At 35.6% G+C, this 65,650-nt stretch overlaps 6 protein-coding genes, 1 non-coding gene and 4 pseudogenes across 11 annotated transcripts in view; 2 read left to right on the top strand and 9 right to left on the bottom strand.

Moving 5' to 3' along the window:
• Positions 1-5,113: 5,113 nt before the first annotated feature.
• LOC104707414 (dirigent protein 13) lies at positions 5,114-5,899 on the bottom strand. The gene has a single exon (XM_010423762.3). The coding sequence runs from the start codon at positions 5,882-5,884 to the stop codon at positions 5,267-5,269; it is 618 nt and encodes a 205-aa protein (XP_010422064.2). The 5' UTR covers positions 5,885-5,899; the 3' UTR covers positions 5,114-5,266.
• A 2,291-nt stretch (positions 5,900-8,190) lies between these two features.
• On the bottom strand, positions 8,191-9,009 carry LOC104707413 (dirigent protein 13 pseudogene; annotated as a pseudogene). Its single transcript, XR_015564450.1, has one exon. The product of XR_015564450.1 is annotated as a dirigent protein 13 pseudogene (transcript).
• A 1,149-nt stretch (positions 9,010-10,158) lies between these two features.
• LOC104709651 (uncharacterized) lies at positions 10,159-21,856 on the bottom strand (annotated as a pseudogene).
• Positions 21,857-23,752: 1,896 nt separating this feature from the next.
• TRNAY-GUA (transfer RNA tyrosine (anticodon GUA)) lies at positions 23,753-23,836 on the bottom strand. Its single transcript is given in 2 exon segments — positions 23,753-23,788; positions 23,800-23,836. It is a non-coding gene; the product is annotated as a tRNA-Tyr (tRNA).
• Positions 23,837-24,245: 409 nt separating this feature from the next.
• Positions 24,246-25,322, bottom strand: LOC104707412 (translation initiation factor IF-1, chloroplastic). The gene is made up of 2 exons (XM_010423761.3): positions 25,143-25,322; positions 24,246-24,819 (listed from the first exon to the last, which is right to left on the bottom strand). Exons 1-2 carry the CDS (start codon positions 25,223-25,225, stop codon positions 24,477-24,479), a joined length of 426 nt encoding a protein of 141 aa, XP_010422063.1. The 5' UTR covers positions 25,226-25,322; the 3' UTR covers positions 24,246-24,476.
• Positions 25,323-30,433: 5,111 nt separating this feature from the next.
• LOC104707411 (Disease resistance protein (TIR-NBS-LRR class) family) lies at positions 30,434-34,491 on the bottom strand. The gene is made up of 4 exons (XM_087461221.1): positions 33,993-34,491; positions 32,740-33,855; positions 32,137-32,446; positions 30,434-31,807 (listed from the first exon to the last, which is right to left on the bottom strand). The coding sequence occupies exons 1-4, from the start codon at positions 34,454-34,456 to the stop codon at positions 30,434-30,436; spliced, it is 3,264 nt and encodes a 1,087-aa protein (XP_087317347.1). The 5' UTR covers positions 34,457-34,491.
• A 2,111-nt stretch (positions 34,492-36,602) lies between these two features.
• Positions 36,603-41,028, bottom strand: LOC104707410 (uncharacterized). Of its 3 annotated transcripts, none has more exons than XM_087460694.1 (10): positions 40,819-40,983; positions 40,504-40,670; positions 40,358-40,403; positions 39,571-39,703; positions 39,389-39,458; positions 38,924-39,281; positions 38,280-38,762; positions 37,552-38,121; positions 37,315-37,461; positions 36,603-37,228 (listed from the first exon to the last, which is right to left on the bottom strand). In XM_087460694.1, exons 3-10 carry the CDS (start codon positions 40,382-40,384, stop codon positions 36,794-36,796), a joined length of 2,223 nt encoding a protein of 740 aa, XP_087316820.1. In that variant the 5' UTR covers positions 40,385-40,403; positions 40,504-40,670; positions 40,819-40,983; the 3' UTR covers positions 36,603-36,793. The 3 variants fall into 3 exon arrangements, with proteins under 3 accessions (XP_087316820.1, XP_087316819.1, XP_087316818.1); XM_087460693.1 differs by having other exon boundaries at positions 40,522-40,670; XM_087460692.1 differs by lacking the exon at positions 40,504-40,670 and having other exon boundaries at positions 40,819-41,028.
• A 467-nt stretch (positions 41,029-41,495) lies between these two features.
• LOC104707409 (V-type proton ATPase subunit E1) lies at positions 41,496-43,551 on the bottom strand. Its single transcript, XM_010423755.2, has 6 exons — positions 43,207-43,551; positions 42,985-43,085; positions 42,528-42,684; positions 42,099-42,295; positions 41,873-41,972; positions 41,496-41,768 (listed from the first exon to the last, which is right to left on the bottom strand). The coding sequence occupies exons 1-6, from the start codon at positions 43,306-43,308 to the stop codon at positions 41,733-41,735; spliced, it is 693 nt and encodes a 230-aa protein (XP_010422057.2). The 5' UTR covers positions 43,309-43,551; the 3' UTR covers positions 41,496-41,732.
• Positions 43,552-54,516: 10,965 nt separating this feature from the next.
• Positions 54,517-60,139, top strand: LOC147940248 (uncharacterized; annotated as a pseudogene).
• Positions 60,140-60,362: 223 nt separating this feature from the next.
• On the top strand, positions 60,363-61,880 carry LOC104707407 (ethylene-responsive transcription factor CRF1 pseudogene; annotated as a pseudogene). Its single transcript, XR_015564449.1, has one exon. The product of XR_015564449.1 is annotated as an ethylene-responsive transcription factor CRF1 pseudogene (transcript).
• Positions 61,881-64,825: 2,945 nt separating this feature from the next.
• Positions 64,826-65,650, bottom strand: part of LOC104707406 (RNA-dependent RNA polymerase 2) — a 4,200-nt gene continuing 3,375 nt past the window's right edge. Inside the window, exon 4 of the mRNA XM_087463111.1 lies at positions 64,826-65,650. This exon is cut by the window's right edge and continues 99 nt beyond it. Coding sequence (XP_087319237.1) covers positions 64,958-65,650 — 693 coding nt within the window. The 3' untranslated portion in view covers positions 64,826-64,957.

The raw sequence follows: 65,650 nt of genomic DNA, 5'->3' as shown, positions 1-65,650 counted from the left end.
TCTTGGTATCGCTCCTTTGTATCAAACGTGGTTTGACCAAGAGAGTGGTTTTTTTTCTTTGCCTTAAAGATTCCCATGTCCTCCTTGTGATGAAGTGATCAAGCTCTTTTTCTTTTATTTTCCATAGGAATCAAGTTAAGGCACAACGTAGGAAGCAGAACTGTTGTAAGATGAATCTGCAGTAGTTCAGCTTGAGGTGATCTTGCGGGTTTGATAAGCCATTCCGTGGCAGAACACGCATGAGAAACCTTTCCAGCCAATGGAATGCCAGTTTGGGCTGGTCCTGAAGACCCCAAGTACTGGACAAGCGGACCAAAGGTAGACCACCAATCAAACCAGAAGCTTACCTGCTTACCATTTCCCACATGAACCGAATAACAAGAGGACGAAGGTGAAGAAGCGTTCTCCAAGTCCATGAGTTCTGCTTCTTCTCATCAATTTGCTAGAAAAATCCATTTTTGATTTTGTTGTTTCTCAACCAGTCAGCCCAAAGAGAATCCCTAGCAGATAATAGCCTCCATATTAGCTTCAAACAGAGAGTTCTGTTCCACTGTGCAAAGCAACAAAACCAAAGCCCTCCTTCTATGGGCAAACACAATTTTTTCCATGCAATTTTTGGATTCATTTCTTTGAAATATCCACGCACCACAGAAATCTACGTGTTAATTTTATTACATTTCCTTCTGTTTTTATGATCTAATGAAAATCTCCACATATATCAAAAACTAATACTTGTTAACTGAATCCTAACAAATATGAAACCGAAACTGAAATATATTTGATTTTCTGTTTTATAAACCAAATAAGAACCGAACTGGAATAGCTGAACTGAAAAATGGATCGAACAATATCAGATTGTTTACACTTGCATACAAAATTTTCTCAAATCCTTTCATTTCCTTTTAGGATATGTAAGTAACAATTAATATTTTATTTCCTCACTACACAGTTTTAGTTTTATGATATGTAAGTAACAACCGAGTATTCCTTTCAATCATAGCTTTACGATTGATATATTGATACCATTGTTAGATGACGCCATGTCATACACAATATGATGCTCAGATATCCACTTTTTTCAGAACATAAAGTGAAAGCATGATGACTTTGGTTGCTACAAGGCTGGTCTATAGGACTCTGGAAGAGAGGTTCGCGCGTAGAAGCCAGTAACATATATCGAATGACGTGGTTGTGATTTTAGAGACTTTTTGATTAGAGAACAAGTTATTATCATATATATTAAGAAAATTTGGACTTATCATTTAATAGGAAAGTAGGTCATAGGAGGTGTCCTATATATTGTGTTATTGGGGCAAACATGTTGTTTGGCCATTCAAGAAGAATTTTCAGAACTAAGCGAATAAGCTTTTAGGGTTCTTAGGGATTTTGGTTAGATTAAGAATTGGTCAGTGACAAGTCATGTTGACTGTGTATAAATCTGATTAAACATATCTTGTAAGATTGTTTAAGTGATTCTTAATAAGAAAAGAAGTTCTTTCCAATATTGGCTGCATCTTCGTTTTTACAATTGGTACTAGAGCGGTCAACCGACAAGACCTATATACTCGCCACAGGTTGAGATCTTGAATAATGATGCAGTCGGGTAATGAGTTGATGATGCTTCAAAGGGCTGTGATCTTGGATGAACAAGGTTATGGGCGTTGGAAGGTACGTAGGAGAAGGGCTGTGATCTTGGATAACCTATAAGAATACCTCTATGCTTCAAAGGGCTGTGATCTTGGATAACCTAGGAGAAGACGCATGGGCGAATGTTGAAGAAGGTTGAGAACCTCCTTATGAAACAACTGAAGCAGGAGATAATATCACCAAGCCAAAGGCACGTTGGACAACTGAGAAGAATCTATCTAAGTATAATGCCAGGGCTCTTAACACCATCTTCGGTGCTATTGATGATGATGAGTTTAAGCTTGTTCAAGGTTCTGAATCAACTAAAGATGCTTGGGACATTCTGCAGAAGACTCATGAAGGAAACTCAACTGTCAAAAGAACAAGATTAGACCAACTTGCATCTCAATTTGAAGTCTTAAAGATGGATCCTAAATAGTCAATTTCACAGTTTAGTGCAAAATTGAGAGCTAATGAAGCAAAGAATATTGGTAAGATTTATAAAAATACCAAGCTGGTTAAGAAATTAATTAGATTTCTACCTTCTAATTATGCAGCTCATAAAGCAGTTATGAGGGTATCTGGCAACACAGACACCTTGAAGTTTGAGGATCTCATTGGTATGCTAAAATTAGAGGAGATGGAAGTTGCTGAAGAACTGAGAATTCATGGTAAAAGAATTGCATTCAAGGCAGATGACAAAAGTGATCAGTTGCAAGAGATAAAAAGATAACATGTCCTTGATGGCAAGAAACTTAATATGGAAAAGCTCTCAAACGTGTTGAAAAAGGACATGAACGAGGGTTAGCTTGCTGGAATCAAAGTGCTACAGAGAGATCTTGTTCTAAGCCAAATATATCTGAGAAAGAAAAAACTCATAGAAGAAAAGAGATTCAATGTCTTGAATGTGGTGGTTTTGGTAAACGTATTCAGGCTAACCATAACCGAGAGAATATTGGCCTTATACCCAAAATTGCGTTTGTAAGGATACCGAAGGTAATGTGCCGTTTGCTCATGATTGGGGTGGGGAGGTTTATAGCTAAATTTTAAAATCTAGCTTTTCAAAATTTCTGTAAGAAACAAAACAATAGAGTAGAATAAAACTGCACAATCTTATACATCAAATATAAAATAATATAAAAGACGACAATGAGATAAAGTTCAACCTGTAGTTTCAAACACATCAAAATAAATACTAACCGGATAATTTTTTTTTGTCTATTACACATTGATTGGTAATAGGGTTTCATCATAAAAACTCGTTGAATGAAAGTTTGCAGAACAAAAAATTGTAGAATAAAATTTCTTAAAAAAATATGTCGATTAGATACATTTTGTAAAATGCCGAGACATAATTTTTGATAGATCTGAAGTAATATATGATAATAAAAGTATATATATTTTAAAATAATACTAAAAATTATGAAAGTTTAAAATATTATTCGAAAATGGTATAATTTTCATTGTAAACAGTTATTTTCTTATTTTACAAGTGTTAGTATTTTCCCTCCAGATTGGGTTATCACTTGGACTCTAATTTACGTGTACGATTGCCAAAAAATACAACTGCTAAAATTTTGTATGGGTAAAAGAATAATATTCATTACTAGATAATCATCCACGCGGTAGCACGGGAAATTTTTTATTTCGTTATTTGTTAAGATTATGATTATGTTGTATCATTCATTTACATGTTATATAATATAGTACTATATAGTGAGTTTTGAATCATATTGAACTACTAATAGGTAGGTATAGAAACTAATACCGTTACCCGTATTCGACCCGTTACTTGGCTTGTTTCCGTCCCGAAAAAGAGTACTCACAGCTTTAGGGTCGAGTGAAAGATATTATAATTATATTATTTGTGAGTAAAGATCGAGTATCGAGTATTAATTTAATTTTTGATATCCATGTCGTTACCCATCTCGTTACCCGTGTTGTTACCCGACCCGTAAATACCCGTTAATATTTTGTAGTATTATCATTTATTAATAATTTATATATATATATTCTAGAATATAAGTTAAAGTCTAAGTTCAACTTAGCTTTATTTTTAATGGAAAATAGTTGTTATTTGTATATTTTATCTATGAATGATCTAATTATTTTTTGTGTATAATATAAAATAAATACATATGATGGAACAGTGGCGGACGCAGGAAATTTTTTTATCCAGGTCAATAATTTTATTTTTACACGGTTAAATATTTAAAATAGAAAAAAGAGATTTTTGATGTAGAATAGGAGTATTGAACTTGGGATTGGGGGTGTCAGTACATTGAAGAAAACCAACTGAGCTAATGAAACTTCAATTATTTACATGCAAAACAATGTTTTTAAAGATTTTACTCAGGTCAGTTGACCCCCCTAGCTTCTACTTGGGTCCGCCGTTGTGATGGAATGTATATCGACAACGGGTATAATATGTAAAATGTTAGAATCTTAATATGAATGACCGCAATCAATCCCGAAACACTCATTATGTTTACTACATATATAATTATATATATATTGATCTGGTAAAATTCCCCAAATTATATTTTAATTAATGTTTGGTTGGAAAAAAAAATAGGTTATGTTTTATTTGCTATTTTTGTGGATAATTATTTTCTGATTACAACAAATTAATATTAAGATTCTGTTATTATATTTTGTATTAAAATACAATGGCATTTTGTGTAATATAGTACATAGAGTAGGGTTATTTATTTAAAGGGTTGCTTAAATAATATAATAGAGATGCAAATAAACAATTACATACCCATTTATTTGCATAATGAATTTTATTTGTACTTTCAGGCGAAAACGAAAATTCTATATTTTTTGCGGAACCAAGTTTGTTGCGGAGTTTCTGGGGTATAAATAATCCCCCATTCGTAGACAGCTTGCCCTCAAGCTGGAAGGATTGAGATTTTTACGCATCACTGAACGAAACTGCAGTAGGAAGTGACTAGACTTATGAAAAATTCCAGCCTTTGTATCAAACACTGAAAACATTCCTTGTGATGTTGTTTGGTTTTCCACACCTTAAGATGTAGTTGTTCTTTGTACTTGAACATCCAAGTTTTAGGAAACTTCCTCTGTCTGATCTGTGGTAGCTGCAGATAGTTTCAAACTTTCAACTATCATTTCCCTCATTCATATAATATTCATTCATATTTTATAAATTTTGAAGTTTTAGGAGGAAGACCCAAAAGGCAAAATTCCAGGTTGGGTTAAGGTGTTTAGTTGTAGTCAAAGCATGGATGTGACGATATGTTGTAGTCAAACCAGCGATTGGCGATAGAAAATCCAACAACGTTTGACCGCTATTGCTGGTTTCTGTTGCCAGCGACCAAACGAACATCCCCACCGTGATCGTGAACTACATTAAGAGCTTGATTCTTTTTTTTTTTTTGGTTTAGATAGTTATATTGTCCGGAACTTATAAAATAATTGTTCGACATACTATTGATAACTACATTGATTAGTTAGTAGCTGTGTATGTTTAAAAAAAAATGTGTATGTTTAAATATTGGCTTACAAAATACAAGACTGTTTTATTAAAATGGATTACGAACAGAGAAAAGCAATAAAATGCCAACACACAAACATCAGCTTTGAAACATCAAACCCAAAACATGAATTACTAGTAAGTTTAGTAGTAACATTCATAGAGTTTAATATCCATCTTGATACGGAAATACTTATTGCCATCAATGTGATCGGTCGTAAACGTAGCGATCCCACGAGTCATGATGAAGTCGCCAGTCCCACCAACGACCGGTAGGTCTCTGGTCGGCTCCATAAACGGATTTTCACCCATTATGTTCAATGTCCCTTTCTGTTCTGTTGAATTGAATACTACTGACCAAGAGAGCCAAGTGTCGTATTTCGACTTACCGTGGTAGAAGAAAAAGCCTTGAACACGAGCCACCGGTTTGGAGAGATAGTTCTCGTCCATTGTCACAGGGTTGTCCATGATTATAAACTTCCCGAAATTGAAGTCTCCTAGTCCGATAGGGTTGACAATTGCTGCTGATGTGGCATTAACAGTGTTATCACCATCGTAGGCAACGTTGTGGAGGTGGAAGACGAAACGCTTGCATGGTTTCGCTAGGTCGAGTGATTTTCGAAAAGATGAGACGGTGTTGGATTGGTAAAGTAAAACAGACAAGAAGATCAAGGAGGATAATACTTGTTTGTAGATTTGTTTTGCCATAGTTAGAGTGTTTGGGTAGAAATATGCAAGTATTATTGATTTTGTTGTGAGCATGAAAGAGGGGTTTGGGAACCTTTATTTTATAGTCATATTAATTCAGGTGCTTTCTTTTTTTGGGCATTAAAAACAAAAAAAAGAGTGATAGACACCTATAATTGGGTTGTTGATCTAGAATGCCAAAATTGGTGTTTATAATAAAATATAAAGATTTCGAAATCACGTGGATGGTTAAATAATTATTGGGTTGACTACTATTTGATTTACTGTTATTTGAATTAGATACTTGATCTTGAATCCCTAAACTCCTTGTGAATAAAAGATGACTCTTTTTGGTAGTAATATCCATAAGATCATATCTTTTGACCAAAAAAAACAAAAATCCATAAGACCATATCCATTAGAGAAACCCATCTAAATTGCTCAAAATTAAACTAATTATATAATTAAAGATCATTAGCGATTTAAATTAAACTAATTATATAATTCCTTGGAGGTGTAATTACCAATCTAAATTGCTCAAAATTAAACTAATCAAAACAACCCACTAACAACTAACAAAATCACCCTTTCATTAGAGAAACTAATTGTAAGTTTCTTAATTGTATGTAAACCTTTAATTGAATCAAACTGTATCAAGGTTCAGTTTTCAGGAACTATGTACAAGAAGACACAGCTTCTTATCAAGAATGAACTACACAGATTTTATAAAACTTTAGCTAGAAAACTTAGTTAAAACATCACTGGAAAGAGAGATTCACCACAAGAGAACTTAACTAAAACAGACCTTTGAATATAAATCATACCAGTTTCTACTAATCCAATTAACTCAAATGTCATTTGTCTTAGACCATTTTAAACGTTCTCATCAAATGTAAAAATGTAAACTAAGTCTTAAACTAATAAAAATGTAATTTGCATACTTTTTGGGTGAATGACTCTTAAACTAAGTATCATTATTTAGTGTATCCATATTTCATTAAACTAAGTATGACTCTTAAACTAACACGACTCCACGAGCAACATGTGTTTCGTAGCATATCACCGGTTAACTAGTAATATTAAAGTTCTAAAATTTTATTTGTTATGCCAGATCACATCCTACACTCTAGAAAGAAATCATTTTTCCTTTGTATTCTTGTTTTGTTGTCTTCTCTCACTTGTACGTAGTCTTCTTTTGTAAACTTCTGTTTGTTCCCTTTTTAGGTTTATTTATCTAATCATTTGCAGATCTAATCAAGATGACCTAAAACTCCAACACATAGTGATTACCAGATCATTAAGACAAGAAACCAAATAAGTCTAGTCTTCAAGTGAGAAACTCTAGTTCAGAGCCGGCCACAAGGCCAAGCAAGCAAAACACATGCTTGCGGCCGCTGGAAATATAAGCCAATTTTCGGCCGATTTTACATGAAATATTTTGTGGTCTAGTGGTATAAAGTGTAAAAGTTGAGTCTTAGTTCCTAGGTTCGATACAAAGAAGAGAAACAGAGGAAATATGATTATTGCTGGAGTGGGGAAGGATTTTTAGCAATCGTGAACTACACATAAAGTGTTTGCTTTCTTCATTGTCTGTTTTTTTTAATCAATACAACAACCATGTCAACCAATGGTCCAAAGCTCGCATGCCATCCTTTATTTGAATATATGCTTTTTTGTCTTCTTGTAATTTCTGGTTTATGGTGAAACGCACCGTATCTGGTTCTCCTTGTAATTCGTTTGGTTCGGTTCGGTTCATTTTAGATTACTTCACTTCAATACGATTCTGATTCTCGTTTCCCAATTTTTGGTTTGTCTTTGTTTTGAGGGTCAATTTGTGTGATAACCAAAAATACTAACAAAATTAAGAATGTAGCACTATTTTAAAAAAAAATTAGGAGAATGAGAGGAGGGTAGTGTATAATAACTATTTTAGTGTTTTGGTGGTAATGGAGAGCTGGTGGCTGGAGGTAGCCAGCGGTGATGGTTGGCGGAAGTGGCAGAGGTTTTTGGCGGCGGTTTCCAGTGAAGGTGGCTGGCGAAGATTTCTGGCGGTGGTTGCCGGCGGAGGTAGCCGGTGGAGATTTATGGCAGAGATTTCCGACGAAGGTTGCCGGCGGAAATTTCCGGTGGAAGTGGCTGGCGATGGTGACCGGAGGTGGTTAAGATGGTGGTAAAGGGGTAGGTAGGGGTGGTGGAAGGATAAAATTGTATCTAATATAGTTTATATAGTGTATATCATAGTTATATGGTTAGAGTGGTTATGGATTTAATTTTAGTTTTTTTTTTAGTTAGTTTTGCCAATTTCTCTTGATTTGATAGTTAAATTGACGGAAACTTATAAAAGAATCGTTGGTACTATCTGATATAGTTCAAACCTGGTATACAAAACATGCACAAGACTGTTTTATTATTAGCACATTGTTACAATGCCATTATTGGAACTTGGAAACAACATCAACTAGGAAAAGAGAAAAACAATAAAATGCCAAAAGATAAACATCAAACCCAATCAACTCAGAAACACCACACCCAAGACAGGTATTAGTAGCTCTAATAGTAACATTCATAGAGTTTAATATCCATTTTGATACGGTAATACTTATTGCCTTCAACGGCATCGGACGTGAGCGTAGCAATTCCACGAGTCATGATGAAGTCACCAGTCCCACCAACGACGGTTACGTCTCTAGTCGGCTCCATAATCGGATTTTTCACCCATCATGTTCAATGTCCCTTTGTGTTGAGTTGAATTGAATACCACCGACCAAGCGAGCCAAGTGTCGAATTTTTTCTTACCATGAACGAACCAGAGGCCTTGAACACGAGCCACCGGTTCCGAGAGATAGTTCTCGTCCATTGTCACAGGGCTGTCCGTGATCACAAACTTCCCAAAATTGAAGTCTCCTAGTCCTCCTATTGGGTTCACAATTGCTGCTGAAGTGGCATTAGCCGCGTTATCACCATCGTAGGTAACATCGTGGAGGTGTAGGACGAAACGCTTGCATGGTTTGGCTAGGTCGAATGATTTACGGAGAGCTGTGACGGCATTGGATTGGTAGAGTAAAACAGTGAAGAAGATGAAGGATGAGAATACCTGTTTGTAGATTTGTTTTGCCATAGTTAGAGTGTATAGTATAGTAGAAAATGAGTAAATAGTTAGTTTTGTTATATTGATTTTGTGAGTATGTATGAAAGAGAAGAGCAAACCTTTATTTATATATAGGGTTAATTTGCGTGCTTTCCTTTTTTGGGCACAAAAATTTGCGTGCTTTCCTATTCGGTGGTTTATATATACGTCTTATCCCCCGTTTTTAAATCATCTTTTGCTTTTTTCTTTTAAACTTTGTAAATTTTAGTTAATCTCAAAACTGTTACAAAGATTTTAAAAAGTTTAATAAATTTTTTATTAAAGACTTTGAAAAGTTTTATGAAGATGAGTGTGCACCAAAAGATTGGATGTTATACTTATAAACCAAAAATTTCGAAAGCAAAAAGCTGAACTGATAGCAGGATTGAAATGAGAGATCTGTGGTGGAATTATCAGATTTCTTGGTTTGCCTCTTAAGATAGCTAACAGCCTTACAAATAAAAAAAATCTCAAGTCCTTTCATTTTCTTCTGTGATGGATATTTTCATCTCTTTCTCTTCTTTTCTTGTGAAAGCCAAAAGTGAAAGTTTCATTATTGTAGTTACAGGCAACGCATGTATAAAGTGAGCTAAAATCTCTTCATAAAATGATTATCTCTGTTGCTTTACATTTAAAGCTAAAATTCTCGGTAACTTATTTTTTTAAATTTAATGTTAAATTATAATCAAAGAAAAAAATAAACGTTTCACAATGCTTGTGGTAAATCTTTTTAAAACCTCTTTAAAATCCATGTAAATATGTTTAGTAGAATCTTGCAGCAAACCAAATTTGGATGTCTGTACCCTCTCCATTCCGAATGGTGCGGAGTTGGTTTCATATATTTTTATCAATGAGTTTTATTAGCCTCTCCTCTGTAACAGGTTGTTCTCCATGACGCCGAGCATTTCTCTCCAGCCAGATTGAGTGTAATGTGTTTTGAAAAGCATAGTTGATGATAAGCTTTGTGGTCTTGTCAAGTTCTTTGTCGCCAAGCAAAGCATACTTGTTCAGAAGAAGCTTCTACGCTAGCGTCTCCCAGATATGTTGTGAAAAGGGACACTGAAAAAAGAGATGCGCAGTAGTTCCAATGGATCACTGCAAAAAACACAGCTGGGGTTAGCACCTGTATTCCATCTCTGTATTTTATCGCTTGTTGTAATCCTGTTCTTTACTAGTAGCCATGTAAGAAAAGCAAACTTCGGAGTTGCATAAGGAAACAATATCACTTTAGAGACCTCCAGAATTGGGTGAGAAACCCGGATGAAGGACCAGGTGTCCTCTCGGTTATAAGTTTCTTGCGATAGCAATCATTTCTCCCTTTCCAGAGAGTGTCGTCTTGCACCTCCCCATTGCGACTAAGTTTGTGGTTCAGAATCACCTCCTCTATTTGGTTTAACAGAGCTTGTCTATGTCTCCTCTGCATGTTCATTACCATAACATCTGTTACTGTACTTGAGAGTGGTATCCCAAGAGTTATCCCTCTGTCACCCAGTTTCTCATGTAAACAGCCCAAAGTGCACCAGTTATCAAACCAAAAGGAGGTAGACTCTCGTTGTCTACTTCCACTCGATAGAACTGTTTTGCTATGGTCCGGTACTTTAGGAGTTTTATCCAAATCCATGAACCAGAGGTTGATGTTTCTAGATCTTGCTCTGCCCAGAAAGAACCACTTCTAATGAGATGTCCTTTAACCCAACTCATCCATAATGAACCTTTCGCAGAAAGAATTCACCAAATCAACTTGAGGACACACACCTTGTTTGCTTCTTCGATGGAGCGTAAACCTAAACCGCCCTCACTCTTAGGCAAGCAGACATCAGACCATGCAACCTTTGCTTTCTTAGGGTTTAAAGAAGGGCCAGCCCATAGAAAAGCAGAACATAGCTTGTCAATCTCTCTTACACAGGCTTTTGGAAGTTTAAATGCAGCGATCCAAAAGTTGGTGAGACTGAAGATTACCGATTATAGTAGCTGAAGCCTCCATAACTAATTTATTTATTTATATGAAAAAATGGAGATAAAAGTCTGTTCGTGTTAAGTTTTCTTGGTTGTGTGTTTAAAATCGGTAAAAGTAAGCATGTAAATGGAATGAGATTTTTAAATTGACTAAAATGGAGAAAGAATTTGACTTTACTAGAGACTTTTGATCTTTTCAAGAGAGAAGAAGAAAAATTCCTATTATATATTGGGAAAAATGTCAAAAAAATCCCCAACTTTCAAATTATGGTCCAAAAAAAGCATCAACTTCTGAAATGTCATCTAAATCACCAAGTTAATGTTGACATTTAAAAAAACAGGTAATTTTCGTTGACTAGGCCATTTAAGGCACGACGTTAAATTTTCAGTTAAACAAAGATGACGGGTAACTTCCGTCAGAATCTCCGTTAAACCAAAACGACGTCATTTTCATTAGAAGAATAAGACAAAAAAAGTTTGAGCCTAGCAAGAATCAAACTGCCTACCTTTGAAACTCAAACCAAGCTCTCTATCATTGAGCCAGAATTACATTTCTATATATCTTTACATACAGAAATATTTTTATACGTAAACAATCGGTTATATGTAATGTATTTATAATATAAATGTTATCATATCATTAATTTATATATATATCTTAACGTTCTATTATATAATATATATAAAATATAAAGAGCAAAAACTAATATAACTTTTTTCTTTGCTATATATTTTATTATTATTAAATACTAAATAAAATTTATAATTCATAGCGTGCATATATTTAAATTGATATCTTATTTATCAGGATAAAGAGTGTAAATTTTAAATGTGGCTTTTTGCATATATATACCAAAGAAGATATATTGATCATAGATTTTATTTGGTATTTGTAAAATATTTAATTCTTACTCTTTATGTTATATATATATATATATAGAGTCGTTGAACCAACAACCGCCAGGATAAAAAAAAGTCTTCTTATTATACAATAAAAGTTAATATATATATATATATATATATAAAGAGTAAATGATATATTAACATATATTTTATAAATACATTACATACATATAACATTTTTTTGGTTTTGTTATTTTTAATCGATTGTCTACATATATATATATATATATACATCACTGATTGGTATAATAGCAGAATGTTGTTGTGGCTCAATTGTAGAGAGGTTGTTATGAGTCTTAAAGGTAGACAGTTCGATTTTTTCTGGGCTCATACTTTTTTATCTTATTCTTCGAATGAAAACTACGTCATTTTGGTCAAACGGAAGTTAACCCCATCATCATTGTTTAACTGATGATGGTCTAGTCAATAAAAGTTACCTATTTTAAAAAAAAGTCAACAAAAACTCGGTGATTTAAATGATATTTCAGAAATTAATGCTTTTTTTTCCACAATTTGAAAATTGGAGATTTTTTTAACATTTTTCCTATTATATATTCCATAGTGTGCACATACTTAGAGGATGATACTCAAAATTTCAAATACCATGCTAAAAGGAGAGCATAATGAGTACATCTATTTTTCTCCTATCAAACTGCTTTAAGATTAGACAAAAACTCACTGTTAGGGAATGAGATAAGGTACTCAACATACCAGATATCACAGTCTTATATATCCATGTATCTGCTTTCTAGGTGCAAATAAAAAGGGACTTTATTAGTGCTACAATGCTGCAACACTAAATGTCCAACCACTATTGTTTACTATGCTTTCAAATTATTTTGGTCACAATTCCGTCAATAGCAGAAAAAAAAAAACTGCAACCACAAAAGTAATTTTAGATACTAAACTTGAAAATGGTAACAAATTATTAGCTCTTCAGGCTTAAACATAATCTACAGATTTTTTTTTTTTTTTTATGTGACCTGCTTATGGATCGAGAGGCTGCATACAGCTATATTTTAAAATGTGGTTCTTTCATTATTTTAGAAAATAGTTTAATTATTATGAAAATTAGAGAAATCGAAGGAGGTTTCTCTCTTATTTTATTAATGAATCAATCGAATGTTACATATTTATACGGCATAGACAAACCCTTAGTACTAAACCGACTTAGAATAGGAAATAGGTAAAAGGCCTTCGGCCATAGACCTTACACAATAGGACACGTAACTGGCCGGTTATGGAAGTCCACTCCAAATGTTTTACAACACTCCCCTTTGGATGACATAACCGTGCCAATGCTACGGGATCTCCGTAATGCGCTTGGGGGTGCTGCCTCATTAAAACCTTACCAGGAAAACCCATTAGGACAAAACCATGGTGAAGGAAAAAGAGTACAACATGCATTACTCCCCCTGTTCCAAGAATCCATAGAAGTCCTTAAGTCTCCGCATCCCAATATGGTGCGTGAGCTTCTTGAATGTTGATGTCGGTAATGACTTGGTGAAGAGATCGGCTGAGTTGTCGCAAGATTGAACTTGTACCACTTGAACTTCTCCGGCCTTTTGTAGTTCATGTGTGAAGAAGAACTTGGGTAATATGTGCTTCGTCCGATCTCCCTTAATGTATCCTTCATTGAGCTGTGCGATGTATGCCGTATTGTCTTCATATATAACTGTTGCTTCCTTATCGTCGGCCATGCCACAATCTGTCCTGATATGTTGAATCATCGATCTCAACTAAACACATTCACGGCTGGCTTCATGAATTGCTAGAATCTCCGCGTGATTAGATGAAGTGGCCACAATGCTTTGCTTCATAGAACGCCACGAAATCGCGGTACCACCATGTGTAAACACATAGCCGGTTTGAGACTTTGAATTATGTGGATCAGATAGATAACCTACATCAGCAAAACCAACTAAACCTTCTTTGTTATGGTTAGTATAAAATAAACCCAAATCTGTCGTTCCTTGTAGGTAACGCAAAACATGTTTAATACCGTTCCAGTGCCTTTGGGTCGGACAAAAACTAAATCTTGCTAGGAGGTTCACGGCAAAACATATGTCCGGTCTAGTGTGGCTAGCCAAGAACATTAACGCTCCTATAGCACTGAGGTATGGCACTTCAGGACCGAGAACTTCTTCACCGTCCTTCTTTGGACCGAATGGATCTTTATCCAAATCAAGGCTCCTTACAACCATTGGGCTAGTCAATGGGTGAGCTTGGTTCATATTAAACCTATTGAGTACCTTTTCAGTATATGCCATTTGATGCACAAGGATTCCATCATTTATGTACTCAAGCTGCAATCCCAAACAGAATTTAGTCTTGCCTAGGTCTTTCATTTCAAATTCTTTCTTTAGATATTCGACTGTTTGGGCAATTTCACCAGAGGTTCCAAGTATGTTTAAATCATCCACATACACTGCTATGATTACAAACCCTTTGTTTGCAAACTTCTTTATAAAAATACATGGACTGATGGGATCATTCTTATAGCCCTCTTTGGCTAGGTACTCACTGAGTCTATTGTACCACATTCGCCCACTTTGTTTCAGTCCATAAAGGGATTTGTCTAGCCTTATGCAGTATTGTTCTCGATAACCACTCTTATCTTTGAGCTCAATACCCTCTGTAATCTCATATATATTTCATTATCCAGTGGACCATATAAATATGCGGTTACAACATCCATTAACCGCAAATTCAGTTTTTCTCTTATAGCCAGACTTAGCAAATATCTAAAAGTCGTTGCATCCATCACAGGGGAGTATGTCTCCTCATAATCTATTCCTGGTCTTTGAGAGAATCCTTGTGCTACAAGCCGTGCTTTATATCTCACGATTTCATTATTCTCATTTCTCTTTCTTACAAAGACTCACTTGTGTCCAACTGGCTTTATATCGAATGGTGTCCTTAAGATCGGACCAAACACATTCCTTTTCTTTAAAGAGTTCAACTCCACGTCAATGGCTTCTTTCCATTTTAACCAATCTTTACTTTGAGTGCACTCTAATATAGACGTGGGTTCATGATCCTCATTTATCTCAAGTGCTACCTTGTATGCAAATAATTCATCAATGTCGACATTCTTACGGTTCCATTGTATTCCAGACATGATATAATTGATTGAGATCTCATTATTATCAATTCCTTAGGGTCCTTGAGGTTCAGCGTCCCAAACCTCATTCGGTACCTTAGGATTTGCCGCGGCCATGTTTATCATTTCCTTAACCTCGGTCTGTTTTGCACCTTTCTTAGATTTCCGAGGGTTCTTATCTTTGGAACCTAATGATCTACCACATTTCAAACGGGCCTTAGACTCTGTAGCAACTTGATTATTGTGTTCCTTGTGAACTTCAATACGTACTGGTGCATTACAAGCTGGTATGTACGATTTTGTTACTCTCTTTGGGTCAGCAAAGGAATCTGGCAATTGAATAGCTAGCTTTTGCAAATGTATAATCTTTTGGACCTCTGCCTCACATGCTAGAGTCCGAGGATCTTGCCAATTTAAGGATGTTTGATTCCATGATATTTCTTTGACCAGCTTGTTATTTTCTCCACCCAACATAGGAAATTCAGATTCAGCAAACTGACAATCTGCTTATTTGGCCTTAAATAAATCACCCGTAGTTGGCTCAAGATACTTAATTATGGTGGGAGAATCATATCCAACATATATTCCCATCCTCCTTTGAAGTCCCATCTTAGTTCTCTGTGGTGGAGCAATTGGTACATAAACGGCACACCCGAATGTTTTTAGATGGGATATGTCTGGCTCATGATCCGTTAATAATTGGGATGACGAATACTTATGTTCACTAGATGGCCTGATGCGTATAAGCTCAGCTGCATGTAATACTGCGTGTCCCCAAGCCGACACAGGAAGCTTCAACCTCATAAGCAATGGCCGAGCAATCAATTGAATACGTTTAATAAAAGATTCAGCTAATCTATTTTGTGTATGGACATGTGCAACAGGATGTTCCACACTCAATTCCATGGACATACAATATTCATTAAACGCTTGGGATGTAAATTCACCAGCATTGTCTAGACGTATAGTCTTAAGTGGAAAATCTGGAAAGTGGGCTCGCAGACATATAATCTTGGCCAGCAATCTAGCAAACGCAAGGTTTCTAGTTGACAATAAGCAAACATGCGACCATCTGGTCGATGCATCAATAAGGACCATGAAATATCTAAATGTCCCACAAGGAGGGTGTATAGGTCCACATATGTCTCCTTGTATCCTTTCCAGAAAATGCAAAGTTTCTTTATTTACTTTTGTTGGTGATGGCCTTATAATTAGTTTCCCTTGTGCACATGCTACACACGTGAGATTCTTAGGGATAACTTTTCTCTCTTTAAGAGTGTGCCCATTTGAATTTCTTTATTAGCTTACGCATCATGTTAGAACCCGGATGGCCAAGCCGGTCATGCCATAAAGTGAATTGTTCATTAAACATCTTGTTCATTGCCAATTTATCTTCTATCATATCAATCTTAGCATGGTAAAGACCAGTGGCTAGTGCAGGTATAGCCTCTAGGACTTTCTTATGTCCTTGGGTGATTTCTGTAATATATAGAAACTCTTTGTTTCCTTCACCCTTTGTTTCAACATGGAAACCATTCAAACGAATGTCCTTAAAGCTCAATAAACTTCTCTTTGAGCTAGGTGAATACAAGGCATCACTTATTTCAAGATGTGTGCCATTTGGTAGCAAAATATTAGCCTGGCCATAGCCTTCAATTAGGCTTGCTATACCCGCAATCGTACTAAAATTGGCATTTTTCATAATGAGATTAATAAAGTGTCTCTGAGTTATACTCATCCACGGATTTGTAGTCCTGGATCCTTAGGTTTTTCCAATCAAATTGAGCCTTTGGTAGGAGCACCGTCTTTTGGTATCCATATCTGCCTTTCAGCTCTGTCCAAAGGTCAAGAGGATCTTCAACAGTGAGGTACTGGTTCTTGAGACTCTCAGCAAGGTGATGGCGTATATGCATAATTGTCTTGTACTTATCCTTTTCTGCACATTCAACCTCATCCTCAATGCATTCGCATAAATCCTTTGATTTCAGATGGATCTTAGTGTCCAAAGCCCATTGCAAGTAATTGTCTCCAGAAGCATTAAGGGCAGCATAGGAGAGGTTGTTAAGCTTTGCCATCTGCACAATACAGAACAAACATCTGATCATTAGCATGCGGTATTTGAGACCTAACCATGCAACAATTTAAGGCCATGCGGTATTTGAGACCTAACCATGCAACAATTTAAGGCCATGCGGTATTTGAGACCGAACCATGCCATCAAATTAAACTCAGGCCATGCGGTATTTGAGACCGAACCATGCCTTGCCTTTACTCATAATTTTCGTGGCTTTGGTATGCTTGAAAAACAAACAAACCTAGATAGATACTAGCATGCAACAATTTCCTTTTATTAAGTGTTTCCTTTTTCTTAGATTGAATTTCCTATTCTAATTAGGTAAAATTTTAGGAAAAAATTTCTAGGTTTTAGGATAATTACTAAAATTGATATGGAAGTTATCTATGCAATCGATTTTAGGATTCATGTAGCCGATTTTACAGAAACAATTTAAGCAATAAACGATTCAGGTTTTTACCTATGCAAGGTTCGATTTTAATCTCAAGGATGCATGCAACATATGAAACAATCAAGCAACAACAATCAACCGAATTTTAATTATGATATGAACGGTTCAATTTGCAAGCAATCTAGCAACCCTAAACTTCACATAATCCGATTTTAAAGTTTTAGTGTTTAGGGATCTTAAGCTTTTGTTAGTTGATTGTTTGCTTGTAGGTTTTTAGTGTTCCATTAGATTTAAGGTCAGATTCAATTTCATAGGTTTTAAGGGGGTTTGATTATTGTTTACCTTCCATCGTTTGGAGGTTGACTGGATATGAACCGGGAGCTAAAGACCTCGGTTTTACTTCTCTTGATTACGAACCTCAGACTAGGTAGGAGGAAGAACCGATCTCGAACTCGAACTGCGGCTTGAACAGGAACGGATCTCCGAACAGAACTCACCCCGGACAGAAACGGACCACGAACTCGGATGGATCACGAACAGGAACCAATCGCCAAGTATAACCACGAACAAAGGGAGAAGGCGGCGGCGGTTTAGGGTTTTAGGGTTTTATCTCAGTTGGACTTTAGAACAAGTCGTGCTGATAACGTGTTATGAAAGTTAGAGAAATCGAAGGAGGTTTCTCTCTTATCTTATTAATGAATCAATCGAATGTTACATATTTATAGGGCATAGACAAACCCTTACTACTAAACCGACTTAGAATAGGAAATAGGTAAAAGGCCTTCGGCAATGGGCCTTACACAATAGGACATGTAACTGGCCGGTTATGGAAATCCACTCCAAATGTTTTACAACACTAATTTAAAATTATAAATAAATTTATTAGAGTTGAAAGAAAATATACAATTTTTTGCATCAATTATAAAATACAATAAAAGATGAAATGCGATAAAGATCAATTTTGTAGTTCAAAACACTTAAACACAAAAACATCTAAACATAATATATATATATATATATATATATATATATATATATATATATTATGTTCTTTTATTATGTTCTACAAGCCTTTTGAAGGCAGAAGAAAGGCAAATTGCATCTCCTCTTGGCCATAAGCAGCGATAGAAAGAAGAGAATTAGAGGAAGTAGTATATACACACCATGATTCTTGCTGGAGTGGGTAAGGATTTTTAGCAATCGTGAACTACATAACGTGCACGCTTTCTTCGTTGTCTGACTTTTTAATCAATACTACCAATAAAGGACCAAAGCTGGCATGCCTTTTAGCTTTATTCAATCTTCTTCGTCGTCGTCTTGTGTTATATCTTTTAGTTATACTAGGGATTGAACCGGTGAGGTTTTATTAGAAGACGATATGATTTTTTGTGTTTAAAATAGTCATATTAGTATTTATATTTTGCAGCCATAAAGAAAACAGAAAATTAAGAAGTACTTGTAAAATAATGAAACCAGCTCATTTCTTAAAAAAGAGACATTATGTGTTTAGAGTATTAGACATTATTATGTCGTGTTTAGAGTATTCGATATTATTATGTGTTTAGAGAATATATATTAAAATGAGAAATTCATAAACCTCATATATGTCCATTTATTTAATGGTTATTTAACGTGTTTCCTCATTCTCTTTAGCAGGTGAGGATCAATCCCAACTTTTGCAACATTTATAATCTATATATTGTAACAATTACTCGTCTCCGTAATTGCTGTTGTTTAGTTATGGTGTAACATGAATGCGTGTGTCTATTTCAATCTAAATCAAGTTTTGTGGACACTTTACCACATGTGTAAACTTTATTTCTGTTAAAGTACTTGATTGTTTTCCTTCCTCTGATTCATTGGCATCCTTTTGTCTTTCATTTTAATCTTGGCTCTTTTCTTAAGATCTTTAAACAAATCAATCAAATGAACCAGTCAATGTTACAGAATTAATGTTCAAAAAGTGGAAAAAAATTATAAGAACTACACCAGATAATGAACCAAACTCTAAAACAACCATTGTAAACATGTTCTAAGGGTATGATTAGGTAATTATGTGTTAGGAAAATGTATTTAGATCTATAAACTCGGTCAACCCCATATATGTAGGTTGGATTGGTAAAGTAAAATTGGTAAAGTAAAACAGTTATGACGATGAAGGATGAGAATACTTGTTTGTAGATTTGTTTTGCCATAGCAGACTGTTAGTAGAAAATGAGTGAATATTATCGATTTTGGGAGTGTGATCAAAATAGAGTTTTCAGAACCTTTTATTTATAGACTTAATAATTCTTTTAGGTATAATCCTTTTTTTCGTTATAATCCTATTTTTAGGTATACGTCCTTTTCCCCTTTTAAAAAAAAAATCTGATTATTTTATCTATTTTAATAATTTAAAAGTTTCGATTCCCACGATTAAATAGGTTTAGAAGTTAGTCATGTTGTATACAGGAAATGGAATTATTGAAAATGAACAATAAAAAAAATGGTATTGTTGCAAAAGGGTATATAAAAAAATGGTAATTTTGCAAATGTCCCAAAAAATAATTTGTTTCTGTAAATTAGAACATGTGTTTACATATTATGCAGTTTCTTCTTTCATTTTCTTGAGATGATTAAATTTACCTTTAATTTCAAATTTCTTCTGATTTTCAGGATATCATAAAAATTAGAGGAAAAATAATGAACTTATATGAATATTCAATTAATTTATGATAATGTTATAGTATAGTTTTATTTAAAATAATTTGGACAAGTATTAAAATTATTATGTATGAGATTACAAGATATAGAACATATTAAGATAATTTTAGTTTTTCAAATATGAGATAATATTAGTTTTCATTTTTTTAGAATTATTTTGTATTAATTTTTAATATTGACAGAATGCACAAATTATTTTCATATGAAAATAGTAAGTCTTACTCATCAGATTCAGTGCATAGAAATAATTTTAATTTTATTATGATGTCATATGCAGTTAAATTGTATTGCGATATGAAGTGTGTAAACTCTAAATTATGTTTTTATAGAAAAAAATCAAATAAAAAAATAAAACTAACATTTGAAAATTATTTAAATTTTGACAAATTTTTTTGTACCTAATCTTGTTATTTAAAATTATTAGATTGTTTATGAAAGAAATTAAATTTATATGTTGTTTATGAAAGAAATTAAATTGAATATATATGTTGTTTTATTTATAAATCAAATATTTTAAATGCAAAATGCTGAACTGAAAACTGAATCGAGCGATCATGCACATGAGAGATCTGTGGTGGAATTATCAGATTTCTTACTTTGCCTCCTAAGATACGGCCTTGCGTATAAATTTTGCTCAAGTCCTTTCATTTTTTACTATGAAAGATATTTTCATCTTTTTCTTTCTCTCTTTTTTTTTTTTCTTTTTCCTTTGAAAAGCTAAAGGTTCCATTATACAAGTCCTTTTTCTTTTGTGATGGTAACTTAGTATCTCCACTGTTTTACATGTATGGCAGATTACTCTTTGTGAGCCATAAAATATTACAATTTACAAAACGATTTTTTTCCGGCAAATCAAATATACAATCATTGATACAAATAAAGGAAATTAAAATTAATTTATGTAAAAGAGTGGATTGACCATGCTTGCCCGAAGCCTTACAGGCTAACAGATAAAATAATCTGTTACGTCCCCCTTTCACATACTTGTAATTGGCTATCACCTTATAAATGAAACTCCAAAATGCTCTTCGCATTACTCCAGTTAAAAAGAAAAACAGAAATTTTGCTTGAAATGATTCAGACTCTTGTCTTTTGAAACTCAATATGATGTGCTGGAATCGCCTTGCACATTGTTGCCACTTAGTGATTATGATTTCCCTTTCATAGAAGTAAAATTTTTCGACCAAGGGAAAGAGATAACATCTCTATCACAGTCACTGGCCACCTTTTGTCTTCCCATCACGCTAGTGTCATCATCATCCTCAAACAAAGTTGCCACCATAAATTTAGAATCATATACTCCACAACCCATATAATCAATTGACGAGATCAAATATTCCAACCAGGGTAATGAGAAAGCATCACCATCATCAGACATAGTGAACATCCAAAGAAATCCAATCTGATCTCTGATTTTGATTTCATCAAGTAAATTGAATTCGGGATCAAAAACCCATGAAAAACCTCCATTCCATTGGGTAAGAGGACATTCACCCGGTTGATACCCGGAAATTCCACCGGCAGTGAGTGAACACACCGGAAACAAACTTTCTATAAAGAAAGACATCATGATTCCATCTAATCAACATAATAAGGTAGGAGCGACAATAGATATATGGTGAATCTGTCAAGGTGATCATTGAAATCCCAATGAATTGATAAATAATCCAAATTAGGAATGGCTCCATTGGCGTGATCGAAGTCTAATTTGGAATTGATGGACAGAGTCCCTGAAAAACCATCGTCGCAATGGGACAAGTTACGTGAGTTTGATAATCTCAATCTGCCATTATTAATTACTGAAAATCTAAAACTGTACAATAATTAGGGGAAGAATAAGCAACTGAATAAAGCAAACGATGATGGCCGATGCCGGCCGGGAACAGTGGAAAATGAAAGTTTTGCTATGAAACGGTGGCTTTGGGGAAATCGCCTATGGCGAGAGAAAACAGTTAATTTTTTTAAATCATCATCCCTTTTGTTTCTACAAAACGATTATTTTATATATGAAAATCTGTTTATGCTAATTTTTCTTGGTTGTGAATTTAATATTCATCAATGCACCTCATTTGTAATTATCCCCTATATAATAAAACGGAAGTACACATCATTGTTTTGTAGACTATATGTAACATCTGCGAACCGAAATCCCAGTTTAGGGATTACATCGGTCGATGCAAGATTATTTTCTGTGGACGAGTTTAAGTTAAATATTGCGTTTTGAGCAAAGGAAAAGGGGAAAAACCCTTAAGTCGTTCTTTTGTCTCATTAGACGACTTTGGCCGTTTTTGAGAGAAAAGAGAAGAGAGAAGAGTGTTCTTGGTGTTCTTGGTGTTTCCTGTGGATTGGTGACTTTTCTGGTGAGATCTGAGGCCTAGGACGTTGTAGGAGGCTTCTAGAAGTGTTTTTCCTGCGTGTTTAAGGTTCAGAATCTTCTTGGCAAAGGTAAGTGCAGGACCATGGCTTATCTAAGCTAGAGATCTCTCTGATTTGCGTGTTATGTGTTGTTAGACTTGTTAGATTGTTATTTGGGACGTTGGGAAGCTTTCTTGTGGCTTGGGATCGAGTTTTGTGGTTGTAGGAACGAAGATCCGGCGAGAAGCTTCGGGGGAAAACGATGCTCGGCATTGCATCAGTCGATGCACACTGTGCATCGGTCGATGCACACTGTGCATCGGTCGATGCAAATGCGAGGACCGCGCGTAACCTCTAGGGTTTTCGTGCTATGTCGAGCATGCGTCGGTCGATGCAATGGGAACATCGGTCGATGCAAGTTAACCTTGCATTGGTCGATGCAGATCTTGCGTCGGTTGACGCAACCTCCAACTGGTGTCGGTCGATGCATGTTTGGTGTCGGTCGACGCTGAGTCCTGGTTTGTTATTGTTGATTGTTGATTGTTTATTGTTGGTTAGAGATGTCTCTATTGCTTTTGTGTATAGTCCAGTAGATGAGAGGATTGCCTTACTGAGTGTTTATAAAATACTCATGCATTGTAATATGTGTTTGTGGTGCAGGTAAAGGCAAAGTGTGATCGTGGAATCAAGGCAAAGAAGAGGAGGATATTCTATGAAATGATTTGTTACCCGTCTCAACTCCTATGAAATGATTGATGTCAGTTGGTTTAATTTACACATGTAAGGCAACTAATTCGTTGTGGGCTAAAAGACAACACAATATTTATCTTGTTTTGGTAACGACAAAAAGATATGTTCATGCTGAATTTTCTTGATTCCTAGTTTAGATTTCAATGGACATCAACAAGAAGAAAGATTGTAGTTGGAGATTATATCTAAATTAGTCTCCAAAATTTTGAATTTACCATAGAGATTTTATCGGATGTCCCAGAAGAGATAAAACTAAATCTTGTTACCTAAAATCATCACAACTACAAAGAAAGTCTTCACACAAAGCAATCTAATCTTTAATTCCGCCGAACACCAAATTTTTTTCTAAAGTACAATTAGAAGCGGAAGCAGAAACATATCTTTTTTTTTTTTTGGACAAAGCAGAAACATATCTTAAGAGGATTTAACTATGAATAATAGAGGGACATTTTGCCCAATTAGTGACAAATGACAACTGTACTCTGAACGAGTAAAGCCCAAAAGTGTCTAAAAAAAAAAAAAAAAATTATGATCTTTTTAAATTAATAAAAAAAAAAACCAAAATATATTTTTGAAAAATATCCGACCTGCCGGAATCGAACCAGCGACCTAAAGATTACAGCAACTACTACAGTCTTCCGCTCTACCAACTGAGCTAAGGTCGGTTAATGATTAACTTAGAATTAAACATATATTAAACGTTTCATAAAGATCGAGTTTGCCTAAACGCTGAAAGCTTAATCACTAGTGACTTATGGAGTAGGGACTATGGACTAGAAGAATTTGGGGACATAGATTGATAAATTACCAGAAAAAAAAACAAAGATTTTCAACTCGCAATAGTCATCTAAACTTTCATAAAAGCAAACCAAATCCAAAACCTTAAACCCGGAACTATGAATCTGGTTTCCTAAAGGATAAAAAACAGAGCATTCTTGTTACATACATGTTCGTCGACAAAAGGGCTTTTACAATGGCTTCTAGTTAGGAAACAAACAGCATAACAACAAGACTACTAAAAACTAAAGAACTTGGACATTCAGACTCGCAGTACCGACGAAAACAAAACACTAATCACGGTGCATAGTAAGTAGTCCATTAAAAAAGACAGGCCAAGATGTATGTTCAAGCTTTACGAATATAGGAGAAGAAGAACATAACACGCTTAAAAACCTGAATAACGACGATGTAAAAACCCTGCTGTACGATTACATGATTCTTTTACCCACCAAACTTGCCTAAACTTAGAAAAATAAGAATTGACAGGAACACAAAACACACTTAAAGAGTGATGGGTTCTTTACTTTAGTCTCTACTGCTCATTCTGAAAATGATACGACCTTTAGTTGAATCATAAACACTCATTTCGACTTTCACTTTATCCCCGGGGAGTATCCGTATGAAGTTCTTCCTAATCTTACCACAGATATAACCAAGAATGTTGTCCCCATTCTCCAAATCAACTCGAAACATCCCATTAGGTAGTGATTCTGTAACCAAACCTTCGATTACTGTTTTGTTGCTCCCTTCTTTAACAGGCGGCTTCGCGGGTTTGCTTCTGTTAGCTCCACCTCTACCTCCGCTAGCTCTCTGACAACGTATCACTGGTCTGATACTCACTGAATTGCTTGCACCAAAGTTCATTTGTCTGTTTTACAAACACAAACAAAACAGTTAGCTGAACGATTGTTTCAAAAGATTTCGACTTTTAAATGCTGACATAAAGATGATCCTAAGCAAACCATCAAACAAACCAAAAGACTCGATTTTTATTCATCAAACCAATCAAAAGAATCGATTTTTATCATCAAACCAATCAAAAGAATCGATTTTTATTTATAACCGAAATTAGCAAACTGTAATTGAAGGAACTAACTTCGAGTGTTGTAAACAAACAGTGATGTTCATTCATCACGAGACTAATTTTGAAAAGGTGAAATGGGAAGAATCGTGAAAATTGGGAAGGCTAACCGAATCAAAACACCATCTGTGAATCGGAACTGACGGGGAGGAAGAAGAAGTTGAGGACGGAACGTGGAGCAGAGTTGAAGCATTGTGTGTCGCTGCTTCTTATCTTCTTCAAATCCCTAAAGCTTTGGTTTTTTTTTAAGTTTTATCAAATCCTCTTTTGAAACGACCACAAGCTTTGTTGAAAAGCCTTTGGTCCAAAATTGGCGTTATTACTAGGATATGATACGCTGCGTTTCATGGAGGTATATGCAAATTACATAAAAGGCCCAAACTCTCTATTACACTTCCAAGTAATCATTCTTGTTATTAAAAGAAAATTAGAATCGAGTGTCATTGGAATTATAACCAAATATTCCAATTAAGAAAAGGGTACCAACAAAATTTCCCTCCACTTGTAAACGGATAAATACGCCGGTCAAAATGACCCGGTTATAATATTTCAGATTTTCTTTTTTAATTCCGACCGTTGCTTCACTTTGATTTTGGCCGTCAAAATTATATAAAAAATATATGATCCTGATAAAAAAGAATAAAATCGTGAGCATTTAATGTTTAAACGAAGAGAATATCTGTTTTTCTTTTCAGAAACCGTAATCAATTTAATTTTTTCTAAATTTTATTATTTCATAAATTTTTGGAAACAATAACAAACTATTTAATTCCCAAAACCAAATTTAGATAACACAATATTCCCTAAATATAATACTATACACATCCACTTCATATTTTTTTTTTTGAATTATGAGGTTGTTTTCTCTTCTTTTTCTTAATCCATATAGTCCTAAATTTCTTCCGATTTGTTTTAGTCAAATATAAAAACTAAAAAATGCTATGTGTGTTTCTTCTTTTTACAACCAGCTCTGTTTTGAGTTTTAGTTAACATTTCGTTCAACCAAATATGGAAGTTGATTTCTTTTAATAATTTATTTTTACATGGAAAAAAAATTCTCATCGGTTTTCTATAATTTTGAAAAACTAAGTTAGATTTGTTTGTGATACTTTTAAGATGAACGGTTTGTCTTTTCTTTTCAAGGGATTTTCAAGATAAAAAATGTTGTGATATCTCAAGTTGGAGCCACTATAACGTCCAATTTTTTTTTCCTTTTATTATTCTGCTATAAATTACGGTAATATTAAAAAAAGATATTATACATTAATTTAATGTTTTCTATTATTTCCTCTATCTTTTTTTGGAAAGAAATGGAAATTGTAAACTGTAATATAAATCTTCATATTATATTAGATTATACCAAATTTTAAGCTGGATTTTTAACGCAAATTATTTGATTCCATGTCCTATAATTATGGTGTTAATTGGTATAAAATTCTATCATATAATTATGAGATTTATCAAATAACAAACAAACTTGGTTACCAAGTATTAAAACAAATGTGATATTTTGAAAAATTTAAAATATATATTACGGGAGGAATAAATTTACTATATTACTAGAAGTATAAATTACTAAATTTTGTTCTATTTAAAATATACTAAAATAATACTTACCCTTACTTACTAGATTGATACTTACTAAATTTTGATATATTTAAAATATATAATTAATTAATTAATTAACCTACTAAATTTCAAAAATCATAATCTTGCAGTTCCATAATTCACGAAAATTTAAATTAAATCGGATTAATTTTTTAAAATTTGGTAACAAACTTTTTTAAAAATCAATGATATTTTAAAATTAATACTAATATATATTCTATTTTATCATCAATCTCACTTTTTTAATCAAATTCAAATTTTTGAATTTGATTTTTGACTTGTACTAATCTGATAATTAAAAATCTTTTAATATAGACTAATAATTAATATAGAAAGCTGATCTTTAGCAAATCTAAATTATTAACTTAAATAACATATAATTTATTATATTCAAAGATTTCTCTACAAGTTTAGGAATACATAAAATATAAATTAAATGTATTTGATTCAATAATAAATGTTACCACAATTAGCGGCTATATTAATGAAACCATTTCTTAAAATTAGTTATCAAAATCCAAAATCTCTGCATAAAAAAAGAATAAACAAAACAATTCCGTCATAAATGTTGTGCATCTTCAGCGGCTATCAACTAATAAATTCCTTAAAAATAGTTACCAAAATCGCATAGAAACTAATTTGGAAAATACATAATTAATTCATTACATGGTCTAAATATTTAAAATAAGGCAAATAATCGAAAAAAAATCACAACACTTCCTATACTTAAGTTTTATTCTATGGCATATTCTTTACTTATATCGTACCTAAAAATTTAAAATTAAAACATAAATTTCTATCAAAATCTTATCAAACAACAGACTGAAAATCTTTAATTATAAGATTTTTTTACATATACTCTTAATATAATCAGAATTATATTAATGTTCATGCACATACTCATATATCAGAAAATGTAAATTAAATTATGATTAAAAGTCCAATCTATTTATGGTATTACGATGAGAAGTAGTGGAAATGAGACATAAATGGGTTATTCGTATAATAGAAAACATTTTATTTAAATGATTTTCAAAAAAAGATTGACTATATGACATATAAAGAACTATCTTGAGTGCAGTGGCAGGAGGTAAGTTTATTTGTAGAAGGCACCATCACACCCGGGATCGAGTCCCGGCTTCTACGAATGTAGGAATTTGGCTAATGGGTCGGCCAGTTGTGGCCCAATGGTTAACAAAAAAAAAACTATCTTGAGACGGGTATTTTGAGAATTTTGGGTATTTTAAAAACTATTTTGAGAGTTTTTGAGAATTATAATTTCTAATAACTATATATAAATTAAACATTCAAATGGAGAATACATGTATTTTGTCTAAATTTATTAGCCAAAATTTATTAATAACATTATTATATTGGTAATTATTTAAAAGAGAATGGTTAAAGGAGATAAAATTTCTAACCGGATGGATCGGGACGAGACGAGATGGTATGGGACTGGACGAGATTTAACACTCCGTAACAAAATTACTTTAACATTTTCAACAAACACGGGCTGTGTTTGATTATTATTGATAGATTACAAAAAAAATGTATATTTTCTAGCTAATGAAGATGATGATCATGTTTATTTTTGGTATGGTCTACTTATACACTAAAATATTGACAAAACATCATAAAAGAATGGCCAACTAATTTTTGTGGAAAAAATACTACTATTATATAATTAAAACTTTACGACCTAAAAGGGTTTATTATTTGATTGAATATATGTTTTACCAGTATATTTTTGAAGTAATATAATATACTAATTAAGTATATATACTTTAAAAATAATAATTAAATTTTGAGAAAAGTCAAGTTTATTTATGGTATTAAGACGAGAAATAGTATGTGTAAACTGAAACGGTTAAATTCGAATAATGAAAAACAATATATTAAATATTTTTTTTTAAATGGATATAAATTTTAGATAAAAGTACGAAATCAAAAAATATAGGTAGATAAATTCAAGTGTCAAACTTTCACTAATATGGATAAGAATTGATTATGTGACATATAATTAACGACTTTGGAACGGGCACTTTGAAAATTTTGGTTTTTTTTGAAAAGTAATTATATAGTTTTTGAAAATTATCATTTTTGGATAATTTTAACTAACTAAAATAATATACTCAACGAAGAAATATGGTACTCCGACTAAATTTTTTACCCAATCTCTTTTAGTAAATATTGTTTAACGAGTAATTATTTAAAAGAGAACGAACATAAGATAAAAAATTCTGATGGATACGGAATGAGACGGGACGAAAGGGGATAGGTTAGGACGTGAGGGGGTGGGACAGGACTGGACGTATTTTCCTTTCCAAAGTAAATACGTCTTGGTTTAAAAGTTTTAAATTTACATGAAAAATAACGCACCTATGCTTAGCACCCGGAGTTAATATAATTCTTACTTATTTTACGAATTTAAAATTTGTATGAAATATTTTGTTCCATGTTGTGGCACGGTATTTTGTCCCATATTTTTTGAGAAGGGTATTTTGAGAATTTTGGATATTTTTAAAAATATTTTGAGAGTTTTTGAGAATTACAATTTCTACTAACTCTATAAATTAAATATACAAATGGAGAATACATGTATTTCTAATACTTTTTTAGCCAAAATTTATTAATAACATTATTCTATTGATAATTATTTAAAATAAAATGGTTATGAGACATAAAATTTGTAATGGGATGGATCAAGACGGAACAAGATGAGATGGGACGAGATTTAACACTTCGTAACAAAATTACTTTACCATTTTCAACAAACACGGGCTGTCATTGATTATTATGGATGGATTACAAAAAATTGTATATTTTCTAGCTGATGAAGATGATAATCATGTTTATTTTCGGTACGGGTTGCGGTATTCTACATCTACACCAAAACATTGACAAAACACCGTATAAGAGTTGCCAACTAATTTTTATGGAAAATACTACTATTATACAATAAAAATTTTCCAACCGAAAAGGTTTATTATTTGACTGAATATATGTTTTACCATTGTTTTTTGAAGTAATTTAATTTACTAATTAAGTACATATACTTTAAAACACAATAATTAAATTTTGAGAAAAATCCAGTATATGTAAACTAAAACGGGTAAATTCGAATAATGAAAAACAATATATTGAATAGTTTTTTTTAAAAAAAATGGGACATAAATTTTAGATTAAAGTACAAAATCAAAAAATATAGGTAGATAAATTTAAGTATCAAGCTTTCACTAATTTGGATAAGGATTGACTATGCAACAGGTAATTAACCACTTTGGAAAGGACACTTTGAGAATTTTGGTGTTTTTGAAAACAATTATATAATTTTTAAACAATTTAATTTTTAAGATAATTTCAACTAACTAAATAAAAAAAATATTCAACGTAGAACTCTGGTATTCTGTCTAAATTTCTTACCCAATCTCTTTTAGTAAAGATTGTCTAACAAGTAATTATTTAAAAAGAAACGAACATAAGATAAAAAAAAATTCTGATGGATATGGGACGAGACAGGACGAGACAATACTGGATGAGACGATACAAGATGAGAGGGGATGAGATAGGACTAGAGGAGATGGGTTAGAACATGAGAGGATGGGATGGGACTGTGACGTGTTTCCCGTTCCAAAGTAAACACGTCTAGGTTTAATTTTTTTAATTTACATAAAAATAACGCACATGTAAAATAGCACCCAGGTTAATATAATTCTTAGTGATTTTACGAATTTAAAATTTATATGAAAACATTTTGCCCCATGTTGTAGTATTTCACAGTCTTTATCTTATTTTATGTTGAATCCTTTTCTAGAGAGGGCTGTAGACATTCCAAGCTAAGCCTCATTTTTTTTGCTCCAACCTTATTCCATCTCCTAACAGATTTGTTCCCCCGGATTCCTTCTTTTTCTCCATGGATAGTTTCTTCAATATCACTACTGGTTTCCTCCTGGTCTGCATGCATAACTTCTTCAATACTACTACTACTACTACCACTACCAATCCAACTACTACCAAAGTAATAAGGAGCTGATAGAGACCGAAATTGCGATGTCTCATGAGGCTCCAAGAACTGTAAACCGCATTCTTTTACTTCGCATCCATTAGGGCTGCGAATCTCAAAGGAAACCATCATCATTTTGATTGGACGTCGAAGCTCCCGTTGCGTTGGAGGATGTGGTGGCAGTAATCGAAACTCGCACATGCAAAGATGATCACTTTCAAGAAATGGAGCATCAAGACGCTTTGGCACGTAATACTCTCTCGGTTCACACGACAATTGTTTGTAGAATTTTATATCACAACCTTGAAAAGCTTTCCCCGCTCCAAGCACAATGCATACCTTAAATCTATTGAACTTTGAAAGATCAACCTTATCTGAATGGATCATTATTGAATTTCCCGTACTTTGAAAGGGGAAGTATGCAGGCACTTGTTCACCAGGTAAGATAGCAACTTTGTATGTGGACTGGTTGATGTAAATTGACTGGTGGATCTTTTCTTGTGCTCTCTGATCTAGCTTTAAACAGTTAGTGAAATTCATGGTGATGCTTCTGTTTCGAAAGTGGCCATGTAGTCTTTGAAGTGACTTGCAGTTGACAGCTGTTAAGGCAGATAATGATCCTGGAAGCTCCGGTAGGGATATAATATTGATGCAGTAGGAGATGTCAATCATGTTCAGCCGACGAAGATATCTGAGGTAGCTTGGAATAGACTCCAATTCTATATTTCCCCTCAAACATAGCCTTTCTAAAACATAAGGAACGTGAACCAATCTCTTCACCTTAGTCCTCTCCATGCAAATTTCTTCAATTTTACTCCAATATTCGACTGGTGGAGGCACCTCAGTGATCGCAGTGCCTTTTATTTTGAGAAGACGAATATTGGTTGATATCTCTGGAAAGGTCTTCAATCGAGTGCAATATCTTAGGTGCAAGAACTCTAGAGATGCTAAGTTGATGTTGGTTGGGACGATCTCTAGTTTTTTGCAACAAGACATCTCTAACCAATTCAGATTTTGAAGGTTCTTTATAGATGAAGGAAGCTCCACCAAAGACTCACACCAACCCAAATCCAATGTGTTCAAGTTTATTGCTTCCGTAAGATTTGGAAAGACTTCCAGATTCCGAGAGTTATACAGATTCATTATTCTGAGATTTCTAAGCGGCTGCACATAAACACAAGCACAAAAGACATCAATTCAAGATTTCAAGATATAACACAAAACTCACAAAAAGCTCAAACTATGCCAACTGAACACCAAAAAAAAACAGCTATATCATCTTTATATCATTCGGAAAACGATCTAGAAACTATACGAAATTGTAACAACAAATATAAGAATTCCACGTAACTGAGATGGGATTAAAGATAGTATGTAAAAATAATTAGACCACTCCACTCATTTCAAGTTCATATTGAATTAGAAACCTATAAATCATTTAAAAATATTAACTAGTTACTTAGAAGGAAAAAATTGCAATTATTATTTCTAACCTGAACTCCGCTCCATAGCTTCTTAAGCTTGCTATGCGACATGTTGAGTTCGACAAGACATTCGGGTCGAAAGCGAGAAGGGAAATACTCGAGAGGATATGCATCCCACTGTAATAACCTCAATTGTGGTAGATAGCTTAGTCCTTCTGGTAACAACAACTTGACTTTCATTTTATCATCTACAGGACTACTCATATAGAATTTTAGATATAAGAGGTTCCGCATCTCCTCAAAAGTTTTCTCACTTATATATAACTCCTCTTTGATCTCACTCATATCTAACGATATACCTAATACAGTTCCTGTACCCTACAAAACAAAAAATGTTTCAAAAAGACATAGTTTTATATAGGAACAATGTCTAAGCATAACCATAAATTTGAATATGTTATTACAATTTCATGATTTTTAGTAGGATATGATATGTTATTTAGTTCTATAAATAACTATCGTCTAGAGTTTTGATATTTTACACTTCATATTCAAAAATTGGCTTACTCTCTAACAAATATATGTTGATGCAAGTTTTTAATTAAAAAAAAAAAAAAAAAAATCTCGAATTGTTGCTTTGGTGCCTAATAAAAGAAAAAGAAAGAACTTTCAGTATTCTTTGCAAGGACGCCACATGTATCTCTAGCATTCATCAAGAACTGACGTTTGCCTGGCTCGTACATAGATTGCTCTCGAACAACTTCTCTCCCCAATTGTCGAAGTAAGGAGTGCATCTCGACTATACCATTCTCATATATTTGTATGAGAGATTTATCAGCCAAGACTTTAAGTCCAAAACTAACATCCGAGTCATTGTTAGCTATGACCATCTCTTTCACATAGTTTTTGTGATGACCGCTAAAAAGACAAGCAATATGAAGAAATAAAGCTTTATCATCTATATGTAAGCCATTATACCCGACTTTTAATACTTTCTCTATCTCTCCATCAAGTCGATTTTTTAGCGTAGGCAGGGAAAACTCCCACTCCTCCTTACTCTTTCCACGCATAAACGAACCAAGAACACGTAGACCCAGCGGAAGATGACCAGCAAGAGCTACAAATTCAGTTGCAAGGAGGCCCTTGAAATGATCTGATGGGAAGTTTTGATTAAAAGCATGCTGGCAAAATATAGTAAGAGCTTCTTGTTTTGAAGGATAAGCCACCTTGTACATGTGGTTGATTTCGTGTGAAACCAAAAGTTGTTTGTTTTGAGTTGTCACGATGATTCTGCTCTCGTTACCAAACCATTGAGTTTCCTTTGCCAAGGCTTTGAGTTGCTCAATATTGTCCACATCGTCAAGAATAACTAGAACTTTCTGGTTCTTTAGCCTTTCTTCGATGGCGCCTAGATGACGTATTCTCAAATCCTTATGATCAAGAAGTTTGGACAAAAATCTTTGTTGTAAACGCAGCTTCAAACCATAGTCATCAAGGTCAGCTTCACCATTATAACTTTCTCTAACATTCTCCATAAATATAGAAAGTTTGAAGTTTTCATGATATTCGTTATATAAAGCTCTAGCTATGGTAGTCTTACCAACGCCAGCAGGACCCCATATCCCTATTATCCTCACTCCTTGAGACTCAAGGCATAACAACGAGTCCATCTTCGCAATGTGAGCTTCAATTCCAACCAAGTCATTGTAATATTTTGATGGCGTTGCATTTAATAATTTGTTTACTACATCCTTGATTATTTCTGTGATCATATATGCTTCATTGTCCCTGACGATTAAAAATAATATCATCCAATGCCTCTAACAATTAGTGTTAAAAAAAACTATATTATGTCTAATTTTAGTCTAATACCACTGCATTTCAAAATCAAATCAAACGAATATAAAATATATATAAAAACTCACCAATCTTGAGGATGATCTCCAACAATATTGGCAGCATGAGTCAACGCCTGCCTCCATTGATGTTGTTGCTCCTCCGTCTTACCACAACAAGTTTCCAAGAAACTCATTCCAAACTTTCCTGTCTGTTTTCTTACATCAGATGGATCCACTTTGTAGAAAACCGGCATCACTTTTTGTCCTTGTTCTTCTTTACATTTCAAGATCTCGACCAGCTCATCCAAACACCAGCTTGAAGAAGCATAGTTCTCTGAGAACAAGACTACCGCGATTTTAGATTCTCTGATGGCTGCTCTGAGCTCAGGACTGATCGTGTGGCTTCTTTCGATATGATCATCTCTGAACGTCACTAATCCTTTGCTTTCAAATTCTTTGAGCAAGTGGCTGAGGAAGTTATTACGGACGTCTTCCCCTCTGAAACTAGGAAAGACATCATATCTCCAAGAGTTTGAAGAAGCAAATGCCATGGAGGAGTGAGGATTGAAAATAAAATTGTTGGAATCTTCCCTTTGTTTGTAGTTTTCTTAGAAGAGCAATTTATGGATAACATATCGTGCCAAAGTCATAATATAAGATTTTCAATGAATTGACTTGGTAATTTCGTTTGTATTATCATATTGCAACTGGACCCTTGTATATATAGAACAGGTCAACATACAATTTGTATATATCAACTTGATAACATAAATTAAAACTTCCAGTTTTCACTTTTCAGCTACAATGTTCTTTTATTTCTTTTAAACACTTATTTCTTCTGCTAAATTACTTTTTTTTTAACTTTTGAATTGTAGATTTAGTTTACAAGTGGAATAACAAAATTTACTACAATATATGAATCATATATATACGTATTTATCATCCTTGCGTTATTGCACAACCATTCAATCTGAGAAAGGGTTGGTTACGTTGACTTTTGATTTGTCGAGTTTCAGTTGAAAATATGTATAATAACTAAGAAAGGTATTCAACATGATGTTTTAAGAATTTGGTAGAATTTTAATATTTTAGAATTTTGAAAAATTTAGTAAGTTTTTAGGAGATTTGATTGTGTTTTAGAGTTTTTCTATTTTAAGAAAAGAAAATGAAATGTGATTCTATGAGATTTGACTATTAAACTTTGGGTGATTTTATAATATTTTACAACACAATACCAAAAGAAAATCAGATCAATAGTTGGAGCTATGTCTTCAGTTCATGTAAAATTTAAACCCAGAAACTGATCAATAGTTGGATCAATGGTGATGTTTTTTTTTTTTTTCCAAATAATAATATGATCGAACTCTCCATGAGCTCAAACCCAGAAACTGATACAAACCAATAGAATTCATTATCCCTCCTTTACTCTGCATCTGGTGATGTTGCGGCAAACCCAAAAAACTTGATGGCTCAAGCTGAGACTGGTGGAGAAAGTGGCTGATGATTGGCGGGAGTTTTTGGCTTCAAGATTTTCAGTTTTTTTTTTCTCTGAAATCTTTCAAAATTCCACTTCTATAGGTATGATTTTGATTGTCATACTTTTCAACTAAAAAACAAAAGAAAGTCTCTTAAAATCATCTAAAGTAGCAAGTTTTAAAAAAGTTGTGATAAATTGAATAACAAGAAATTTCAAGTAGGTTTTAGAAATTACTAATTGAATAACAAGAGATTCTATATTATTTTAAAGGATTTTACATAAATCTTAAGTTGAATAAGATAGGATTTCAGAAGATTTTTAAAAATCCTCAATTGAATAACAAAGGATTTTAAGAATACTGTAAAATCCTTTAGAATGTTAAATTCAATACCCTTCTAAGTAATAACAATAGGAATCATTCAAAGTAAAAACGACTTTTGAAGTCTTTGTAGACTTTCAAAAAAGAATTTCAAAGAAATTAATAAACTATATATGGAAAGATATAGAAAGTTTTGTCGAGAACATTTCAGAACTTCTTCTTTTTTAATAATTAAGGGGTGATCTAGATTTAACTGTCCAACTATGTTATGCGTCAAGTAGCCAAATTTTTCCAACTATCTTTCCGCCAAATTATTTCCTAACAACATTTCGTTTCAGTTCGACTAGGTGTTGGTTTCGTATCAGTTTATTGGGTTATAGTAGAATCTCTATAAATTAATATTTGATAAATTAATAATTTTTTCCGGTCACAAGATGGGACTAGTGTAATTTTGGACACAATTCGATAATATAATAAGATAATAATTTTTTTAAAAATTCTTTGTAAATATATAGTTCCATCAATAATATAAATTAATAATTATATAAAATTATCTAAATATATGTATATATATACACATCAATTTTTATATGAGTTTATTTTTAATATTTTTACTATATAAAAATCTTTGAGTGTTATATTCAAAACATGATAATTGTTATTTTTCTTGTAATTAAATTTATAAAAATATTAGTTATAACAATTAAATATTATTTTTAACTTTTTTTACCAAATTAGGAAAACCTATTTATAAATTAATAATTTATAGAGAAATTAAAACTCTATAAATTGATAAATTTTCATGGTCCCAACATTATTAATTTATAGAGGTTTTACTGTATTTGGAAAGAAAACTATAAACTTATTCAACTTTAGTAATTTTATTTTTGCAACGAATATAAGTATCAAGGGTCCCTGATATTGAATGTGTAAACAAAGTTACAAAACTTTATTACCTATGACTTTTAATTTTGTTTAGAATAAGACACTTTCTGCTGTAACAAAAGAAATAATCATCAGGGTAAATACCAAAAATCAATATCCTAAACAATCAGAATTAACTGATTTAGGAGTTTTGTGGTTTAGTAAATCTCAGCATTCAATTCTCACAGCTCCACTCTCAGAGGAAATGAATTTTGGTTTCCTAATGACTGGCTCCATGCATTGAATCACATCTCCGACTCTAAAATCATTCCACTCTCCCATCACAAGCCCACACTCGTTCCCTTTCCCCACCTGTTCCACGTCTTGTTTCTCCCGTTTCAGCGACGCGCACGGGCCTTCAAACACGACTTCTCCGCTCCTTAACAGCCTCATCAGTCCGCTTCTACATACCCGACCATCCATGACTTTGCAACCCGCGATGCTCACTCCATCTTCTTCTGTTCTTCTCTTTCCCAAGATCTTGAATATGCTAAGCACCTCCGCTTCACCAGCCACCTCCATCTCCGATACTCCCGGTGCTTTCTCTACGATCAAGTTCCCGACGTCTTCAAGCAAATGGTATATCACCCGGTGATGGAATACCTAAGAGTTTACCATTGGTTACAATGCTAAAAGCTAGCTTTAAGATATAAATGTGATAGGAAACAGTTGAAACGATGTTTTTGTACCTTGACGCTGGCTTGAGCCGCAGAAAGATTAGCATAACTTCCACCCTTAACGTTAAACCCAACGATACACGCACCACAAGCTTGTGCCAAGTCCAAATCAGAGTGAGAAATAGCTCCCACTCCACTATGAACAATGTTCACAAACACCTAGCCAATATAAACCAATACGCAAGATCACAAAAAAAGAAAGCCAATAAGGCACAATCACCTTTATATCAACATTTTGGTTTCACGCACCTGTGGGCTATTTAATGTTTTCAACGCATCAGCAACAGCTTGTGCAGTTCCTTGCACGTCTGATTTCACTACTATAGGTAACTCAACCCGAACAAACCCTTCCTCAGACTCTGTTTCAGTTCTAGCTGCTTCCTCTGTTCTCGCTTCTTCTGCTTTCAACAACCGATCTTTTTCATATTTCCTTTTCCGCCCTTCACTCAACATCCTTGCACGTTCCTCTGATTCCACCACAATGACATCGTCACCAGCCATTGGAAGACCTTTAAGCCCTTCAATCTCGACAGGCATCGCTGGTGTTGCTCGGTCAGTTGTCTTACCAATCATGTCCCGAATAGCCCTGAGTCTTCCCCACTGAGACCCGATAACTACGTGCTGACCTCTCACCAAAGTTCCGGCTTTTACAATAATGGTGGCTAACGGTCCACGGCCTTTGTCTAGCCGAGCCTCCACCACATATGCTTGAGCTGGTCCATCCACACGTGCTTTAAGGTCAATATCAACAGCTTGGAGAAGCAGAGCTTCTTCTAATTTGTCTAACCCTGTACTCTTCATTGCAGATACCTCAACAGCCTGAAACAACAAGTCAAATCATCATGGTTAAAGTAACCATCATGGATAAAACTCAAAACTCAAAACAAAACAAAAAAAAAAGCTGAATCCAGGTTGCGTCACTGGAGTAAAAACCAAACCAATGAGCAAATAAACCAAATAAAACTCTCAAGTCTCACCTGAACATTTCCTCCAATATCCTCAAGCTCTATCCCCTCAGACGTGAGCTGGTACTTAACTTTTTCCGGATTAGCTCCCGGTTTATCGCATTTATTGATCGCAACCACAATCGGAACATTCGCTGATCTAGCGTGCTTAATAGCCTCAAGTGTCTGCGGCATTACCCCATCATCAGCAGCAACCACCAAAACGACTATATCAGTCACAGCGGCTCCCCGAGCTCGCATCTCACTGAAAGCAGCATGTCCAGGTGTGTCGAGAAATGTGATTGAAGTGCCTGAATCAGGCATGCCAACCACGAAAGCACCAACGTGCTGAGTGATTCCACCAGCTTCTCTAGCAGCAACAGAGGTGTTTCTTAAAGCATCCAACAACGAGGTTTTTCCATGATCGACATGGCCCATTACGGTTACAACTGGAGGGCGTGGACGAATGTCAGATCCTTCTGTTGAATGTTGCCTCCTTACATTGATCCCTATTTCCTGCAAAAGGATGAGAAAACACAAACAGAATTATACTAATATAAGGGTTGTGTTCTTTCAGTATCTGATAAACTGAAACTAAACCTTAACAACTTTGAAATTAAAGATATATATCCAATTAAAAACCAAGTTACTGGAACTAGACATAAAAATCACCTTACCATTGCAAGAAGCTCGGCGACATCAACACTGATTGTGTCGAATTCTGAACTAACAGTTTCACCAACATTGATGAGAATGCTCTGCAAAACCCCTACTGACTCACCAGTACGCCTTGAGAGCTCAAGTAGTGACATCCCTTCGAATATATCGACCGTCTTCTCAGGTAATCCCTTTGCCAATCTTTTCAGCCTAGGAGGCACATAAGGAGCTTCAACAGGTGGCTTATCCGGTTTTTTCTCCCGTTTTGAAAACTTTCCTTTTGTTTTCACAGTCTGTTTCTTGCGTTCACGATGACTCAGCAGCCGATCAGCATCCTCTTTTCTTTTCGCCAATGTTTCTCGGCTCGCATGAAAATACCTGTTCAAAAAACAAGCCAGCGAATACTCAGATAGATACTCTGAGTACTCTGAAGAGAATATCTAAGAGAGGATTGACCAAAAAAAAAGCCTAGGCGAACGGTTTACCTTATGGATGTTTCGGTAGGGAAAGATTCATGACTACGAGACCAATTTGATAGCGAAGTAAAACCAAACCCTAAACATGAATAAAAGGGTGAGATACTCGTTATCCAAATTCACTTTCTAACAAAGTAGACGAAAGATTGTAATCGCCTGTGACAGTGAGTGAACACTCTTTTAACACTTACCATTTAGGTACCGAGCGAATGAAAAAGAGACACTTTCAGAAGCTCTTTTAAAAGCCGTAGAGGAAATCTGCCTCTCTGTAGATGCTACTACTCGTGGAAGAACCAAACCTATTCTAAAAGAGGCTTGAATACCCTGAAAATATGTACAAAGTTACTTGAGACATGAGACATCCATAAACATATGTGAAATGCTAATAAAAATGACACTAAAATGCTGATATATGCAAAGGAAATCAAACATTATGTAACTACTCACCAAACCTAACAAACTTAACACAAATGAAGACTTAATTGTGCTATGTAAAAAAAACGATTCATAATAATTCACCAAACCAAACAAACTGGAAAAAATTGCAGACTCAAACATGCCGAAACGAATGGTTAATAATATTCACTACATTTATAATCAACAATATGAAAATACAAATAGCTTAGACAATGAAGTGATAAACACATACTCATACTCCTAGTCACATTCATGATTCATGCATATGCAGATTTGCTTCCCTAAAAAAATGTCAGATAGACTTAGAAATCCAAGCTAAAGGCCTAATAAACCCAATTTTTTAGAGATAAACAGTATGAGAACCAAGAATCCAACATTTAATAATCATCCATATAACTTCTAACCAAACCAGCAAACATGACTACAATATTCCCCAAGGAGAAAACAAGAACTTCCACTAAAGCTATGCAAATATTGGGAAAAGCCAGGAGATAGTAAGAAATGGAATCTAAAGCTGAAAGCTTTTCACTCGGATTCCTCAGGAAATTACGAAAAAGGTACCTTCTTGCCTAAGTGCCTGGACGCCATTCATATGTCAAATCAGTCTCTGCATCAAAACAAAAACCCTCAATTTGATAAGCATCAAACTGAAAACTGAAAAACTGAGAAAAAAAAAATCAAAACTTGAGAGAATAAAACGCATGTACTAAATGATTTTATCAAACCCAAAACCGTAAAGAGAAGCTTCTAGTCACTGCACATTGGATTATGCGTCCTCTTCACACATTCACGCGATATTAGAACAAGGAGTAAAATAAAACAGATCCCATGGGTCAGAGCCGGATTGCACCAGAAGATGGATGAAGTGCAGAAACTAGTGTAGATGAATGAGAAGCATGACTAAATCAAATTTACGAAATTACGCAGAAACTTGGACTAGGCAAATGAACAAACACCTTGTGCGCGCATACGAAATTCACAAAAGAACACAAATCAGATTAAGCCGCGCAAGTACATCTAACCTTGAAAAGAGGTAAGGACAATATTATCGAACGGTGAATCTCTCCGGTCTTGTGAACTCTTGTCTTGTCTTCAGACAATCGTGGGAGAGAGATTATTAGTCTGAAGAAGAAAAAATCTTGTTGCAAGCGAAGGGTGAAGAAGATCAAAAAGCGCAAAAACCTCATTTCGTTACTTCCATGTTTTTTTTGCTTGATACCTAAATTGTATTTGGGCTAAAACCCAAGTCCATAGCATTTTTAGCCCAAACAAAACAAAAAAAAAATCTTAATTCGAGTTAAATTGCTGTTTTGCATACGGTAATAGTACAATATTTGGTTTAATTTAATACTTTGGTTTTACTACGAATAAACATGGGTTTCCACCTTAGCTCTCGGGGATTTCGACATCGTATTAAACAGAAAGTTAATATTTGTGTATATCTGTATTGCAAATAAGTAGATTTGCCATTATCAAAGTATGTAAAGAACTTGCTAGACAAGTTATGGCTTTCCCATATATAAATAGGCCTAAAGACTAATGAATAAACTTGAGATAAACTGTTATATACTACTAAAGTTTTCTCCAGAATCTATCAACAGAAAATAATCAAAAGTTCGAGGAATGCCGTTTGCAACAAAAATTCAAGACTCTCTATTAAGAGGCTGAACCTATTTGAGGAATGTTATCGAAGAACATGTTAAGAACGAAAAAAATGTCTTTCATTTTATTTATCTTTTATAGCCATGATAATAACACACTCGAGAAAGAGAAAAAAAAAGAAATGCAAAAACGAAGAGTTCGATGGGTTTGGCATCAACGTAAAAGTTTGTAAAATACAAAGAATCACAACAAAGAGAAATCTCTCCCAAAATGGGTAATAACCAAACACAAACCGGTTTGTATCATCATCTCTCTCAATCTCCCTTTTCTTTCATTAGGCCGTAACTTGGCCGAACAACGACTTACGGATCTGCCAAAAATAAAGGGAATCAGAGAACCAAAGTAAAACAAGACAACGGACCGATGATGAATCACAGAAAGCAATCTATGCGGGTAAAGAATTTATTTTCATACCACTGGGAGTTTCATGCGGAATGCCACATCAAGACGCGCATCGAGAGTGTTCTCGCACACGATTTTCCCATCACGAGAAGCTAGCACAACACCTCCAGAGCTATAACAAGTTCCAAATACATATAGCTATATCAAAGCCGGATCTAAAAGTCCTTTTCTACAGATCTAAAGTAATTAGTACACAAGACTGCAATGTAAAGTAATGATGAAAAACTTGAATTTTTACCAGTGGAGACCATGAGGGTCACTAGATTTAGGAGGAGGGGGAAGGAATATTTTTGTGTCCACAGCAACCTCTGGGGCATGAACCTTTGCTTTACCAGCATATGTCTCCTTTGCATTTTCAAGCACAGCTTCAACTAAACCCAAGTCCTCTTCACGACAACGCAACAACACAGAAGGTTCTTTCAACCGAAGCAAACACTGCAACATTAACAAGAGACATTCTTTCAACAGACCAAAAAGTAAAAGAAATGAACAATGACACCAGCAGAGATAAGCAGAAGGGGTCAGATCACAAAAGAATAGATTGCCATCCGACGAAAAGAAAGCAATTACGTAATCAGATGCTTACAACTAAGTCAGTAGGATATACGAAGTTAAAGTTCCAATATCAAATATAATCTGAATGTATCACGTATGAATGAGGGAGTACCTGAACAATGAGATCCTTGAGAAGCTTTTTGTAGGCACTCTCATCGGCACTCACGTTGAGAAGATCCTTAGCTGCTTGATCTTTCATGGCATTGACAATATCGTCCTGCGCTTGAAGAACTTTGATCCTTGATGCATTTAACTGCATAGAGTAATCACTGCAAAAAAAAAAAAAAAAAAACATGTATGACACAGTTATTTCCTGCCAAAGTACTACACACTAACACAGTAATGACTTCTTCACATTCGTCACACTATACATGAACAGAGACCACAATTAGAGAATTAGAAACCTTAGTCTCTTCCAGTTCTTTATACTATAAATCTAGATCAACCATACATTTCTAAGTTCCAGAACAAAACGCGATCCAACTTAGATCAAATCAAGATGATTCCAAATTAGTGAAATCAGAAACTAAATCGATCGGTTAATGAAATCAAACTGAAATCAAACTCACATCTTCTTACGGACGTCAGCTTGCTTCTCCTTCTTCTCATAATCTTGCCTGATCTTCTTCTTCTCCGCCTCAACTAGTTGAAGTTTCTCAATGTTGAATTCCTACACACACACAAAAAAAACGATTAAGAGATTGAATCGAGAAACACAAATTGAATTCTAGAATTCAAAATCAGAAAGATCTGAGAAATGGAAAGAGAAAACAGTAAAGAGGATCATTTACTTCTTCAGCAGAAACTGAGATCTCGTTGGCCTTCTCCTCCGCTTCTTGGCGGATGAATCTCACCATCTGCTGGATCTGCCTAGATACATCTCCGTCGTTCATCTTTTACCGGGAAAATCGGCGGTCGCCGTTAACGATCGGAGATTTTTTTTTTTTGGTAAATCGAGGATTCTGTGGCGTAGAGAGATTGGAGAGAGAGAGAGAGACGTAGATCGGGGGGGGGTGTTGGCAACGTGGTGGTGAGTAATTTGAAGTTGTCTGTTTGTATGACTACGAGACAAAAAACAAAACGGGATACAGTGTTTTAGATGATAAGAGAAACGACAAGGCGTCTAAAATAAGAACGAGTTTGTTTCTGGGCCACTTCATGGGCCTTAAAACCCATTGCATAAATATATTGTGTTAATTTTTTTAGAGATAATATATTTTTTTTTTATAAATGTTAAATTATATTCAAATAAACGTTATACAAAGCTTGTGTTTAACTTTTTAAAACAAGTTGTAAACAACATAAAACAGAGCAATTATACAAAACACAGCATTATACTTGGTAGAGAGTAGCAACAAACCAAGGTTGAAGAAAATGGCCCCCTCCAATGGTGCTAAGTCGGTTGCAGGCGTTTTTATCGATCAGTTGAAGTAGCGCTGCCTCCTGAACCGGTGTCTTCCCATATCGTCGAGCATTGCACTCCCTCCACACAGAGTGAATCATATTCTGGAAGGTGTAACTCAAGAGAAATTGTTTTAGAGATAATATACGAAAGGAACCATTTTGGTTTTTGTATGTGTTTGTAGATGCATTACTTGGTATCCAAGACCTTTTCAAAAGTCATGTAGGAGAGCTACACTACACTCAATAAAAATATTATCATGTAGAGTATTGCAAAATGTATTAATGATGGTGATAAGCAAGTGAGAAAAGATTTTATAACCTATGTAAAAACTCCGATCTATTCATTTGACTGAATCTATGTTCCAAGTATTATTTGCTTCATGTTGGTAATCCACTTATGTCTTAGCTAGGACTTAACTGTTAAGAGTTTCAAATTTGTCTTTCTTCTACTGAACATACCATCAATTAGGGTCATACCTGAGTAGCAAATTGATCTCCTATTTTTATCTCCTCGTGGCACGTTCTCATCACAATCAAGATGAAGAAGGAAAATAGAATTAGCCTTCACATATAATTTACAATAGTTTGGTTGTCATTGTTAAGTCTTGCATACCAAAACAAAAACTAGAAAGGAAAAAAAAACAAATTGCGTACTAAATCTTTAATCTCTCCCTTTGCAACCATCTTGTCGATGCGACAATGCCACCAACCATGTAAATCGATTGTTTGGGAGGATCGCCATACTTACACCATCGAGCAAACCATGAAACAAACATTTATCGTAGAAGCTGTTTTAATGCTGGCTCATTTTAAAATAAAAGTAGGCAAGAATTCGAATGAAGGATAACAAAAACTTAGAAATGTATGATTACATTTTGTACAAATGATCACATCATTTTTACAGTAGAAAGGATGTTTATATTGTAACCAATATCTTTTGTACACACCCTTTTTTCAAGTAAATAACTTATGGCGAAAAAAAGAGAGTAAATAATTAGCGTAAAATATTTCATACTGGTAATAATCAATATTTGCCGACAAATGAAATCAGAATCAGTATTTAATTAAAAGGGTCAATTATAAAAGCTGAGAGGATTTGATCTGCAAGAAAAAAAAATATTTATACGAGCCACTACGACCCATACCTTCATCTTCTTTTATCAAGTTGTGTAGTACTAACGTTAACCTTTTAGAAAGTATATTAAAATGCAAATACATTTCAGTTTTAAAATAAACTATTGCCACAAGTATATTTTTCAAACATTGTTTGAGTTAAATGAAAATTAAATTAGGATCTTAACTACAACTTTATACCGTATCATGCACGTGTAAACCAAAAGTGGTGTGTATTATTCAATCGAATTATAAATCAACCGGCAATAAGGTCGTGAGAAAGTGTTGGAAAGGACCCTAAAATTAAGCATCCCCTAATTAACTTTTAAAAATGGGTACTTAATGAGATTTGTCTAGATATGTATCACTACAAGACAACGAGTGAAAATCACCTGCTGGCTCACCATCCCACACGTCCACCCCACTTTAAAAATTGCTAACCTAAATGGAATATATCATAACTGCTATCAAATTTTTATTCTATAATTTTTATCCTGTACCCATGACTTTTATTTTATATCTCCGGTGCTTACGATCGAGTAGATAATTGTGTCTTGATACTAGTTTTGTTGTATGCATTAATGTCAATATGTCATGAATCATGATAGCAATATTCTAACTATATATTTTCCTTTTTTTCTATTCGCATGAAAGTATGATAAATTCCCTTTAGTCTAGACTCTGGTCAATTGTATATTTGTTATAAGAATATGTAAACAGTCAAATGTTTACATAGACTTATCCGACTTCATCTAAGAAGCCGAGGGAAAAAAAAAATTGTTAGCTTTATATTTAAAAAGAAAAAATCTTAGTAAAATGTGGTATCTCAGCTAAGGGTTATATATGTTTTATATGTTTTATGTTTAAAAGATAACATATAGTGTCATATTTTAAGGTCATGTCGTAAACTTATATTTAGTAGCAAAAGCATAACTCGTGAGTGTACGAGCACCATATATGTAGGTTTCGGTCTTTGGTGTGGCCCTTGTCGGATCGCCACATAGATATGATTAAAACCTTTTAAGTTAAAAGTCGAATTATTCAGGGGTCAAATATACGAATTTGAAATCAATGATTTGAATTCTCCTAAGAGCACCAACACCAAGTTGCTCCTAAGAGCTTCAAATTCTCGTCTTGGAAGGGACTTCGCAAAGACATCAGCTAACTGAAGCTGTGCTGGAATATGATGTGTCTCAATGTGCCCCAAATCAACTTGTTCCCGTACGTAATAATAATCGGTATCAAAGTGTTTAGAGCGTTTATGCAGAGCCGGATTAGCACTTAGATAAACTGCAGAGAGGTTGTCACATTTGAGCACGATAGGGTACTGTAGAGAGATTCCCAAGTCACGAAGCAGAAAACAAATCCAAGTTATCTCATGAGCAGTTGCTGTAAGTGCTCTGTATTCAGCTTCTGTTGAGGAGTTGGAGACTGTTTCCTGCCTTCTAGCTGACCAACTGATGAGATTGGGACCAAGGAGAATGCAAAAGCCTGTGGTTGATCTCCGAGTCTTCTTGCAGCCAGCATGATCACTATCGCAAAAAGCTGATAAGGACAAATTAGAGCTTTTCTGTATATATAGTCCCATGTGTAACGTGCCCTTGATGTATCTCAAGATCCTTTTAAGAAGACCAAAATCTGAGACTGTTGGTTCATGCATCCTTTGGCACACGAAATTGACTGCAAATTGAATGTCAGGTCTGGTGATGGTGAGATATTGAAGCTTCCCTGCAAGACTCCTGAAATAGGTTGGCTCAGAGAATGGCTCTGGATTTTCTTTGTCCAGATTTTGTGGCAGAGGAGTAGGCATTGGGTTACAATTGGACATAGCAGCTTGATGTAGGATGTCTTTAGCGTAAGCTGTTTGATAAAGAAAAAGGCTAGTGGAGCATTTCTGAATTTCTACACCAAGAAAATAGCTCGACTCGCTAAGGTCTTTCATTGAGAATCGTTTGTTCAGGGACGTGAGAAGAGCTTGTAACAGAGCCGAATCATTCCCTGTAAGCAACATATCATCAACATACATGAGAAGAACGAGAGACTTACCATTCTTGTGGTATGTGAATAGAGAAGGATCAGATTTGCTGCAGGTGAAACCAAACTCTATTAAGTACTTGCTGAAGGTGTCAAACCAGGCCCGTGGAGCTTGTTTCAGGCCATAAAGGGCTTTGGTAAGCCGACAAACATGAGATGGTCTCTGTGTGTCAATAAAACCAGGTGGTTGTGTCATAAACATTGGCTCCTGCAATTCGCTGTGTAAAAAGACATTGGAGACATCGAGTTGTTTGATATCCCAGTTCTTTGACATTGCAACCTCAAGTACCATCCTTATAGTTGCAGTTCTTACCACGGGACTGAATGTCTCAAGATAGTCCAATCCTTCCTCTTGATCGAATCCCTTGGCAACCAGACGAGCTTTAAGTTTGTCTACACATCCATCAGGTTTGAGTTTTGTCTTGAAAACCCACTTACATCCCAAAACATTCATATCTTCTGTTACTTCCACCAGATCCCACGTGTGTAACATGTGAATTGTACTGATCTCATCATGAGCAGCATCATTCCACCATGGATGTTGTAGAGCAGCAATGATGTCCTTCGGTTCTACAGGAGCAAACCGCGAAGTGAGAAGCACATACCTGGGATTAGGCTTATGAACACCAGCTTTAGCTTGTGTAGTCATGGGGTGAGTGTTATCTGCTGGATCGTCTTGGAGCTGATCTTCAAGCACCTGTTCTTCGACTGCAGAGTTTTCAGTTTCATCAGTCGAGGGAGTGTCATTTTCAGAATCACTTGCAATCGAAGGAGTGTCAGTCTCAGAATCACTTGGAACCTGAATGTTTTCTGGAGCACTTGTATCAACATGATGTTCTCAGTAACCGGATTCTGTGTTGGAGTCTCTTGGTGAGGATATATAGGTGAAACTGAGACTTTTTCTGATGCAGGAAGTGCTTCTGGAGACATTGAAGCAGCTTGCCAGGCTTGAAGCAAAGGAGTTTGATATGTTGGGATGAGCGACTTGTATTGATTTTGAAAAGGAAAGCAATCTTCATCGAAAACAACATGGCGAGATATGTAGACTTTTCCCGTTGGAGGATAGAGACATCTATATCCTTTGTACTGAGTGTGATAACCGAGAAAAACACACTGTAATGACCTTGGGTCTAACTTGTGAGCAGCCATTGGACGAAGACAAGGATAACAAGCAGAACCAAAAACTCTTAGCATGGAATAGTTTGGTTTCTGTTTGAAAAGAACCTCGTATGGACTGCAATTATTCAGAGTTGCAGTAGGAAGCAAGTTGGTGATGAAACTTGCAGTAAAGAAGGCCTCTACCCAATGATGAAGAGGATTGTGACTATGAAACAACATTGTCAGGCCAAGTTCTACAAGATGTCTATGTTTCCTTTCTGCAACCCCATTTTGTTGAGGGGCGTATGGGCAAGATATCCTATGTAGAATTCCATTTTCAGACAAATGTAGTTTCAGATTGTTGCTAGTAAACTCTCCTCCTCCATAACTCTGAAACACTTTTATCTTAGTCTGGAATTGGTTCTCAACTTGTTTTTGGAACACTTTGAATATGGAGAAGAATTCAGACTTTGTACACATTGGATAAAACCAAGTGAATCGAGAAAAATCATCCACAAAAACTGCATAGTATTTAAACATAGTATTTAAAACGTTGATTGGATACAACTGGTGATGATCCCCATAGATCACAATGTATCCGATCTAGAGGACACAACACTCGACAATCTGAAGAAAAAAATTGAAGTCTACTGTTCTTCCCCATCTGGCAAGGCTCACAAATGGAGGTAGTGCTGCTCTTATTCAAACTGATTTCCTTGCTGTTCTTTAGTTGTTGGAGAACTTGAGAGTTTGAGTGTCCAAGTCTATGATGCCAAGTGTCTTCAGGAGCTGCACATTGGCGATTAGAGAAGATAGCTACAAATTCTTGATTCTCCAACAAATATAAACCACTACTTTGAGGACCCTTTGCCACCACCTTCTGAGTGGGTATGTCAACAACACAGACTTTGTTAGTATCAAACCAAACTCCACACGGTAGATCATCACACAATTTCAAGACAGAAACAAGTGATTTTTGCATATCCGGACAGACCAAAACATTGTTTAAAGATATCTTACCTGCCGAGGAAGAGATAGTGGTGGAACCAACATGAGTTATAGGGAGATAGGCTCCATCGCCGACCAGAACCGTGTCATTCCCTGTGTAAGTTGTTGCAGATTGCAGGTTTCCAGCAAAAGGAGTAACATGAGCTGTAGCACCCGAATCTGTGACCCATTCGTTACCATCTGAAACTTGCAGGGAAGAGAACACTTGAGCAATATCAGGACGTTGATAGTTCTCATCAAATCTGTTCCAGCAGTCATACGCAAGATGACCAACACGTCCGTAAATCTGACAGACAAGTCTCTCTCCAGAGGCTCGAGGGTTGGATTGATGTTGAGAGAAGCCTTTACCTCTGGATGAATAACCACCACGTCCTCTGTTCTGTCCTGAAGATCTTCACCTTCCACGATATCTGCCTCGTGATTGGTTCCCGTATCCAGTTTGCTGAGTTTGAAAGGCGAGATGTGGCGTTACAGACTCAGGAACATTGTATGACCGAAGCTTTGTATCAAAGTTTTCAACTTCAGATACAACATCACCAAAGCTAGGAGGAGATGCTTTGCTAAGAGAGCTTTGAACAACAGTTGTGATAGGATCATAGTCGCGTCCCAAACCATTCAAGAAACCAAATATCTTCAAGGACTCATCGATAGGTTTGCCAATAGAACTCAAAGCATCACAAATAGCTATAAACTCTCTACATTAAGCCGCAAAAGTCATGTCTTTTTTCTCTAAAACCCACAAGCTACGGCGAAGAGTAAATTCTCTAGCTATGCTACTCTTATTGAAGTTCTCAACTAAAGACATCCAGATATCTCTAGAGGTAGTCAGATTGTGAACATACCCGAGTACCTCTTCTGACAAAGTACCAAAGAGCCAAGAGCGGATAAGCTGATCTGTGCAGAACCAGGACTCGTACTGCGGGTTGGGAGTCTCTGTGACCGTGTTGCCGGTTGTTGACGAGATGATACGCGATGGAGCTGTGACGGCACCATTAACGAACCCGATGAGTTTTTGACATGACAAGAGGGACTCAAACCGAGTTTTCCACAAAAGGTAGTTAGTGTTGTTTAGCTTGATAGTAACTGTGCTAGTGACATGGATGTTATCAGGGAAAGGATATGCAGTCGCCATTGAAGCACCTATGAAGGTTACAATGGCTTTGATACCATGAGAATAAACGAAGAACTTTGTTAAAACTTTGTTTCTTTATTATAATTGCAAGATAAGTTTACAAGTTGTAGCTATGTTGTCTTATATAGTGACATAGAGAACATTCTAGGTTTAGGTGACTCATGTGTATAGCTGTGAGTAGGCTAGTCATCATCCTTATCGACGAGAGCATCATAACGGTTGTAAAGCAGAGGTGTTGCAGGTACAATCAAGTTTATCTTGACATGAGGGTGTTGACCAGGCTCCTGATTTGGGCTTTTATTTTGCTGGATTTGTTTCAGGCTCAATACACATACTTCACCTTCATAGGTTATTCACACAGTTAGCACCGTGCCTATATAATTTTATTCAAACACTTTAACCCGAAAATAGTCAAAATGGTAAAGCTTTGATAGCTAAATAGTTATACATAGTGTTACTTATTATATTTTCATTTCTCAAATGAAAACATGACTAATATTATATAAGAGTATAAAGGATATATATACTGCTTTTCTCAATTTCATTGTGAACATTCTAACATTTTTAATTATGAATTAGAAAAGCAAACCATTTTGGCAGACCAAGAAAAAAATATATACTATAACATAAGTTCCCTGACCATGCCCATATTTTCAGCCTGGTTGAAGCACTTTTCAAGTACACCATTGCTAGATTAAAATTGGCCATTTGGCCTAATTGGTTTCATTATTTGGAATCGCTTTGTTCTACCAAAATTTTATTCGTTCACTTTGTTGAAAAGAAAACAAAAGCCTCGTTAATGTTCTTCTAATAAAATTAAAACAATATATAAATCACTGGGTAGCAAGTGCACATGTTAAAAAAACAAGTTCGTTATTGCGTTTCAACTTAATGATCAATTAAAAAAAAAATTATATAGTTATAGTAGCTAGCTGGCTACGTTAATATAACTCCAAACCGGTGAACATATATGATAAATGTGAATTTTGAATTTTTAGTAATTGTTTCTTCTTCGCGATAATTCAATAATATATAAAAAAAAACCTCTCCAAGAAAAGAGACCTTATCAATTATCATCAACGTCATCGACCGCCTTAAAACAAATAAACACCACTTTATTATTTTAGTTTTTCATTTACTAAGCACCTCAATCAAAGTCCAACTCTTATTGATATTTCTGGAATTTTCATACTCTCTTTCATTTTTTTAGTTATCATTCTAGAGTAAAAATTTTGTTTTACAATATTTATCATTTTAGAATTTCAATACATATATTTGGTAAAAATATCAATTTTATCCTAACTATTTTAATATCTTAATCAATAAAAAAATTTGAAAATATATTAAAAAGGAAATAAAATTAAAAATTTAGTTGTTTTCCTAATCTGTATGAAAAAATCTTAAATGAAAAATAATTTAAAACGGAAGAAATATCATATTTGAAAAGAATTTTTAAGCTTTATATATTAGTTTCATCGCATAACCGTTGTTTCAAACATAAATACATAATTTATGTGTTTATGTCGATATATACTATATTCACGTTTGTATAAACTACTATAACATAGCTTAGTTACGTAAAAAGGCTCATTTCTGGTATCCGGTTCATGAACTCTTTGGTCAATCAAAAAACTAAAAGAACTTCATCTTTGGAGTTACATGAACAATTGCTGCCAAAAGAGATGTTAGGCAGACAAATGGGCAACAAGCGAAGAGTCAAGAGTTTTGCCTCGAGACGACGAAGTCACGTACTTGAAACAATCAAGTGGGATGATGGCTCGAAACGAGAGAACGGCGCCGTTTGCGGGACTAAAACGGTGCGAGCGGTGAGTGGGCTCCGCTTCCTACTTTGCTACCGTCCAAGTCTTGTCCTTATTTTCTTCGACATTTATCCGTACGGTCTCTCTTTATTTTACTTAAAACTTTCACTAAACACCCAACTACGTCCCAACTCCCAATGCGTCTATTTGGTTAGGGATATGAAAATTTTTATGTGAAAGTTTACGTATGCTTATTTACCAACACTCTAGTCTCTATCATTATGTTATGATGATATTACATTAACCAAGGTTCATCATTACTTTCAATGTTTCATATACTAGTAAATATTCTTATAAACGAAGTTTAATTTGTTTGAGATAACTTCTTGAAACTATTTTTTATTGGATTCATAAATTATTACGTGGCTCAACATGTTTTTATGTACATTATGTAGGTCTGATGTTTATTTAACTTGTATTCAACATTTTTCATTATTATTAGTGATTTAAAATGTTGTAGAGATTGTAGAAATATAAAAAGATTACCGCGCGCCTATTTAATGCCAAAACATTTTTTTAGTATCGTTTTAATAGATCATTTTGTGTGTGTGTAGTGTATATATATATGAATAACCTTAACTAACATTTGTAACGAAGTGATGTGAGCATCCTAGTCGATATACTTCCTGAAAGAGATATCAGATCATATTCATTACAAGTTTAGAACCAAAGCAATTTTAAAATGGCATTTCTTTTCTAGTATGTTAGAGACTTAGAGGGTTGTTTTGTTTTTCATACTGAATATAAATTTGTATGCTAAACATGTGAATATGTAACTAATATTTCCATCGCGTCACTCTACCTAGTAACTACCAACCAAATTGAACAGAAAAAAGAGTTCATCTAGTCGAGATACTAACTAATGTTTAGAAAAAGCAAAACACACATGTTTATATTAAAACATAAGTGAATAAGTGCTTCATGTGCATATCGGTGATTCAAGGTTTTACGTGAATTAGCAGATTTGTGTGTACCTCGTGAAGGTGGAGAGAATAACAAAGATTTTAGCTTTTGCCGCTCAACTGAACATCGTTGTAATAATTTATACTGTATTATGTTTAAATCAGTTTCCAGGGCTTTTGACAACATAAAGAAGTAAATTAGTTGACAAAAAAAAGAAGGTAAATTAATAAAGAAAAAAACCTACAAAAAGAAGCAATTTTTTGTTTTCTCAATCAGCAATGGATAGAACTTGTGATGTAGAACAAAATTAAAAAAAAAAAAAAAAAAAATTTGGCCAACTGTCAACAAATGGCATGAATGTATCACCCAATGTCAACAATAGTTTAAAATTCTCATTGGTTTAACAATTTCATAAAAGGAATGAGACGTCATATTTGTAGACCAACCATAATCCAATAAAACACAATAAATTTTAAACAAGTTCTGATCAGTAACATTTACATACATACCTCTTTACATCAATCATAACACATTTTACCAATCCCACCCAAAGCAGTCTCTAAATACTCTTCATTCTCATAAAACAAGCACTCCTAATAAAAAGGAGACAACTTAGTATATATAATCAATAATATATTTTTTTACCACTAATTTATATATTACATTTTTTGATTTGATTAGAGATTATTAAATCACGGTATATTTGCAAATAAATCACTTTTTTTTTTAATTTTTCCCAATTAAATTAGTTGGCAGGATTTTTATTTATTTTATACTATAATAACTTTGATTCTGAACGATATTGGTGGCTTGTCGAATTCACAATTTCGTTTCATATAGAGATACATTTTGAATCTCTGTTTTTCAGCATTATATTTTGTTTGTAGAGAATATCTGAAAATGTAATTATAGTTTTATTTTTTATTGAAAAAAGCCAAACACTCTCCACGTTAAAAGAACCAACAAAATTAAAGGCACTTTGTTTTTCTCTGGTTTAACACTCACGTGAAAATATGCAGTGAAAAAGAGAGAGTTTTCTCCTAAAAAAAGTGTTTTAAAAAGGACAAATATAAACTTTAATAATATTTGACAAAAAAAAAAACTTTAATAATAAACAAATTTTTTTAAATTAGTGTCCATGTCGAAAACAAGAGAAATTCAATTAATACCATGATACAACAAAACAAAAACAAAAAGTGATAAAAAGACACACAAGTCGAATGGGAGATTATGTTTTTGTTTCTTTGACGTAACATCCTATGTTGTCGTCTCTCTGCCACGTCAGGACCCTGCTGTAGAAAAAGACTTGAGACTGCTGCAGCCTACACACCGCAACGGTCTAATATTTGATTAGCAAATGACCAAAAGACCCTTTTGAAGATGAAGGTTTTAAGAAATTTAATTTACAGCAATTAATTACCCCTTAATTCGTGCTAAGCTAATAAATTTTGAGTAACACAATTACTGATTTAAAATTTTAAGATCAAAGATGAGACTAAAAACCGTCTTTCCCGGGATGGCATTCTCTTACATAAACTTTGGTGACGTACATAATTTAAACGGTGATAATGGCTTTGAACATCGATTTTAGGGCTTTAAGTGGGGAAGGGTAGGACGCGACTATGGAAGAGATTGGGGAGAAGGATAGGCCCCTAGGAGAGCCACCGAATGCACCAGGCTCATGGATTCGGAAGGTGATATGAGGTAGTGTGGGAGGCAGGTTGGTGCCGGAGGAGGTAGTGGATGATAGTTTCGTTGATGAACGACTCTCTTTGGAGTTCCCGAATGGGGAGGACGGAGAGCTGGTGGTAACGATTGGGAGGGAAGTTCTGGATACTATGAATGGTTTGTGGAAGCATTGTATGATAGCGAAGGTTTTAGGGCGTAATGTTCCAATAGCGGCTTTGAATCGGCGGTTAAGGGAGGTGTGGAAACCTAGTGGCTCAATGTTCGTTATGGATCTACCGAGGCAATTCTTTATGATTCGCTTTGGAGTGGAGGAGGAGTATTTAGCTGCGTTGATGGGGGACCGTGGAGGATGTTTGGGAGCTATTTGTTAGCACAAGCTTGGACGCCCGAGTTTGACCCACTGAGAGATGAGATATCAACGACCCCGGTATGGGTTCGTTTAACAAACATACCGCTGAATTTTTACCATCAAAGGATCTTGTTTCGGATTACTCGTGGCTTGGGAACCCGATTAGGGTAGATGGTAATACGTCAAATTTCGAGAGGGCACGATTTGCAAGGGTATGTGTTGAGGTTGATCTAAAGCGACCACTGAAGGGCACGATCATGATCAATGGCGAGCGATATTATGTGACATATGAGAGACTGAATACCATTTGTTCGGGGTGTGGGCTGTATGGTCACTTGGTCCATTTGTGTCCTTTACAAGCTCAGTCTAGGGATATTGTGGCCTCGATGCTGGTGGTGGCGAAGAGTCCGGCAAGGACGGAGGTGCAGCAAGAAGTGGATGGTTTTATTCCGGTCAGGCATAGGGGGAGGAAGCCGGACACGCGAAGACAAACTAGAATGGCGGATGCGGCGGTGCCTAGCTCAAACACGGGAAGACAGTTACGGGAATCTCGGATGATGAATCAATCTATGAATATTTCCGTAACAAATAGTTTTGGAAAGCTGACGGAAGATTTGGCAACTCCACCGAGAAAGGTGGCGAGTATCATGCATGGGGCGGATAAGGAAAATGTATTCGTTTCGAATCAAATGAGAGAGGGCATGATTGATGTGCCAGTGAAGGAAATGGTGTTTAGTGCAGGCATGGTAACGGATTCGCATGGGCCTAAGAGTGGGCCTAAAAGTGGTAAGGCTGGTATATTTGCGGGAGTGGGGCAAAGGCCAGCGAAATTGGTTTCAAGGCCTAAGCAATCAAAAATTAAACAGCCTGTTAAGGGACTGGTCTTCGGCCCAACAAAAGAGGAAGCTGGTTGGCCGGTGACTGGAAAACGACTGAGGATCGCGAGTGATAATGTCGGGAGGGTACGAGTGATTCGAGGGTGGGAGGACATGGGGAGGGTACGAGTGATTCTCTGGGAGCGAAGGATACGACAATGCCTATTCGGGTGGATGTTGCGACCGAGATGAGTTTGGTCTCAGAAGATGGGTTGGCGGTGGATGCGACGAGTCTTGGTGCTCAATAACGAGTCGCCCCGGGGTTTCTCTTTGAATTGTGTGTTCTGATGATGAATAGTTTGATGTGGAATTGCCGGGAGGCAAATAAACCTAATTTTCGAAGATCAATACGGTATTTACTGAAGAATTTTCCAACGGATATCTTGGCTGTGTTCGAGACTCATGCAGGAGGTGAGAGAGCAGGCCAAATTTGTCGAGGTTTGGGATTCGAAAATGTATTCCGTGTGGATGCAAATGGGCAGAGTGGTGGTCTGTGGTTGTTGTGGAGATCGGGTATTGGGGAGGTCATGATTGTTGAGTCATCAGACCAATATATCCATGCTTTGGTGGTCAATGGGACAGAGTCGGTGAATTTGATTGTGGTGTATGCAGCACCTACCGTGAGTCGACGGTGTGGGCTGTGGGAGAAATTAAGGGCGGTCGTTAACTCAGTATCTGGTCCGCTTGTAATGGGAGGTGATTTTAACACCATTGTTCGTCTGGACGAAAGAACAGGGGGGAATGGTATGCTTTCTCCGGATTCGCTTGCGTTTGGAGAATGGATACAGGATCTGTCTTTAATAGACATGAGGTTCAGGGGTAATCAGTATACATGGAGGAGAGGGAGAGTAGGGAATACCTTTGTGGCAAAATGCTTTGATCGAGTGTTCTGTTGCCCTCAAGCGCATTTACAGTGGCATGATGCGGTGGTTTCTCATCTTCCATCTCTGGCTTCAGACCATTCTCCATTATATGTGCAGTTAAGTCCAGTGCTTGCGATGAATGCTAGGAGAAGACCTTTTCGTTTTGAAGCGGCTTGGCTCCAACATCCTGGTTTTAAAGGCTTGATGGCAGCCTCGTGGGATCGGACTGTCACTACTCGGGAGGCTTTAACGCAATTACAACGAGTTCTACGACAGTGGAACAAGGAAATCTTTGGAGATATTAATATGAGGAAAGACAAATTAATGAGAGAGATCAAGGTGATCCAAGAGAGCATTGCTATAAATCAGACAGATGAACTTCTGCGGAGTGAGGAGCTTTTATTGCAGGAGTTTGATGTTGTTTTAGAACAAGAGGAAACACTCTGGTTTCAAAAGTCCAGAGAGAAGTGGGTTGTACATGGAGATCGTAATACCCAATTTTTTCACATGTCGACTGTTATTCGTCGGAGGAGGAATAGAATTGATATGTTGAAGGACGATACAAGAGGATGGATTTCGGATGGGCAGGAGTTAGAGAAGCTTGCTGTGGACTACTATACGAAGTTGTACTCGCTGGCTAATGTTGAGTTGGGAGGGGAGCAGCTTGCTTGTGAGGGTTTCTTACCTTTGTCTCGAGTGGAGCAGGAGGGTTTAGAGAGACCTTTTAGTGTTGAGGAAGTGGAGCTAGCAGTTCGCAGTATGGGAAAATTTAAGGCTTCGGGACCTGATGGGTTTCAATCCGTGTTCTACCAACAATGCTGGGACGTGGTTGGAGAGTCGGTAGTGCAGACTGTTTTGGAATTCTTTCAGACAGGTCTACTTCCTGAGGGCATGAATGATGCGTTGGTAGTGCTTATACCAAAGGTGGTTAAACCTGAGCGAATTGTGCAGTTTCGACCAATAAGTCTTTGCAATGTGCTATTTAAGATCATTACAAAGACTATGGTGGGGAGACTGAAGAGTGTTATGTCTACCTTGGTTGGTCCAGCGCAATCGAGTTTCATTCCTGGTCGCCTGAGTTTGGATAATATTGTGGTGGTCCAAGAGGTGGTACATTCAATGAGGCGTAAGAAAGGGAGGAAAGGTTGGATGTTGTTAAAGCTTGATCTAGAAAAAGATTACAACAGAATTAGGTGGGATTTCCTTGAAGAGACGCTTGGAGCTGCGGGTCTATCTGATGGTTGGGTTAGTTGGATAATGACGTGCGTAAAGGATCCATCAATGAACCTACTCTGGAATGGTGAAAAGACTGAACCTTTTAAACCATCTAGAGGACTTCGCCAAGGTGATCCATTGTCTCCATTTATGTTTGTGTTGTGTATGGAGCGTTTATGCCACTTGATTGATGCTGCGATAGAGGATAAGAGATGGAAACCGATCAGGCTGTCCAATGGGGGGCCTAGTTTATCGTATATCTGCTTTGCAGATGATTTGATCTTGTTTGTGGAAGCCTCTGTGTCCCAAATCCGAGTGGTGAAACGGGTGTTGGAGAGATTTTGTCTTGCCTCAGGGCAAAAAGTTAGTTTGGAAAAGTCCAATATTTTCTTCTCTGATAATGTTTCAAGGGAATTGAGGTCTCTGATTAGCATTGAAAGTGGAATTTCTTCAACGCAAAATCTAGGTAAGTACTTGGGAATGCCTATCCTACAGAAGCGAATCAATAAGAATACGTTTGATGATGTAGTAGAGCGAGTTTCCTCTCGTTTGGCTGGCTGGAGGGGTAGGATGTTGAGCTTTGCAGGAAGACTCACACTTACAAAGGTTGTGCTGTCATCCATTCCAATCCACACAATGAGCACGATTAAACTGCCCGTTAGTACACTGGATAGGTTGGATCGGATCTCTAGAGATTTTTTATGGGGCTCAACCTCAGAGAAGAAGAAGATGCATCTGATTGGCTGGGATCAAGTGTGTCTCCCCAAACGTGAGGGTGGTCTGGGTGTTAAGAAAGCAAATGCTATGAATACGGCTTTGATTGCAAAGGTGGGATGGAGAGTCTTACACGATGACAAAAGCTTATGGGCACGCGTGGTGAAGGCAAAGTATAAGGTTGGTAATGTACAAGATTTGTCTTGGCTAAAGAAGAAGGGCTACTCGTCGTCTACCTGGAGAAGTATCTGTGTTAGACTGGGGGATGTGGTCTTCAAGGGGCTTCGTTGGGTGGTTGGAGATGGGACTCAGGTTAAGTTCTGGACAGAAAGGTGGTTTACGAACAAACCTCTTGTGGAACTGGTATCAGGTGAGCTCCTAGTTGGGTATGATATGGTGAGAGTATGCAACATGTGGTGTGATGGAGTAGGATTGATACAAGCAAATCTTGTGCCCTATGTTCCTGAGAATCTGAAGTTGGAATTAGCTGCGGTGGTGGTGGACAAGGTCACAGGAGCGAAGGATCGTTTGTCCTGGGGAGAATCTGGGGATGGAAAATTCACTGTTCAGTCTGCCTATAGTTTGTTAACAAAGGTGGAGACACCGAATCAGAATATGGAGACCTTTTACTCACTGGTTTGGAGCATCCGGGTACCAGAACGAGTGCGTGTTTTTGTTTGGATGGTTGTTAGACATGTTATAATGACTAACACAGAAAGACTTCATCGTCATATGAGTGACACAGCGGTATGTTCAGTTTGCAAAGGGGGCTTGGAGACTATTATCCATGTCCTTCGGGACTGTCCGGCCTTGTGAGGTGTATGGTTGCGGCTAGTTCCTGCCCGGAGGCAGAGAGTTTTCTTTGAGCAGTCCTTCTTGGAATGGATCGCTGGGAACTTGAGTGGAGAGCTAGCTCAGGAGAATACGATTTGGACTACACTGTTTGCTATGACTATCTGGTGGGCATGGAAATGGAGGTGTAGAAATATCTTTGAGAATGATTAGGTGGTTATGTCCTCCGAGTGGATGGTATAAAGTTAATACGGATGGGGCGTCACATGGGAACCCAGGGCCGGCTACAGCAAGAGGAGTGATCCGCAATGAGGCGGGTGAGTGGTGCAATGGCTTTGTTTTGAACATTGGTCGTTGTTCCGCTACCTTGGCAGAATTATGGGGTGTGTATTACGGCCTTTACGTTGCTTGGGAGAAGAAGATAGCGAGGTTAGAGATGGAGGTAGATTCAGAGCAGGTAGTGGGTTTTCTTAAGACAGGGATTTGTGAGATGCATCCTCTGTCATTCCTGGTACGTCTGTGTCATGGCTTCTTATCAAAGGACTGGAATGTCCGAGTTACACATGTTTATAGGGAGGCAAACCGTTTAGCAGACGGTTTGGTGAACTATGCTTTTACTTTACGGTTAGGTTTCCATGTTTTTAATTGTGTTCCTGAGTGTCTTGAACCCTTGTTGAGGGAGGATTTATCGAGCTCTGCTTTGGTTCATTTGTAATGTCTTTAATGTTTAAATAAATTGATCGGGAGGCTATCTTCCGATTTCTTACCAAAAAAAAACCGTCTTTCCCGTGTTCTTTAGTGTTATTAATTTTTTCCAACTTTTTAAAACAATTTTTTCACACTAATGACAAAAACAAAAAAAAAAACAGGATACCGCAACCGCCGTTTCAAGATCCTATAAAAGACTCTGTTCTGTTCAGAGTCTCTATCTCATTTCTCACTTGTTACATGTGCTCTGTCTGCTTCCTCTTCCTCCTCTTCATCTTTTGTCACTCACTCTCCATAAAACTTTTTCTTTTCTCTGCATAATTTTTTTCCCAGGAATATTTCTTTACAAAAAAAAAAAAACATTCATCCCTAAACAAGAAAAAAGCATCTCCCTCTTTTGCTTAAATCACCAAACTCTGATTCCATAAGCATATCTCCAAAACAAAAAAAGCTCTCTTCTTTATTTCAACTTTCCCGGGAAAAATTTCTTGTGTTTACAAAGCATCAATCTCTTTCTTTATTCCTTTTCTTGTTTTCTCTTTACTTTTCCTGAATTATATATATATATATATATATATATATACATTTAAATAAGCACACGAACAAAGAACACATAAGTTAATACAATACTATTACAAGAAAGAGAGAGAGAGAGTGAGTTTTTAAAATGGAGACAGAGAAGAAACTCAAGAACATCGTAACACAACCAAGAATCTTACGTATCTCTGTAACTGATCCTTACGCTACAGATTCATCAAGCGACGAAGACGAAGAACAAGGTTTCCAAGCGAAACGGCGTCGTGTCAAGAAGTACGTGAACGAAGTGGTTCTTGAATCTGTTTCTTCTGATGATGATAAAACGAAGAAGAAGAGAAAGAGGACTGTTTCTACTGCTTCTCCGGCGGTGGCTGTTACTCCGGCGGTGGCTGTTACTCCGGCGGCGAGAAAGTTTCGTGGAGTGAGACAAAGACCGTGGGGGAAATGGGCGGCGGAGATTAGAGATCCGAGTCGACGTGTTCGGGTTTGGTTAGGTACTTTCAACACCGCGGAGGAAGCCGCCGTTGTTTACGATAACGCAGCTATTCAGCTACGTGGTCCTGACGCGCTCCTCAACTTCTCTCCTCCTCCTCCTGAAGAAGCTTCGACGGTGGCTGAAGAAACGTCGGGTTCTATCAGTGGCGACGGAGGAGAATGTCTTGATTCGCCTGTGTCTGTTTTACGGTCTCCGTTCTCCGGCGAGTCTACGGCCGTTAAGAAGGAGTTTTCCGGTGTATCGGCGACGGTTGAGGTGAAAGATGAGCCGCTGAGTACTCTTTCGGGTACGTTTACGGATTTTTCTGAGTCTTTGTTCTCAAACGACGACGGTTTTGGTTTTCCGACGCCGATGACTGATTCTTACGGCGGAGATTTATTCGGGGGTGATCTTTTCGCGGATATGAGTTTCGGATTCGGGTTTGGATCCGGGTCAGGGTATGGGTCTGGATTCTCTAGCTGGCACGTGGAGGACCATTTTCAAGATATTGGTGATTTATTCGGGTCGGATCCTCTCTTAGCTGTTTAAATAAATAACAGACGTTAAAAAAAACACCGGCCGTTAAACGGCGTTTGGTGAAGTTTTTGTTACCGGCGGAAGATATAAAAATATCGACGATTTTTTTTTTTTTTTTATAATGAGAATTTGTTATATACTATATAAATTCAAATTTTTAACTTTAATTAATGGTGAATTTTTAAGGTTAAATAATAAACGTCTGTGAGTTAACGGCGTGAAGCCACGCACGCACGCACGCCTTTACTTACTTTTACTTTCTTCTTTTGGTCTTTTGGACGAATCACGTGTTGTCTCTCACGTGACGAGGAATCAGTGAAAAGCTTTGTTTACATTTTGTTATACTTAACGTTACTTATAGTATGATTAATAGTATGTGTTAATTTGGCGAATAGCAAACCCATAATATTGTTCTACATTTGGAGATATAGAGAATTACACGCGAGGGAGAATCGAATCTTGGCATTTGGCAAGTGTCTATACCAAAACAATGAATTTGATTCATACCATGTGTTCTTGAACTTTAAGAAAGCCATATATACTAAATTAGTTTTACATGTGTGATAAAACTTTCAAAATAAAATAAAACTTGCTTCTTTTTCAACTCTTACGTAACTTTATTTCTTTCCGTTTTTGTCTATATACATGTGAAATACTGAAATGTCGTATAGAGTATGTACATAGGTAACTTTTTTTTCCATTGACAGCTTTCAGTTTTCTCATACAGAATCGAAAGTAAGATTTATAACAATATTTTTAATATTTCGTAATATTAATATATTATGAATACCAACGAGGTAGACCTGCGGATTTTGTCCCCAACCAAACAAAACTAGTTTTTTTGGGTTTTTAGTCCAAAATGGGTATAACAATTAATTAGTTCAATTCGGCAAGATTTTGAATTATTTTTGGTTTATGATTCGGTTTTAAAAATAAACAGGAAACTGAACCTATGATTTAATTTTAAAAGTTGGCAAAAAAAAAAATCCTGGTTGTTTTTTCTAAAACCGGAAAAACTACGATCAGTAAAAACTGATTCCTTTTTCGGTTAATCGAACTTGCAGGGTTATGCAGGTTATGCATGAGTAATACACAAGTCGGGTCAAGTAAAACAGACCTGCACAAAAGAAAAAAAAAAAAAAAAAGAAAAAAAAAAAGGCTAAATCAAGATCGAACAGTTCAAGTCCGTGGAATTTTTTATCCACCACACCACAATAGTCCAATAAATTACTAATGATGAGGTAGAAATCATAAACGTAAAAAACTGGTAAACAAGACATGCGTACTGTGTAGAGGATGACAAGGACAATAATATAGGTCTCATGAAATGTTGCAGTGCGTAATAAATACCATACTACTAGATAGATAGAATCTTATATCTATCCCACTCACAAATTTATTGAACGTTATCACTCTTCACGTACACTTCTCGTGTCATTCCCATGCACTTCAATTGTTTTCTTTGCCTTTTCTTTCTTTTATGTTAGTTATCCCTTGCATAGTTTTAGACTTTTAAAAACCTTGCAAGATTAATGATCACTAACTTTTTCCGAAATACCAACCAAAAAATCTCATCGTATCATTGTGATTTTATCTATCATACAGATATTGGATAAAAGTTATTGGGATTTCGATCATTGTCAGTGTTAATTTCAGAAAGGGAGAAATTAAAAAGGTTCTAGTTGAAGTTCAGCGTCTCTTTCAAGTGTGATTTGAGAGCTACAAAACCCACACAAATGGTAAGGCCCATAAGAGAGCACGACATTCGTTTTTATGGGATTGTCTTGCCACGTTGGTGGTAGTGATGTGGACCAGCTAGGACCGTTTAGTCTAGTTTTCATAGTTGAGAAAGACCAAATATAAAACTGAGTCTAGTAGTTTCTCGTATGTTTGATTATGGTTTGACTTCTTATTCTAGTCAATTAATTGTTAACTCCATGGTATATAACCCCTTTGATCCTTAGGCTATTCATACATCATGACTTTACAAGAAACATGTCGCACACCATATGATCTCTATATATATACATTTTTCTTGATCCTATTTTACAAAACTGTGCCTCTACAAAAGTAGATTCCACAATGTCGTAAATTTGTTCATATTCATCATGTTAACTATGAATTTTCCTTCACCTAAATTATTTGTATGATGAGCATGAAACACTTATTGAACTATAAAGATATGGTCTCAGATGAAACGTCCAACCGCCAAAACTGATTTTTGTCTCTCACAAAAGATTCCGAAGAAAGCTTTTCATTAGTTGATATAGTAACTTTGGTTATCATTTTGTACCTTATATTACATATAGTTATCTGTTTAAAGTATCCTAGCAATCTCGGTTTTTTTGTTTTTTTTGTTTATTATGAAAATATTTGTCTTACTTAGCCAGCCACTTATCAAATCCAAAGTAGAAAAAATAATTAATCAAAAATATATTAAAAGAAACTTCATAAAATTTAATAGAGATGAGTATTTTGCGTGGTATTTGCTCTGGAGAATTTCTCCAATACATCGCAAACATATATAGCATTCTTTCATTTTCGCCTATGTTACCCTTCACAATATCTTATCATATATATTATCGATCATGTATAGAATTATAGACAACAATTATATTAACTATGTTAATAGAGTACATTAATAGACAATAGTTACATTAACTAGTTACATATTTTGGGTGTATGGTTGGTGACCGGTGGACGTGCGGTGTGACTGTAATTACGAACGAGTCTAACATAAACATGGTTAACTATATATTATAGGAGAAAGGTAAAGAAAAAATAAACTCTTTTCGGTTTGGCCAAAAAAAATCTCCAACTTTGCGTTGATTTTGAGGATGATTCTATTGTTTGAAGTAATTGTCCCATTTGGGGTGTAAATTTTCGTTTTTCTCTTTGTACGTTCAATCAATTATCAACATGTAGCAAAAGAAACATAATTTTAAAAGCATAATTTTGGGATTTATTTATTTGCCTATCATCTTGTTCTTGTTTTTCCCGCAGTTAGAATAAGATCAAGATGATGTTCTATTCAACAAAGCAGCTTATGTCTACTTTTGTATGCAGGTGAAAAAAGTGTGGGAGATTTGTACTGTTAGCTTGTGCCATAATCTCACATTCGAAATATTTAAATGACACATAATATAATTAATTAGTCATTAGTATTTGATAATTTTGAGTGACGCATATACAAGCGACGTTCTGTTCTGGTCTCAATTGTCTTAATCTAGCAATTATACTACAGCAACGAGTGATAGATAGATAGGGATAGGGTAATCAAATGGATACAAGTCCATTTGTTTGGTCTTCAACGCTCTGACTCTGTGCATTTTCAGCCTTAATCTCTAGCAATATGTCACCAACGATCCACGGAAAACTCAGGAATTTCAACTTCTCATCGACATGGCTCGGGTTGTATGTTACGTAATACCAAGCTGAAGCTAGCTTCTTCTTCTCTTGTTTCTCCTCGCAGCTTTTATCGAACCATCCCAAGGCCTCTCTCTGCAAATCCTTCACAGACAAGGTGATTCTATCCTTCATATCACCATACCTCCGGTTATCTCTCGCCAGATACATCTCCTTAGTTTTCAAAATGCCTGTGAGGATCTCTTCTTCGTTTACAGCTCCGTAGTATATCATCAACGAGGTCAGTTTCTCAGCATACATGTCTCTGTGGGCTTTGGCTGTCTCTATAAAGCTCTCATAGCCAGCTTCTTCAAGTGTGGAATCATAAGCTATCGTGTCCTCGCTCTCAGCTTCTGGCTTCCTCTGTGCTAACGAGCTTTTCACAGCACGGTAAAGTTTCCCAAACACAGACTCAGAGATGTATGTTGGTTTCTCGAACCGTTCCAGGAAATCAGGGAACTCTCTGGGCTTTAAGGCATAAGGCATCTCCGCTGGAGCTCCAGTTTTCGCAAAATCAACAGCCCTAGAGTGAAGATGTGCTAACTCTAGACACTTCTGGCTCCT

This window comes from Camelina sativa, chromosome 8 (assembly GCF_030686135.1).
Source record: "Camelina sativa cultivar CO46 ecotype springtype chromosome 8, ASM3068613v1".
Taxonomy (NCBI): domain Eukaryota; kingdom Viridiplantae; phylum Streptophyta; class Magnoliopsida; order Brassicales; family Brassicaceae; genus Camelina; species Camelina sativa.
The sequence above is the reverse complement of the archived record's forward strand: the minus strand, read 5'-3'. Positions and strand labels throughout refer to the sequence as shown.

Coding starts and splice junctions, on each gene's coding strand:
- LOC104707411 (XM_087461221.1), bottom strand. CDS start 34,456: ATGGCATTTGCTTCTTCAAACTCTTGGAGATATGATGTCTTTCCTAGT. Junction 33,856..33,992: donor GGAGATCATCCTCAAGATTG/GTGAGTTTTTAT, acceptor TTTAATCGTCAG/GGACAATGAAGCATATATGA. Junction 31,808..32,136: donor AGCTATGGAGCGGAGTTCAG/GTTAGAAATAAT, acceptor GTTTATGTGCAG/CCGCTTAGAAATCTCAGAAT.
- LOC104707414 (XM_010423762.3), bottom strand. CDS start 5,884: ATGCTCACAACAAAATCAATAATACTTGCATATTTCTACCCAAACACT.
- LOC104707410 (XM_087460692.1), bottom strand. CDS start 40,384: ATGGCGTCCAGGCACTTAGGCAAGAAG. Junction 38,122..38,279: donor ATATTGGAGGAAATGTTCAG/GTGAGACTTGAG, acceptor TTGTTGTTTCAG/GCTGTTGAGGTATCTGCAAT. Junction 37,229..37,314: donor CGGCTCAAGCCAGCGTCAAG/GTACAAAAACAT, acceptor GTAAACTCTTAG/GTATTCCATCACCGGGTGAT.
- LOC104707409 (XM_010423755.2), bottom strand. CDS start 43,308: ATGAACGACGGAGATGTATCTAGGCAGATCCAGCAGATGGTGAGATTC. Junction 43,086..43,206: donor TCTCAGTTTCTGCTGAAGAA/GTAAATGATCCT, acceptor GTGTGTGTGTAG/GAATTCAACATTGAGAAACT. Junction 41,769..41,872: donor TCCGCATGAAACTCCCAGTG/GTATGAAAATAA, acceptor TATTTTTGGCAG/ATCCGTAAGTCGTTGTTCGG.
- LOC104707412 (XM_010423761.3), bottom strand. CDS start 25,225: ATGCTTCAACTCTGCTCCACGTTCCGTCCTCAACTTCTTCTTCCTCCC. Junction 24,820..25,142: donor ACAGATGGTGTTTTGATTCG/GTTAGCCTTCCC, acceptor TTTGTAAAACAG/ACAAATGAACTTTGGTGCAA.